General features: G+C 42.9%; 1 long non-coding RNA gene across 1 annotated transcript; it reads right to left on the bottom strand.

Moving 5' to 3' along the window:
* Positions 1 to 34,535: 34,535 nt before the first annotated feature.
* Positions 34,536 to 44,563, bottom strand: LOC129697275 (uncharacterized). The gene is made up of 3 exons (XR_008723484.1): positions 44,372 to 44,563; positions 36,131 to 36,185; positions 34,536 to 35,299 (listed from the first exon to the last, which is right to left on the bottom strand). It is a non-coding gene; the product is annotated as an uncharacterized LOC129697275 (long non-coding RNA).
* Positions 44,564 to 72,089: the final 27,526 nt, after the last annotated feature.

The following is a 72,089-nucleotide window of genomic DNA, read 5'->3' on the forward strand; positions in this document are numbered from 1 at the left end:
CGGCACATTTGGATAGCAGTAACAGGATCGTTTCGAGTCCGCATGGATTTACGAAGGGGAAATCATGCTTGACTAATCTTCTGGAATTTTTTGGGAATGTAACTAGGAAAATGGACAAGGGAGAGCCAGTGGATGTAGTGTACCTGGACTTTCAGAAAGCATTTGATAAGGTCCCACATAGGAGATTAGTGGGCAAAATTAGGGCACATGGTATTGGGGGTAGAGTGCTGACATGGATAGAAAATTGGTTGGCAGACAGGAAACAAAGAGTAGGGATTAACGGGTCCCTTTCAGAATGGCAGGCAATGACTAGTGGGGTACCACAAGGCTCGGTGCTGGGACCACAGCTATTTACAATATACATCAATGATTTAGATGAAGGGATTCAAAGTAACATTAGCAAATTTGCAGATGACACAAAGCTGTGTGGCAGTGTGAACTGTGAGGAGGATGCTATGAGAATGCAGGGTGACTTGGACAGGTTGGGGGAGTGGGCAGATACAAGGAAGACACAGTTTAATGAGGATAAATGTGAGGTTATCCACCTTGGTAGCAAAAACAGGAAGGCATATTATTATCTAAATGGTGTCAAGTTGGGAAAAGGGGAAGTACAACAGGATCTGGGGTCCTTGTTCATCAGTCAATGAAAGTAAGCATGCAGGTACAGCAGGCAGTGAAGAAAGCGAATGGCATGTTGGCCTTCATAACAAGAAAAGTTGAGTAGAGGAGCAAAGAGGTCCTGCTGCAGTTGTATAGGGCCCTGGTGAGACCACGCCTGGAGTATTGTGTGCAGTTTTGGTCCCCTAATTTGAGGAAGGACATTCTTGCTATTGGGGGACTGCAGCGTAGATTTGCAAGATTAATTCCCGGGATAGCGGGACTGTCGTATGCTGAGAGAATGGAGCGGCTGGGCTTTTATTCTCTGGAGTTTAGAAGGATGAGAGGGAATCATATTGAACCATATAACATTATTAAGGGTTTGGACACGCTAGGCAGGAAACATGTTCCCAATGTTGGGGGAGTCCAGAACTAGGGGCCACAGTTTAAGAATAAGGAGTAAGCCATTTAGAACGGAGATGAGGAAACACTTTTTCTCACAGAGAGTTGTGAGTCTGTGGAATTCTCTGCCTCAGATTGTGGTGGAGGCTGGTTCTCTGGATACTTTCAAGAGAGAGCTAGATTGGGCTCTTAAAAATAGCAGAGTCAGGGGATATGGGGAGAAGGCAGGAACGGGGTACTGATTTGGAATGATCAGCCATGATCACATTGAATGGCGATGCTGGCTCAAAGGGCCGAATGACCTACTCCTGCACCTGTTGTCTATTGTCTAATTGTCTAATTCACATGCAATTATGAAGTATTAACATGTGTTTTGTGACTTTGAAAGAGGAGAGACATAGTCACTGATCATTTTAAATCATACATTACCATTCAGTCTGAAGAAGGGTTCCAACCCGAAACGTCACCTCACCATGTTCTCCAGTGATGCTACTTGACCCACTGACTTATTCCAGCAATTTGTTTCTTTTTTTTGCAATCATTGTATCGTCCTATTGTATCCTTGACCTCCTTTATTAAACATGGATCGTGCCTCTTTCTTTTGGATTCTCTCTTTTTGTAGAGGATAAATGTATTATTTGAATATTATAGATCAGCTGTTTGAATATCTGCCATTGTTCCTCTACTATCCTCTATCTTCTTTACTCAAGGCAAGCTTCTAAGACAACCTCTCCCTCATCCAGCACTTTGTGTCTTTTTTTGTAAACCAGCATCTCCAGTTCCTTGTATCTACACTACACACCAGTCTCCAGTTGCACTCTCTTGTTCTCCATTTGGTGCATTTAGAGCAGGAGCATAACTAGCCGATGTTCTCTGCTTTTATTCCTGCCATTGATTAAACTTTAAATGTACTGAAACTCTGGAACATTTGAAATAAGGAAAAATAATATTAGGCAACACTAGTATATTTGAATGTAGTAAGTTGTTTAAAAAGCTAGTTTTGACCAAATGCAATAATAATTTACATTCAGAAACAAACCGCAATAAGCATTAAATCATTTTAATGTTCACTACCCTTTTTGATCGAAACAGTGATTAAAAAAATGCTGTTCACTCATCAGCTCGCACAGTTCTTCCATCGGACTGACAAAACCCCAACCTGCTAAACTAGCTGCTTACTCCACCTGGCAATAATGCTAATGAGGGGAGTTCTAAACACAGAGCAAGAGTAATGATTTCCTAATTAAGTTTGCTTAGCTTGGTATAAGGTTAACAATGTTTATAAAACAGCAAAACAAAGCTGTAATTTTCAGCTGCAGGCTGTAAGTCGATTTAGAAGGTGTTATTTTCAGGAATTATTTTCTTTGGTTGACCCTGTGGATAACCTTGAGCAAATCTATTAACAACTAGACTAAGTGGGACCCTTTGGGTCCCAGTCACACGGGAGGCCTGGTCCCCCAACACAACCCATTCCCCCAATGCAACATTCCATAGCCCATAACAGTGCAGGCGCGGCTCATTTCCCCTCATCCCCGAGCACTCCCTCCCCCTCCTCTTCATGTGTGGGAGGGGAGGAGGGGAGGAGGGGTATGTGTGTGGATGGGGAGGTGTGGGTGGGGTTGTGCGGGGGGCTTGCGGGCAGGGGGCTTGTGGGAAGGGGGTTTGTGAGTGGGGGGTGGGTTGTGGGGGGGGGGGTTGGGGGGGGCTGTGGGGGGGGAGAGTGGGGGAGGATTGTGTGGGGGGGGGGTGCGGGGGATGGGGGGTTGTGTGGGGGAGGAGGGGTGTGCGGCAGGGGGATTGTGAGGGGTGGAGGGGTGTGTAGGAGGGAGGGGGTGTGGGGGGGCGTTGTGGGGGTGGGTTACTGGTATATGGGCAAGGGGTGCAGGGGGGAGAGAGCTCGGAGAAAAGACGGGGAAGAGCCATTGGGGGAGAGTGTGGTATCATGGGGGAGGGGCAGGACCCAGCGAGGGGGACCAGAGGGGAAAGGGTTGGCAATGCGATGGGGACTCACAGTGGGCACTGGTCGCTGGCCGCTGGTTGTTCTCCTCCGCCGGGATCAGATTCTCCGCTTTCCATTTGTCAACATCAACTCTGCGCCGGGCTGGGCTGGGCCATCCAGAGCCTCCCGCAGCTCCAGTAAAAACGCGATGGCGCAGGAAGGGGCAGACCGTCCCACGGCGTGACTGGAGAAAAGACCAATCCACGCGGTGCTAACTGCAGGAGAGGCAATCGATCTGCGCACACCCGTTTTTTTAAGATGCTTAAACCTCGCTAACTCTTACCAGCTTCCACTGATTGGAACAAAACGGAGTGCAATCGCAGTAAAGGAGAACGGTGAGTAAGCTGGCGAAAAATCATAGCGCTAAACGTGTTCCGCTTTTGCGCAATTAGAATGGCCGCGCAAACTGGAAGATAATAAGATCAGAGTTTTAGTTATGTCCATCAGCATCCTCAGATTGCATGTCAGGTCCACCAACACTTACTGAGCAAAAGCAGTTAATCTAAATTATTCACAAATACACAGGACACGTGCCAAGAACATCCAAAAATATAGAAATCACCTCAGGTTTTTCAGTAGTGCATTTTGATAAAGAGAAATAAATTGATGAGCAAAACTAAACAGGAATGAATTGGCTGCAGTCCTGTTCAACAAGCAAAGGGAGCTGCAATTACACTTGGATATTTCCAGAGTGGAAGAGGGTTAAAAACCAGACCGCCACTTCCTCCTGTCAAAATGAAAAGAAAATCAAAACATAATTTGGATGCTTTTGGAGACGATTCATTTAACGGATGATATCTGCACTCCCATTCAAACTATCTCTCTCGGGGTAATAGTAAGTTTTTGATACTTAAGCCCCATTTGCCTAATTGGGCCTCTTGACCTGACTTCATATGTGGGCTTATATTTTAATTTCACCTTAAACTAAAAGTGTAGAAGAGTATCCACTCTTGTATGAGCAGTCATTCTCTAGCTTTATTGGTCATCAGATTTTGAAGACTGAGCACTTTGATGCTCTTGATCTGGGATGCATGCAGCAAAAAGGAGCCTTAGTATTTAGATTTGTCTTTATTTTTAGAGATAGAGCATGGAAACAAGCATTTTGCCCCACCAAGTCCACACTGACCATCGATCTGACAACCCATTTGTTCTGCATTTGCAGAACACTTGTTCTGCATTATCCCACTTTCTCATCCACTCCCTGCACATTGGGGGATTATTTTTAAAGAGGCAAATTAACCTACAAACCCACATATCTTTGGGATGTGGGAAGAAACCAAAGCACCCAGAAGAAATTCACACCATCACAGGAAGAATGTGCAAACATTCCTGCATCTATTGTCTATTCCCCAGAACACAGGACTTCCCTCCTCATATCAGGCATTAATTACCACGTAAATCACAGAAGAAGAACACTCTCCCTGCAGCCTCACTATATGTTTTACTGTCTCTGTGTGTTGCTGCTGTTTGCATTTGCTGAGCTGTGTGCCTTTAAGGTCTGAAGCACTTGTGGGATTTGTGTGCAACAAGTGTTCCGGTCTACTAGATTGGGCTATGTACCTTGTGAAACAGGGTAGGCCCTGTTTTACTGGTGTAAAACACCCTGACACTGTTTAGAAATGTGTTTTCTGTATATTTTGCAAAACCATAGCACTCATCTGGCATCTCAAGAAGTCTTAAAGTCCAATTTTAATGGAATTTTTTACAGCTATTTTCCCTCCAATCAGTTTGAAGTCAATGGAACTGAATTTGGATGCCGAGTGGAATGTGCAGCCAAACAGGAGTGAATGTCCAGACAGTTGTGAATACCAGCAGCTTAAGTTACAAGGATGTCATGTTCTTATAATGCGGGTTGTTCTCAAGTGATCACATTCTGGGAACGGTGGCAACATTACCAAAGATATTAGGCAGCCACTGCAACTTTTCCCATTTGGTATGTTTGGCATCAGCTCTGACCAGAGAGCAAAAAGATATTACCTGATCTAACCATCTCACTGAAAACTTTTAAATCCTTCACAAACCCAATCTCTTCATCCAAGCTTCTCTGCTCAATCCAAAAATAGACACAAAGAGCTGGAGTAACTCAGCGGGACAGGCAGTATCTCTGGAGAGAAGGAATGGGTAACGTTTCGGGTTGAGAACCTTCTTCAGACTAGTCAGGGGAAAGTGAAACAAGAGATATAGATGATGATGTAGAGAGATAAAGAACAATGAATGAAAGATATGCGAAAAAGTAACGATGATAAAGGAAACAGGCCATTGTTAGCTGTTTGTTGGGTGCGTTTACCTTCGGTTTAAACCAGTATTTGCAGTTCCTTCCTACACACTTCTCTGCTTAATCTCTCTCTCCTGGCTCAGTGTCAATTTCCTTCCCCCATTTTGGAATTTTAGTTAATTTAAATAGAAATAAAATCAGATGCCTTCTCTGTTCTGTGAACTTATACAATGTCTAGTCAGCCTGGATGCAAACTGAGTATAACAGCCTGGAAATTCTTCACCGATTGGGGGGGTAGGGGGAAAAAGCTGCAATCAACTCCATTGATATCTGACATTAAGCATTTGAGATGTTAAATGGGTGTTGAAGCTCTGGAAAACCAGCAGCAAGCTCATTTTTAAACAGTGCCAGAGTCAGATCCACGATGACCAAGCTGTCCCATCTACACCAGTTCCATCTGCCCATGTTTGACCTATATCCCTCTAAATCTTTCCTGTCCATGTCCTTCAAATGTTATCATTTAATACCACAATGTTTCCATTAAATTGCTATTTGACCATGTTCATGAGTAACAATTGATTCAATGGCATCAATTACATGTGTAGCACTGAGAAGTCAACATAGAAACATAGACATAGAAACATAGAAAATAGGCGCAGGAGTAGGCCATTCGGCCCTTCAAGCCTACACCGCCATTCAATATGATCGTGGCTGATGATAGCCCTTGCTGATAGAATTTCTACTCCAGTATGTTTTACAATCCTATACAATGTATAAAATTGTCAGTTACATAACATAAGGTAATGATTACTAAGAGTGCATTGCATTTGATTTCTTGTTTAAGGTGTCTATGACTGATCTGTTTCTAATTAAGTTTGTTTGGCTGTTTCTTTTTTCTCTTCAGAATGAGCCGGTGAAGTGAAATAACACAATATATCACAAATGCCACCTATTTGGTAGTAGTCTATGAATTGGCTGAATTTATTTCAGGTTGACTGGGCTGCAAGATGGGGCGAGGGAATGTGTGGGTACAACCCACCCAATAATGGCTTGACACAAGCATATTTCTTCCCCTAATATTAAGAAAGCAGGTGTTGGTGCCTTGTTAAAAGATGGCAAACTTAATGTCATTCACGCACACCGTGACATACAACATTGTATTATTGCTCTGGTATTACTATTATTATATTTTCAAATCCAAGTGACATGCTGAGCTTATGATACGGTTGAATCAGCAGTTACTTGAAAATGGCAACATAAATGTTATTTCTCGCTATGGACCTTTCCATGTTGTTGGTGGGTCGATTCTGCAACATAACAGGCAAGACTTGTTTAGGTGAGTTTCATTCTTGCTCAACTAGAGACCAATCAACAACTTCAGAAAGGTCCAGTCACGCTCAAAAGTAGTGCAAACGTGGGATCCTTAATATTTAGAAGGAAACTTACACTAACAGTTTCACCTGCCTGCTGTTAAAAAAAATCATCAGCTCATCCCAAGCTATTTGTTCTTCAGTTATTGATTTTCATCAAGCACAGGTTTCAGTTATATGTTGATTCAGATTGGAATGTGGCCCTGGAAGATGCTGGAACGAATACGCAGAATATTATTACTGACAATTTCATGGAATCCCCAAACAAAAATGGCAGATTTTGTTCAGAAATATTGATGAGGACAAACAAATTAAAAAGGCACCATTTCTTCCTACATTCTATTGTCAAGCTGGCTACCTGCACCACTAACTATTAGATGGCACAACAAGCGACACCTTAATACTTCTGAAAGTAATACATTTGATAAAAGCCATCTCCTTGGCCTCCCAGAAGAAGAAATATTATTCTTTTAGCATCAAAACTGCCTGGATAGCAATGCAGCAATAATGTAAAGAAGGGTATCAAACATTCAATATGTAACAAAGCTCAGCTGCTCAGCCACCCAGCCAGAACAAATCAAATGATCTGTAAAACATGATTAAGTTTGTATTGCGATGGCTTTTAATTGCAATGTTCATATGAACTTTAAGTTTACCTGAAATCTATACATGACATTTAACTCCTGAAAGTTTTGAACTGTTTCAATAACCATTCGTAGTATGAAGGCACAACATTGAAATTCGGAATGATCTTTTACAAATCAAGGTTTGTTATGTAACATCTGTTGCATGATTTTCATTTAAATGTGTAATTCTAAGCACTGCACATACTACTCTGTGTGAAAATAGAAACCACATTTCTACAGTCATTGGATTCTCAAAATAAACCAAAATTACTGTCCTGCTTTAGCTTAGATTCTGAAATACTAATCCCCAAAGAGAATTTGGATTACAAAAGGTAAACATTTTCCAATGAAAATATGGATTGAGAAGTCCCAGTTTCTGTTTCTAATGGGTGATGTTTAATTATGTGAAAGCAAGAAATAGTTTGAGAAATGTTTATTGATTTAAGACTGACCAGGTCTCTTTTGCCATGGGAAAATACAAATCACAAACTGAAAGTGTCACCCAAAGAATAGACAAGCATGTAATAAACTGTGTACGTGTATTTTAGACAAACTCTATGACCTATTCAAGGGATAATATCATTCAGATTAGCGTTGTTTTATAAGACCCCAGAATGAAATGTGCTGTCACATTGATAATTTATCAAACACGTTGGAATTGGAAATATATTTCTCCCGTGCCCAAGCCAGACGACTCTCTGCGTGCTGGTCCCAAAAGCGGATCTGCAATCACTCATTACAATTGCTCCACTCTTTTCAAAGGTTCAAAGGTTTCAAAGGTCTTATTTTGTCACGTACCAATTAAGGTACAGTGATATGCAATTTAACATACAGCCATACGAAAAAAAAAATGCAACAAGACACACAACTACATAAAAGTCAACATAAACATCCACCTCAGCGGATTCCCCACATTCCTAACTGTAATGGAAGGCAAAAAAGTCCAATCCTCTTCCACTTTATTCTCCCGCGGCCAGGGCAGTCGGACCATCCGTCGGGATGATCGAAGCTCTCGCAGCCAGTAGTCGAAGTTCCCGCCTCGGGGCGGTCGAAGCTTGGAATTCCCAAAGTCGGTCTCTGACCAGAGATCACAAACTGCCCTGACATTTCATCGCAAAGAGATAAGTCTACAGGCACCCGTGGTGGAGCTCTTAAATGTCAGTCTCCAGCAAAGGCCGCAAACTCCTCGATGTTAGGCCGCAGTGCGGACGGAGATAGGATAAGGAAAAAAATTGTATCCCCGTCGAGGTAAGGTTTTAGAAAACATTTCCCCCAACCCCACCCCCACATAAAACAAGCTAAAAAACACTAAAAACATACATTTAACGCACACTATTAAAACACAAAGAAGGAAGGGACAGACAGACAGACTGTTGGCGAGGCAGCCATTGCTGGCGCTACCCTGTGGTTTTACTGAACATTATTCCCTTTATCCTATATTTGTTCATTGTGGACAGCTTGATTGTAATCATGTATAGACTTTCCGCTGACTGGATAGCACATAACAAAAAACAAAAAGCATTTCACTGCACCTTGGTACATTTAAACCAGCATCTGCAGTTCCTTGTTACACATAGAAGTAGAAACATTTTGTTACAGTTGGACAAGATGTTTGTGAGGCTGCCTGCGGATTATAATATTTAGTTTTGATCGCCCTGCTATAGGAAGTATGTTGTCAAGCTTGAAAGACTGTGGAGATGATTTACAAGGATGTTACCAGGACTCGAGGACCTGAGTAATGGCAAGAGGTTGGGCAAGCTAGGACGTTATTCCTTGTAGCTCAGGAGGCTACGGGATGACCTTTATAGAGGTGTATTAAACTATGCGGGGAATTGATAAGATGACAGTCATTTACCCAGTGCACTGACTTTTCATTCCACAGTGAGTTCAGTTCGGTAACATCACCCCCCCCTCCCCCCCCATCCCTTTCTCCCCCCCCCTCGCTTCCCCCCCTCCTTCCCCCCCTCCCCCCCTTACCCCCCCCTTTACCCCCCCCCCCCCCCCTCCCCTTTACCCCCCCCCCTTTCCCCCCCCCCCCCCCCTTTCCCCCCCCTCCCTTCCCCCCCCCTCCCCTTTCCCCCCACTCCCTTTCCCCCCCCTCCCTTTCCCCCCCCTCCCTTCCCCCCCTCCCTTTCCCCCCCCCCTCCCCCCCTCCCCCCCCCCCTCCCCCCCGCTCCCTCCCCTCCCCCCCCCCCCTCCCCCCTCTCCCCCCCTATTAAATAATACTAATATAATATCAAGGGGCATAGTTAGTGTGTGTGTGGGGGTGGTTAGTGTGTGTGACGCCGCATGCCACCCTGCCCCCCCCCCCCCCCCCCCCCCCCCCCAAAACGCGCGTTGGGGGAACAGACTCAACGGGTCTGCACTTGGTCTAGTTAGTTATAAGAAGCACCAAGCTGCAGTTCAGTTACTGGAGACTTCATTCATTTGAAGCAGCCTGAAAACATTGGCTTTCAATAGTGAACATGCAGCGAATTGAACACAAGATAAATACTGGAAGATATTTAACCCAAGACAAGCAAATTTCATTCAGCACAGCCATGGTTAACTTAAATGCACGCCACAAGAATATTTGTAAAACAAAAGAGTTTCTTGATATTAATTTTTAGATAACTAAATTATCACAGAAAATCAAAGCTCTCCAGGATTTTGGAAACCCAGAATGATTAATGCAACAAATTACGCCAATCCTCAAGTGCATGTAAAGCTTCAACACTGTGTAAAAGAGGTCATATACTGTAAATTGAGATGACCCAAAACCACCCTGTATATTTAATGCCTATGATGAATTAACAATATAATAGCATATTTTGTTTACAAACTCTGATTAAATAACTATGTTAGAAAGATGGTGACTGTTTAATCCCAACGATATGAAAACTGAGGATATGATTCAAAGGCTTTCACCATCCTTGGCAAGCAGGACTCAAAATAAAATATGAAAGAAAGCTGTGGAAAGCTAAACTTTAGTTGCAAAGAGCTAGGCAAGTCTCCAAGTCCTCATTTAGGAGCCTTCTGGAGAATTATCACTCAAATCCTGGAAAATTTGTTTGCTCAACATTTTGGCAGACTGAAACAGTTTTACATTTACCATTTAATTTTGTTAACAATTTGTACAAAACCACCACCCACTCTGTAAAAGCTGGGCTGCTAGCCACATGCACACTCCGAGACTAACCTTGTCAGAGTGTGCAGCTTAAGGGAGAGGCACCCAATTAAGAAGCAAAGAAACAAAAGCAAGCCTGTGCTTCTCCTTGTCACAGTTCTGTCATTTATTTGATCATTGATGATGGTGCGTGCAGTTCCATTTATTGAGTTTGGTTTCTTAACTCTTATCAAAGAAAAGCCTATCAAATTGAAATCGAATGTTTCAATTGCCCTGGCAGCTGCAGCTTTCTATGCTTCGAGGTCCAATTTTATATCGAAGTCACGTGAGTGACTACGTGAAGAGCCCACCAGTCCGCATGCGCGTCAATATGTTAAACGCATGGCGCGAGGTTTGGCTAGGGGGGACGTCAGTCTCCCCAGCGGTAAGTTTAAAAACCGTTCAGGTAAATGCAAATGTGCACAGGGAGTGTTTTGTGTATAATTCCAACGTGTCTCTAGGCTTTTACTATGGAGAAGCCTAGGACAAAACCAAGATGGGCCACTGTAAAACCGGCAGCAGAAGACCGTGGCAGTCCGGGAAGCCGGTGGCCGTCCATTTCTTCCTCAGAGTCGCTGGCATCTCCGGTCTGCACAGCTAGCTCTGATGTGGCTCCTAAAGGGAGCAGCTTGGCAGCCCCGAAGGGGGGAAAAGCCAAAGCAAAATCAATGAGACAAGTCCTGTCGGACGATTGAGGCCAGGACGATGCTTCTCCCACATCTATGACAGATGTGATTGGATGTTTGTCTCAGTTGGAGCATCTAAATGGAAAAGATGCTGGCACATAATATGTTCTGTGCTATGGAGGCATACACAGGCATTTCGACTCAAACGCCTGTGGCATCTCCTGGTTCAGGGTTGCTATATTCCCATAGTGTGCCCATAATGTGCCCATAGTTAATGCCACCATTTGGGCAAACATCGGGTCCAATACGAGATCCAGAGAAATGAAGCTACAACGGATCCTGAGGCTATTGTTCACAGGTATCACGGCCTTTGCTAGGTCGGTAGATGAGGTTCAGCTGTCGGAAGTTCAGCAGGATACAATGGCACTGCTGTGCAACGCTCATTTCGAGATCAACTGCTTCCGAAAAGACGGCATCAAGCCAGAATTGAATCCGAGGTTCGCACATTTATGTAGGCCCAGCAATCTTCAGCCTCCTAAATTCCTCTTCGGGGAAGATTTGAGTAAGCAGGTCAAGGACTTGCAGGAGGAATTAAAGGCTGCTGGCATGATCAAGGCATCCTATATGGGCAAGACTCCCCTCCTCCGGCATCATCACCCCTACGCCTCAACCAGCAGGAAGCGGTTCTCTGAGGCTGGTGGGAATTTCAGATGAATTGCTCAGTTCCTACCCAGTCACAGGTCTTTTTTAGGCCAAGGCCCATCTCACCCATCCTGGAAGATGCGGCAGCCTCACTTACCAACAGCTCAAGTTTTTAGAGCGAAGGGGAAAAGACCGAACCAAAATTAGGGTCTGCTGGCCCTGGTGTTAAACCACCTATAACCTTTGAGGTAGGTGGGTCTGTTTCCATCAGTCACACGGGGTGTGCGGAGGAATTACAAGTCGGTGGCAGGTTAATTTTGTTTTTGCACAAATGGCATCAGATAACCTCGGACCCATTTATAATGCACAGTGTAATGGGTTTCAAAATTGAGCTTTTGCCTAACTCAATTCCACCTAGACAAGATACACCGAGTTGGGTGCATACTCGCTCCAAAAAAGACACTTTGGATATGCATAGAAACATAGAAACATAGAAAATAGGTGCAGGAGTAGGCCATTCGGCCCTTCGAGCCTGCACCGCCATTCAATATGATCATGGCTGATCATATGGCCGATCATGCAAGCAGAAATAGACGCATTGCACAAAAAAGGAGTAATTGAGAGATCAGTTCATGAAAAGGATCAATACATCTCAAACATATTCTCGAGGGAGAAGAAAGATGGTGGATGCCGTATCATCCTTGATTTGGCAAACTTCAACTCACATGTGCAGTATAGACATTTTAAAATGGAGAATAAATTTGGGGCGATATATCGGGATTGATTGAAAAAGGGACAGTAAATGCAGAAGAAAAACCATTTTTATGGCATTCATTCTACCAAGCATTGAGATGGGAAGTGTTTTCCAATACTGAATATTCTTATGCAGTTTATTAAGTAAAGGCGGAAAATTTAATTTAAATAAAGAAGTATATTTCTTAGTCACATAAATTCCTAGATATTAAAAATTTTCAATGACTATTTTAAAAGGAGATTGTCGCAATGTATATAAGGGTATTTTTAACAGAAACCCTCCTGCGCCCAGATATCGGGAGGTATGGAACGTTAATATAGTATTAAGGCTGCGTCGCAGTTGGGCACCGGCTGCATCATTACCTTTTCCCCAGCTCACCTATAAATTGGTCATGCTCATGGCGCTCGTTTCAGCGCAACGTGTTCATTCTTTACAGAAATTGAGGCTGGATAAGGCAGTTATATCTGAATATAAGGTAACCTTTTATATAGAGTTAATTAAGCAGAGCAAATCAGGTGCGCTAGGCTTTAAGTTGGAGCTCTTGGCGTATCCAACAGATCGCAGAGTATGTGTTGTTACATATATTAAAGAATACATAAAGGTTACAAAAAAAAACCTTTGAATCAGCGAACGGGCTGTCTTCATCAGTCATAAAAAACACATAGAAGGGTAACTGTGCAGACCATTTCTAGGTGGTTAAGATGCGTATTAGCAAACGCGGGAGTGGATACTGATGTATTTAAATCTCTACCAGGGCTGCAGCTACTTCGGCAGTGAGTAATATGGAAGTTCCGCTGGATCACATTCTTGCGACAGCAGGATGGGCCGATGAGCGAACTTTTCAGACATTTTATAATAAACCAATTACCAGGCCTGGTTTATTTGCTAGCAAAATGTTAAGTTGTGTTAATTGAGTCAACTGTTTATCCCTGATGAGAAGGGACTATTTTTTCCATTAAAGCATGGACATTTTTGAAAATTAACATCATGTTTCAATGAAGTACGTTTCTTCAACCATGTTTAGTCGACTGGAGCAGTGTGTCTGCATGGAGGCTGGTTCACTGCATGAAACCACAGAGCTTTGAAGGCTTCACATAGTCACTCACGTGACTTCGATATAAAATAGAAAGATTAAACGAGAACTTACCATTTGAAGTTTGATCTTTATTTTATGAGAAGGTGAAGTGAGGGAATACGTGCCCTCCACTCCCAACCTTACTTCTCATAAAGATCATTCGGTAATTCTAAGGTCGTTAATCTTTCTACAGCTTAAGTTTAGCAACTAGTCTGTGGTTTCATACAGCTGCTCTGAAGATTGACGTGCATGCGGACTGGCGGGCTCTTCACGTATTCCCTCACATCAACTTCTCATAAAATAAAGATCAAACATCAAACGGTAAGCTTGCTTAATCTTTCTACTTTTTATTACTCTTTGTATGGATAATGTATTTCACTCCAGAATGTCAAAGCTCAATTTTATGACAATATAGCCTTATTCTCCTACTGCAGAAAGAAACATTATCTGCTCTGTTGAGTCTTTTTTTTTAACCAAAATAGGAATAATCGCTAGATTACACTCAACCTTCTAAATGCAACATATAAGAATATATGCAAGTAGGCCTCAATGTATAATATTTTAAGACCTCGTATAATAATATTGAAACTGCATCAATTTCTCTTCCCTTGGTTAATATAGCTTTCTTGGTGGTAGTGCATAACAGTAAACAAATACAGGAAGAATGTATTAATAATGAGAGAGTGAGATGAAGAGGGGTGGGATTAGGTCCATGTGGAATAAATGCATCAATATTAACCAGATGGGCTGAATGGTCTGTTTGTTCACTTTATATTCCATGTAATTCCAGGTACATCATTGCTTATTGCTGATTGCGTTTGATGCTCCATATATTGAGTGTGGATCTATAACTCTATTACTATTAGGCCGAATGACCTAATTCTGGTCCTAGAAATTATGAATTTATAGACAGCAGTGAATTGGGAAATTATGAAGTAGAATCTCTGTTTATTAACTAATCACACCATTAATCGGCAGCCAAATATACTCTGCACATTAACATTGTGCCGCATATTAAATGTAAACTATTTAATCAACTTGCTCTTCAAAATGTGCTTTTAAAAAAAAAAAATTCTACTCACTTTACTTCATTTGACAATGCCAAAAGGATGGCCTTTGATAAAGTTCTGCATGGTAGGCTCCTCAAGAAGGTTAGACGTTCCTGGGAACCATCATCTCCAATGAGGGGGGCTACCATGGACTCCACAGTCAAAAAGGCACAACATAGGATGTACTTCCTACGGCAGCTGAAGCACAATCTGCCACAGGCAATGATGGTCCAATTCTACACGGCCATCGTAGAGTCTGTTCTCACCTACTCCATCATGGTCTGGTTTGGCTCAGCCACCAAACACGACACCTGGAGGCTGCAGCGAATCGTCCGATCAGCAGAGAAGGTTATTGGCTGCAACCTTCCCTCCATTGATGAACTGTACGCTGCAAGGGCCAGGAAGCGAGTGGGCAAGATTATCTCTGACCCCTCTCACCCTGGCCACAAACTCTTTGAATCACTTCCCTCTAGAAGGCGACTCCGGATTGTCAAAGCTGCCACAGCCAGATATAAAAACAGTTTTTATCCACGAGTAGTTGCTCTACTCAACAGCCAAAAATTTGTAGCCTCCCTTTGATCTGGTATTTTGTTGGTTCACATGCTTGATCAGTGGTGTTTTATCATTAATCTTTTATTATTATTAATGTTTAGTGTTTTATGAGTCATTCGTAACTGTCACTGTATGTCATGTTGTTACTTGTGGGCAGAGCACCAAGGCAAATTCCTTGTATGTGAACTTACTTACTCACTCACTCACTCACTCACTCACTCACTCACTCACTCACTCACTCACTCACTCACTCACTAACTATGAAATTCAGACTAACTGGATACAGAATTGGCATCATGGAAGAAAGCAGAGGATGACAGTGAAAGGCTGTTTTTCAGACTGGAGGTCTGTGACCAGTGGGGTGCCACAGGGATTGGTGCTGGGCCCATTACTGTCTGTGGTTTATATCAACAAGTTAGTTAAGTGTAGTTTAGAGATACAGTGCAGAAACAGGCCGTTCGGCCCACCGAGTCCGCACCGACCGGCGATACCCGTGCGCTTACTATATCCTACACACACTAGGGACAATTTACATTTGTACCAAGCCAATTAACTTACTAACCTGTACATCTTTGGAGTGTGGGAGGAAACCGAAGAACTCGGAGAAAGCCCACGCAGGTCACGGGGAGAACATACAAACTCCATACAGACAGCACCCATAGTCAGGATCGAACCCAGTTCCCTGGTGCTGTAAGGCAGTAGCTTTACCGCTACACCACCGCGCTGCCCAATTTGGATGATAATGTACAAATCATGATTAGCAAGTTTGCAGAAGACACTAAAAGACCTGTAAACAGTGAAAATGGGTATCCAGAATTATAGTGGAATCTTGATCAGCTGGGCAAGCGAGCCAAGGAATAGCAAATGGAGTTTCATTCAGATAAATGTGAGGTGTTGCACTTTGGGAAGTCAAACCAGAGCAGAGCGGCTGGTAAATACAAGATACCTCTCGACAAGGCCGTGGTGCTTGGTAGTTTCAGTGGACATTCATAAAGAGGCAGCATGCTGGGGTCATGATGAAAGCAATGATATCATCAAACCAATGGGGCCATAGAAGATCTCAGATACAGATTCAGATTCAGATTCAACTTTAATTGTCATTGTCAGTGTACAGTACAGAGACACCGAAATGCAGTTACCATCTCCCTGGAAGAGCGACATAGAATATGATTTCAATAAATAAATCTATTTACATGCATACAATCATAGTGTTTTTCCTGTGGGAGGAGTGTCCGGGGGGGGGCGGTGATTGGCAGTCACCGAGGTACATTGTTGAGTAGTGTGACAGCCGCAGGGAAGAAGCTGTTCCTGGACCTGCTGGACCGGCAACGGAGAGACCTGTAGCGCCTCCCGGATGGTAGGAGGGTAAACAGTCCATGGTTGGGGTGAGAGCAGTCCTTGGCGATGCTGAGCGCCCTTCGCAGACAACGCTTGCTTTGGACAGGTCAATGGAGGGGAGCGAGGAACCGGTGATGTGTTGGGCAATTTTCACCACCACCCTCTGCAGTGCTTTCCGGTCGGAGACAGAGCAGTTGCCATACCATACTGTGATACAGTTGGTAAGGATGCTCTCGATGGTGCAGCGGTAGAAGTTCACCAGAATCTGAGGAGACAGATGGACCTTCTTCAGTCTCCTCTGGAAGAAGAGACGCTGGTGAGCCTTCTTGACCAGAGTTGAGGTATTGTGAGTCCAAGAGAGGTCATCGGAGATGTTGACCCCCAGGAACCTGAAGCTGGATACACGTTCCACCTCCGTCCTGTTGATGTGGATGGGGGTGTGCGTGCCGCCCCTAGACTTCCTGAAGTCTACAATGAGCTCCTTGGTCTTCTTGGAGTTAAGGGCCAGGTTGTTGTCAGCGCACCATGCTGCTAGGAGCTGGACCTCCTTCCTATAGGCCGACTCATCGTTGTTGCTGATGAGGCCAATCACCGTTGTATCATCTGCATACTTGATGATGGTGTTAGTACCATGTACAGGTGTGCAGTCGTAGGTGAAGAGGGAGTAGAGGAGGGGGCTCAGCACACAGCGCTGTGGAACGCTGGTGTTCAGGGTGAGGGTTGAAGAGGTGTGCTTGTCTAACCTAACAGACTGGGGTCTGTTGGTTAGAAACTCCAGTATCCAGTTGCAGAGGGAGGGGTCGATGCCCAGGTTACCGAGTTTGGTGATCAGTTTAGAGGGTATAATGGTGTTGAATGCCGAGCTGTAATCGATGAACAGCATTCTTATGTACGTGTCTCTGTTGTCGAGGTGGGAGAGGGCGGAGTGAAGTGCCGTTGAGATGGCATTCTCCGTACTCCTGTTCTTGCAGTAGGCAAACTGATAGGGATCCAATGTGGGGGGTAGGCAGCTTTTGAGGTGTGCCAGGACCAGCCTCTCGAAGCACGGTGATGATGGTAGTAAGTGCAACTGGCGGAAGTCGTTGAGGCTTGCCGCAGTGAAGTGTTTTGGCACCGGCATGATGGAGGTGGTTTTAAGGCACGTGGGGACAACTGCTTGGGCAAGTGACAGGTTGAAGATGTCAGTCCAGATGTCTGTCAGCTGCGCAGCACAGGCCCTGAGGACGCGCCAGGGGTTGCCGTCAGGGCCAGCAGCCTTACTTACATTAGTCCTACTCAGTGCCACGTACACGTCGTAGGGGGTGAGTGTGAGGGGTTGGTGATCGGCAGGTAGCACAGCCTAGATGGCTGTCTCTAGATTGTCCCTGTCGAAGCGGCCATAGAAGTGGTTAAGCTCCTCAAGGAAGGAGGCGTCGCTGGATGTGGGGGTGATGTTGGAGGGTCTGTAGTCCGTGATGGCCTGGATGCCTTGCCACATGCGTCGGGGGTCGGTGTTGTTGTTGAAGTGCTCCTCAATCCTGAGCTCATGGCAGTGCTTGGCCTTCTTGATGCCCCTCTTCAGGTTAGCCCTGAATGAACTGTAGGCTCGAGCATCGCCTGACATGAAAGCGGTGTCCCTATTGATTTTATAAGTGGAGTTTATAAAGTCCAGAACAGAGGATGTATAGGTATCAATGTCCGTGTGGGAGTCAAGGGTGGCCTGGGCTGCAAACGCCTTCCAGTCAGTGTTTCCAAAACACTGCTGAAGTGTGGAGTCCGCTTCCTCTGACCAGACTTTAACTGTCCTCACAGTGGGTTTAACCCGTCTGATGAGTGGGGAGTACTCAGGGAGCAGGAACAATGAGAGGCGGTCAGACTGACCAAGGTGGGGGAGGGGGACGGCTTTGAAAGCTTCAGCCATGTTAGTGTAGACTTTGTCCAGTGTCTTGTCTACTCTAGTGGCGAAGGAGACATGTTGGTGGAATGTGGGGAGTACAGTCTTCAGGTTGGAGTGATTGAAGTCGCCCGCAACAATGAAGGCTGCCTCGGGGTTGCTAATGGCAGTATGCAGCTCTTTCATTGCAAGCTTGGCATTAGCATCAGGAGGGATATAGGCTGCAGTCACAACAGTGGAGGTAAACTCTCTGGGCAGATAGAACGGTCTGCATCTAACCAAGAGGAGCTCAAGGTTAGCTGAGTAGTGACTCTCGATGATGGTGGAGTTCGTGCACCATGCTTTATTTACATAAATGCACAGACCCACCTCTGGTCTTACCATAGTCTGTTGTCCTGTCCGCTCGGAGTAAATTACGCCCGTTAGCTGGATGGGGCTATCAGGAACGTCGATGTTGAGCCAAGTCTCCGTGAAGATCAGGATGTTACAATCTTTGACCCAGTTGTGGGAGGTGATCCTTAGTCAGAGTTCGTCCATTTTGTTTGCCAGTGAGCGCACGTTGGCGAGGAAAAGGCTAGGAATCGCTAGCCTGTGTGGGGCTAGCTCTAACCTGGCCTTTAATCCACCTCTGTGTCCCCGGCGGTGCTTTCGTACGCGTCGCCGTCTGTTGCTGCTTCCGGTCGGCCGAGCTGGCTTGGTGCGCGCTGGTGTTCTGCCGCTCCATTGCTCCGCACCTCAGTGGCTCCGGTGGCGGTCTCCAGCCCCGCGGCTCCGCTGGCGTTCTCCAGCCCCGCGGCTCCGCTGGCGTTCTCCAGCCCCGCGGCTCCGGTGCTCCGTTGCTCTGAAGAGCTCAGGAGCAAGACGAAGTTCGCCCAGAAAGTTGTTGCAGCCGCAGGAACCGAAGTCCAGAAGTTCCTGTCGGCTGTACGAAAGGGATACAAGACTGCTCCGTGAGAGCAGCCTTGAAACAGGTAGGGGAATTGTCGCTATTTCTCCATTTTTTGGGAGACACGGGGCGTCACGATGTGCCCACGCCGCCGCCATTTTGTGAATCTGATGCCTTAAAGGGAATTAAAGAGTAGAACATATCAGGCCCAGACAGAAAATAATGAGGGGAGACCTATATCTACTAACAGAGGAGAGTGAAATGCTTTCCCAAGCCCCATCAACAACTGGCTGCAGCCAGCAGCCATTCCAGATGCACCCAATGTGAGCCAAATCGTCCTGATCCCCAAAACTGAGGGTGATGAGTTGTTGAAAAGTATTGATAATGAGTACCCAATGACCATTGCCATTGCCATGTTGCCGAGACACTTCACAAAGATCATGGCAAAGAGACAGAACTTGTAGCCCGAGTCTGGAAGGATTTGTGGTAGGATCCCCAACAAAGTATTACCACCCTGCAGAACACAATGAGAGGGGCATAACAGGATCACAGAGCTGACAATAGTTTTAGTGGCCCTGGCCAAATGCTTTTGATTCCTTGACCCATAAAATGCTGATCAAAGCCCTTAAAATATATATTGATCTTGTGTAAGGTCTGTACACTGATGCATCCACAATAATTGAGGTTGGAGGTACGAAGACTAACTCCACCCTGGTCAAAAGAGAGGTTTATCTGTCACAATCCCCTTTAGCATCACCTTGCATCCTCTCATTTATGTCTGGCATTTGCAGATGACATTGCAATAATCAGTGACACTCAAGTTCAAGTTCAAGAGAGTTTATTGTCATGTGTCCCTGATAGGACAATGAAATTCTTGCTTTGCTTCAGCACAACAGAACATAATAGGCATTGACTACAAAACACATGAATAAATAAACTGATAAAGTGCAAATAACAAATAGTGGGTTATTAATGTTCAGAGTTTTGTCCGAGCCAGGTTTAATACCCTGATGGCTGTGGGGAAGTAGTTATTCCTGAACTTGGTCATTGCAGTCTTCAGGCTCCTGTACCTTCTACCTGAAGGTAGTAGGGAGATGAGTGTGTGGCCAGGATGGTGTTGGTCTTTGACGATACAGCCAGCCTTTTTGAGGCAGCGACTGCAATAAATCCCCTCGATGGAAGGAAGATCAGAGCCGATGATGGACTGGGTAGTGTTTACTACTTTTTGTAGTCTCTTCCTCTCCAGGGCACTCAAGTTGCCGAACCAAGCCACGATGCAACCGGTCAGCATGCACTCTACTGTGCACCTGTAGAAGTTAGAGAGAGTCCTCCTTGACAAATCAACTCTCCGTAATCTTCTCAAGAAGTAGAGGCACTGATGAGCTTTCTTGATGATTGCATTAGTGTTCTCGGACCAGGAAAGATCTTCAGAGATGTGCACGCCCAGGAATTTGAAGCTCTTGACCCTTTCAACCATTGACCCATTGATATAAACGGGACTGTGGGTCCCCATCCTACTCCTTCCAAAGTCCACAATCAGTTCCTTGGTTTTGCTGGTGTTGAGGGCCAGGTTATTGTGCTGGCACCATATGGACAGTCGCTCGATCTCTCTTCTATACTCTGACGCATCCCCATCAGTGATACGTCCCACAACAGTGGTGTCAGCGAACTTGATGATGGAGATTGCACTATGACCAGCTACGCAGTCATGAGTATAGTCATGAGTCACCACCCCACCCCCCATTTAGCCAATTTCCCTCTAAATCAATCCTATGCATGTATCTGTCCAAAAAATGTTTTATACATTGTGAACTAGTTACAGCGGTTTTGGTTGACATTGCGTACCTTCTACAAACTAACAGTAGTTACTCCTTTAAGATGCTCCAACAAGCACGCTCAACATGCAACCTCTTTGCAGAGAAAGATAAGGCAACTAGTACACAGAAATACAACCTGGGATCTTGCTCAAGTGACACTGCTCCTGACTGGAACATAGATCACCAGTTCTTCATTATCTGGAGATATTTCTGAGAATTCCCTCCACAACTGCACTGTGAAAGTAAATTTACTGGAAGACCATAAAAGTTCAAGAAAGTAGCAAAGGCCAATCATTTCAAAGGCAATTATAAATGGACAATAAACGTAACCATGCTAGCAATGTCTACCTCCCCCGAAAAAAAATGATGTATAATATTCATTGCTGCAAATGAATAAATTGTAGTAGATGAATAAGTAAAATAATTAATACCAGTCTGATTTGCTACCCCTAGATTTAGCAAAAATATGGTGAAATATATTTTGGCATTGTGCAATTTTTATTAACATTGAATTCAGCATCGTTGAAATGAGCAAAGATACTTAATGACATTTCAAATGAGAGCCCTCCATTGTGAATACTATATGACGTATTTTATAAATGCTCTGTTACTTTTAATATGTTCATCATGTGTAGAATGGTCCACTGTTCAATGCAATGGTGAATCAATTACAGTGGATGAATAAGGACGGTAATGATGCAATTTGATTCAAAATAATTTGGCCTAAACTCATTGGGTCACGAGGAAGTATCTCTCATTATTTAAGTGCATTGCAATATTGACTCAACTGCCCCATTATGCATCACATCTGTGCTGACATAATGCTATTCATCATCAAAGGGAAGTTAAGAGCATCAGTTGGAGGATAAAGGGCAAAGTTTATGTCAACTTAGGGATAATTGGTTGAATTGTCTAAATGGAGCAACAATAATAATAAGAAGAACCTGCAGACTGTGGATTTCAAATCTAATCTGCCCTGCAAACGTTTCAGGGTGAAGCATCAAAAAGCCAAGGTCCTCTTGATTATGCCAGATTTTTTTTTGTGGACATTCAGTTGAGTTTAGTTGCATGCTTCCTAAATTACCGTACTAAGATTCTAGATTAAAACTAGACTAAGTCGTGACCTCTCCCTCCCCCATCTTGCAGAGACTGAGCCACACCCACACTTCCGGGTTTTATAATCCCTCCCCCCTCCCACTGGAAGGGGCGTGGCCTTCATGGCATTATTGACAGGAGAGAGATTCTCAACATTTTTTAAACACTAATAACACTTTTATTTTTCATTTATGGGAAGAATCCGCTGCACCTGATGGGCGGAGGGGGACTGAGTAAGATGGCCAAAACTCACAGTGGTAGCGTAAGTGGTAGCGTTTTATCTAAAATCAATATACAGGGCAAACAGGAAGCTGTCAAGTTTAGACACTGTGCTTTAGTTCAAACCAACCACCACCAACAACCATTTACTGTGTTTTAGATCAAACCAACCACCACCAACCATTCGCTGTGCTTTAGTTGAAACCAACCACATTTTCATTTTCAAACCATATTAAGGGCACTCAAGGTCAGTAAAACCACACTCACAGTTTAGTAGACATGTGTTCAGTGTTATTCACAGCTCAGACTGAGAGACGTGACCCTCTCGCTTCCCCCATCTTGCTGAGACTGACTGAGGCACTCAACACCTCCGGGTTTTATAGTCCTTCCGGAAGGGGCGTGGCCTTCAGGAGAGAGAATCTCAACATTTTTTAAACACTAATAACTTTTATTTTTCATCGATGGGAAAAATCCTCTTGTCCTGCGCAGCGGAGGGGGAATCTGAGTAAGATGTCCAAAAATCACAGCCGTAAGTGGCAGCGTTTTTTCTAATATCAATATACAGAACAACAGGAAGTGGTCAAGATCAGACTTTTAGTAATATAGATAACATTCTCTGTTATTTTATATTGAGTTATTCTGTAGACATTCCAGGTGGACCATAAATATCAAAATATTCTGTTTTCATTATTAAGATAAGACTAACGCTTGTTGAAGAAATTATTCATCCCATCACACAATAAAACCATCCAGCAGTCTGTGGCACTCCATATCTTAGGCTAGAAGTTGGGAAACACTTCTATTTCTACTGAAGGAGATTTGTACACAAGTTGCATTATATGAATACTGTTTTATATTGTTCAAAATAATCCTGAAGCAATTTGATAATTTTGAAAATCTTAGATTCAGACCATTCTAGCTTGAATTCTATAAATGGGCAATATGAGCCATTGACTGGTAAATGTTGATAAAGGATAATTTACACTGTACTTCTAACCTGTCAACATTAAATATTTGTCACGTTGAGTTTCTGTTAATTACTTGAAGTGGTTTGAGGTTATTGTTGATAATTTATTCTGCTTTCATTTCCCGCTTGGATTTCTACACCATACACAGCTCCTACTCTGGTGTACTTGTATGCTCAACATCATATCATAGGGAATCCAAGCTCCAGACTTTTGTTTTACGTACACCTGGTTATGACAACACCTGTTTCTTTTCAGGATTAGATCTCCCATAACATGTGTTCTTCTATTCATCAAATCCCCTTACAGCACCAATTCCTGTCAATTCAAATTCAGCACGTTTCACATTTCACTGATTCAGATTTCAATAACCACCTCAATGCCACCTTAACTCTTATCCCAAATCTCACACATAACCTGCAATCCATTCGTTTACCTTTTACTTATCTATCAGAACTAAGCTTACACATTTCTAGTCATTTACCAGGTACTACCTCTAGTAACTTGAATACTAATCAGTGGGTGCATTTACGTTGCATGTTAAATAACTGCTGCTTAGTATAATGATTTAACTGTTGTTATTGCTAAAAATAGCTTTCACTACATCAGTAGCGTTAGTATTAAGCAATAAGTGGTTTGGTTAATGTGAATAATTATACAGTGGAAATAAATGAATTTGGAAAAGCCTCAATTATATCATATACAGGGTGACACGGTGGTGCAGTGGTAGAATGCTGCCTTACAGCACTTATTGCGCCAAAGACCTGGGTTCGATCTGGACTACAGGTGCTGTCTGTACAGAGTTTGGACGTTCTCCCTGTGACCGCGTGGGTTTCCTCCAAGTTCTTTGGTTTCCTCCCACACTCCAAAGACGTACATATTTGTAGGTTAATTGGCTTAGTATAATTGTAAATTGTCAATTGTCCCTAGTGTATGTAGGGCAGTGTTAATGAGCAGGGATTGCTGGTCAGTGTGGTCTCGGTGGGCCAAAGGGCCTGTTTCGCACTGTATCTCTATACTAAACTAAAAACTAAAAACTCCATAATGTCCAGGCAAAATTGTCCTATGTCTGTATGCTCATGAAAACAAATAAAATGTATTGCTACAAAAATTATTGAATTTCTTTCTAAGATACTAAAACCATGAAAATATTTGGGTGGCAAATTAGCAATAGCTTTCACTAATTGGAAAATTAGCAATAGGAATGGAAAATGGATATTGTCACTAAAGAACAAAAGGGTAAATTAGAAAAAAATAATTTCCATATGAGACTGTTCAATGATTATAAATTTATGCAATGGATAAGATAAGGTGTGAGAGAAGGCTTTTCCTTCATTGGTCTTAATCAGTCAGGGTATTGCGTATAGAAGCTGTGCATATAAGCTGGAATGTACAATTACAGCTAAGTTACAATTGTGCAAGGCATTAGTGAGGCCGCATTTGGAGTATTGTGTCAGTTATGGTCATCCTGCTGTAGGAAGGATGTCATTAAGCTCAAAAGTGTGCAGTTAAGATTTACAGGGATGCTGCCAGGACTCGAGGGCCTGAGCTATATGGAAAGGTTGGCCAAGCTAGGACTTTATTCCTTGCAGCAGGAAAGCTAAGAGATTATCTTATATAGGTGTTTAAAATGATGAGGGGAATGGATAGGGTGAATCCAGAGTATTTTTCCCTGTGTAAGGAAAGCAAGAACCAGAGGACATAGGTTTAAGTTGAGAGGGGAAAGATTTAATAGGACCGAGTGGCAACATTTTCACTCAGACGGTGAGGGTATGTGGAATGAGCTGCCAGGCGAGGCAGTTGAGGCAAGTACAATAAACGCATTTAAAAGATACGGACAGATACATGGATCGGAAAGGTTTAGATGGATATGGGGCAAATGGAGCCAAATTGGACTTGCTTAGATGGGTTCAGCATGCTAAAGGCCTGTCCCACGAGCATGCGACTGCATGCGGCAAGCACGACCAAACTGGAAGCGGGGGCCGCGCGGAGGTCGAGTGATCCCCGTACAGGGCCTGTGCCCTCAGCATGCGACTGCATGCGGCAAACGCGACCAAACCGGAAGCGGGGGCCACACGGAGGTCGAGTGATCCCGTACGAGTTGACGTGAAGTTCGAGCGAAGTTCGCGGGAAGTTTGCGCTAGGCGTACGCCGTCAAGGCATTGCGTACGGCGTCGAGAGGGTGTGTATGGCCTCAATGTGGCTGCAGGCCGTTGCCACGCGGAATTTTTGAACAATGTCAGTTTTTCCCGCGATGTCGGGACCAGCTCCGAACAACTCCATACGGCTCCGGCGATCGAAGTGCGACCGGCCCCGCAAGGCCTTACGGCTCAAGCGACCACGTTAGGTCACGCTTGCCGCATGCAGTCGCATGCTCGTGAAACAGGCCCTTTAGGCCGAAGGCCCTGTTTCTGTGCCATATGATTCTACAGGTGAATATTCAAGCTGTGATTCAACCACAAATTTCAAAAAAGAACTGGAATTGCCAAAATTCTGAACTAGAAACAGAATCCTAGAAACATTCAGCAGGTGCGGCAGCTTCTTTAAAAAGAGAAATATCGTTCAATGGGGAATTGACAGTGTTTGAAAAAGAAGAATTCACAAGAGAAATGTGATACGAGTGCATCTTTCCATTTAAAGAATAATTACAAGCATTGTACATTGGACCAAATGCCCTGCTGGCTTACTATGATTTCTATTATCTGACATAAAAGCGAAACTTTGTGCATCTGTTTCATATGATGACCATCATCAAACCAGCAATACTACATTAGTAAATTCGTAAGCACTCTTCTTAAGCCTCAAATATGCTTGCAGAAAGCCTGATTTTTCAAAGTGATTTTTCATTGAATGCACCAATTCCTTATACCCCTTCATTACCAGGTTGATGTTTGAACTATATTTAGGGACCCCCACCACACTAATTAGGAGAGACCTGTTTATTTTCATCATGCTATTTGTGGTAAAGAAATTTGACAGTATTTCATAATATTCATCCCATGCGTGGAATTGACAGGCATATACTGCAATCAAGCCTTTTGTGGTGACTATTTTTCGTTCTCTTTTTTAAGTCATGTTTTGTCAGACTTCTCCCATTCCATTTTATCCTCTCAAAAAATATTTGTCTTTGGTTCTACCCGAACATAAAAATCAATTTTCCTTGTCCTCAATATCTTTAACAATGTAAAAAAGGTTGAAGTTGAATTTTGTTCTCGATTTTCGTCAAGCATTTTGAATACATATGTCTGTAGACACAGCCCTTAACACTAAAAATCACACTTTGTGGAATCAGCAAATAAAATACGCAAGGCTTGCAAGTGAAACCATAATACCACGCACAAGGAACAAACAGCAAAACATTGAAGCCAATCAAACAACATGTTAAGACGTCAAAAAAGTCTGTTAAGCTGAGGATGTAAACTTATGCACCTGAATGCTGATTCAGACTAAAGTGTCAGAAAATGCTAGAAATCCTCAACCCACAAGGCTGAATCTGTGGGAAGAGAAAAAGAGTTAACATTTCAGGTTGAAGAGGAAGGTTCTTTGACCTGAAACATTGACTTTGTTTATCTTACTACAGATGTAGCAGGGCCTGCTAAGAATTTCCAGGATTTTTTTGTGGGGTTTCTTTGGATTTCATGCTGAAGTCTCACTAAAGCAATTTAAAAGACCATATCACCAGAGTTGTTGGAATAAGTGTAGTGTGGAGCAAACAAAATGAAACAAAGTAAAACCCCCTAAAATTTCTGAAGTTTCTGTCACTGGAAGTACATTTAAAAAAAGATGGGAATTCAATGAAAGTGTTCACAGCATTTAATAAAAACAAATTTGATGTAACAAAAGCTGAACTGCAGAATTATGTCATAAAAGTGATGTTCATAAACTTCAACACAATAGTGAGATCACACTAACCACAGCAATAGGTTCGCCAGTCCACAAATTCTATATTTTCTTTTGACATCGGAGGCCATTTGACCTATCGAGTATATATTGGCTCACAGACCAATCCCATTTCAAGAGAGAGTTAGATGGAGCTCTTAAAGATAGTGGGGATATGGCAAGAAGGCAGGAACAGGGTACTGATTGTGGATGATCAGTCATGATCATATTGAATGGCTGGTTCGAAGGGCCGAATCTGCACCTATTGTCAAGTCAAGTCAAGTCAAGTCAAGTCAAGTTTATTTGTCACATACACATACGAGATGTGCAGTGAAATGAAAGTGGCAATGCTCGCGGAACAACAAAACAACCAAACAAATTATAAACACAACCATAACACACATATTATTTTACATAATAAATAATAGAAGGAAAAACGTTCTGTAGAGTTAGTCCCTGGTGAGAAAGGCGTTTACAGTCCGAATTGCCTCTGGGAAGAAACTCCTTCTCAACCTCTCTGTTCTCACTGCATGGCAACGGAGGCGTTTGCCTGACCGTAGCAGCTGGAACAGTCCGTTGCAGGGGTGGAAGGGGTCTCTCATGATTTTGTTTGCTCTGGAGTTGCACCTCCTGTTGTATAGTTCCTGCAGGGGGGTGAGTGAAGTTCCCATAGTGCGTTCGGCCGATCGCACTACTCTCTGCAGAGCCTTCTTGTCCTTGGCAGAGCAATTCCCAAACCAGATGGTAATATTTCCGGACAAGATGCTTTCCACCACCGCTGCGTAGAAGCACTGTAGGATCCTCGGAGACACTCTGAATTTCCTCAATTGCCTGAGGTGGTAAAGGTGCTGCCTTGCCTTACTCACCAGTGCTGAGGCGTGTGATGACCATGTCATATCCTCAGAGATGTGGACTCCCAGATATTTAAAACAGTTCACCCTATCCACAGGATCCCCATTTATACTCAATGGAGTGTACGTCCTCGGATGATGTGCCCTCCTAAAGTCCATGATCAGCTCCTTCGTTTTTTTGATGTTCAAGAGGAGGCTGTTCTCCTGGCACCAGAGTGCTAGATCAGCCACCTCCTCCCGGTAGGCCCTCTCATCATTGTCTGAGATCAGGCCCACCACCACAGTGTCATCAGCAAACTTAATTATTGAATTGGAGCTGAACCTAGCCACACAGTCATGTGTGTACAGGGAGTACAATAGGGGGCTGAGGACGCAACCCTGGGGCGATCCTGTGCTCAGGGTGAGGGACTTCGATGTATTCCCTCCCATCTTGACTACCTGGGGCCTGGCGGTGAGAAAGTCCAGGATCCAGGCACACAGGGAGGTGTTGAGCCCCAATTCCAGTAGCTTCCCGGCCAGTCTGGTGGGGACTATCGTGTTGAAGGCTGAACTGTAGTCTATGAACAGCATCCTCACGTAGCCCCCCTTCTGGCTGTCCAGATGGGAGAGAGCGGTGTGCAAGACCTGGGAGACTATTTCTCCACTAAGTTTCCCTCTTGTCAATTCCTATTCAAGGTTTCAAGGTCAGTTAATTGTCACGCGTACCAATTAAGGCACAGTGAAATTTGAGTTACCATGCAGCCATACTAAGTGAAAAGCAACAAGACACACAACCAGATAAAAGTTAGCATAAACATCCACCACAGTGGATTCCACATTCCTCACTGTGATGGAAGGCAATAAAGTTCAATCTTCTTCCACTTTGTTCTCCCGCGGTCGGGGTAGTCAAACCATCCGCAGTCGGGGCGATCAAAGCCACCGCAGCCGACTATCGAAGCCCCATCGGGGTGATCGAAACTCCTGCGTTGGGGCTGTTGAAAGATTTTCCACGGCATGGAGCTCCCGAGTCAGCCTCTTCTTACCAGAGACCGTGGGCTTCATGATGTTAAAATCCACAGGCCCCGCGGTTGGAGCTTCGACCCCCGGCAAAGGGATGACAAGCTCCGCAATGTTAAAGTCCCGCAGGCTCTCACAGCCTGGAGCACCCGTCGGTCTTCAGGAAAGGCCGCCAACTCCATGATGTTAGGCCGCAGTGGGGATGGAGATACGATACGGAAAAAAATTGCATCTCCGTCGAGGTGAGAGATTGAAAAAAAAGTTTCCACCAACCCCCCACATAAACCACACCAAGGAACACCAAAGCATACTTTTAACACATACTAAAAATAACAAAAAAGAATGACCCTCAATGTATTGATTGTGGAAGCTTTCTTGGACACATTTTATGGGATCCAAGCGCTTTAAACTATGGGAGACCCAGTCGATTATAAGGGAAGTTAAAATCTCCCACAAAAATGGCCCTATTATTTTCACAGCTGTCTGCAATCTCTCTACATCTGCTTCTCAAATTCATGCTAACTATTGGGAGGGCCTAATATGCAGTCCCTTCAAAGTGACCATTACCTTTTTTTTTTGTCACAGAATGAAACAGGCCCTTCGGTCCAACTTGCCCACAGCGGCCAACAATGTCCCAGCTACACTAGTCCCATTTGCCTGCGCTTGATCTATATCCCTCCAAACCTGCCCTATCATAGAAACATAGAAAATAGGTGCAGGAGGAGGTCATTCGTCCCTTCGAGCCAGCACCACCATTCATTGTGATCATGGCTGATCGTCCCCTATCAATAACCCGTGCCTGCCTTCTCCCCATATTCCTTGACTCCACTAGCCCCTAGAGCTCTATCTAACTCTCTCTTAAATCCATCCAGTGATTTGGCCTCCATTGCCCTCTGTGGCAGGGAATTCCATAAATTCACAACTCTCTGGGTGAAAACTTTTTTTCTCACCTCAGTCTTAAATGACCTCCCCTTTATTCTAAGACTGTGGCCCCTGGTTCTGGACTCGCCCAACATTGGGAACATTTTTCCTGCATCTACCTTGTCCAGTCCTTTTATAATTTTATATGTTTCTATTAGATTCCCCCTCATCCTTCTAAACTCCAGTGAATACAAGCCTAGTCTTTTCAATCTTTCCTCATATGACTCTCCCCCCATCCCAGGGATCAATCTCGTGAATCTACGCTGCACTGCCTCAATCACAAGGATGTCCTTCCTCAAATTAGGAGACCAAAACTGTACACAATACTCCAGATGTGGTCTCATCAGAGCCCTATACAACTGCAGAAGAACCTCTTTACTCCAATACTGAAATCCTCTTGTTATGAAGGCCAATATTCCATTAGCTTTCTTCACTGCCTGCTGTACCTGTAAGCCAACTTTCAGTGACCGGTGTACAAGGACACCCAGGTCTTGCTGTACCTCCCCCTTACCTAACCTAACCCCATTGAGATAATAATCTGCCCCCTTGTTTTTGCCACCAAAGTGGATAACCTCACATTTATCTATGTTATACTGCATCTGCCACGCATCTGCCCACTCACTCAACCTGTCCAGGTCACCCTGCAACCTCCTAACATCCTCTTCACAGCTCACTCTGCCACCCAGCTTTGTGTCATCCGCAAACTTGCTAGTGTTGCTCCTAATTCCCTCTTCCAAATCATTAATATATATGGTAAATAGTTGCGGCCCCAACACCGAGCCTTGCGGCACTCCACTCGCCACTGCCTGCCATTCTGAAAAGGACCCGTTCACTCACACTCTTTGCTTCCGGTCTGCCAACCAATTTTCTATCCATGTCAACACCCTACCCCCAATACCATGTGTTCTAATTTTAGTCACCAGTCTCCCGTGTGGGACCTTATCAAAGGCTTTCTGAAAGTCTAGATACACTACGTCCACTGGCACCCCTTCATCCATTTTACTTGTCACATCCTCACAAAATTCCAGAAGATTAGTCAAGCATGATTTCTCTTTCATAACATATAACACTAACAATTTTACAGCACGGAAAAGGCCCCATCTCGGCCCTACAACTCCAGCCTCTTTCCACCACCACCGAATTTTTTTTAACTGGTCGGTTATTCCCCGTCTGCTGCACTCATACCATAACCCTCCATTCCCTTCTCCTCCATATGCCTATCCCATTCAGTTTTAAATGATACCAATGAACCTGCCTCCACCACTTCCCTGGGGAGCTCATTCCACACCGCCAGGCCCAGTCTGCGTAAAGAAAATCCCCCAGTATTACCCCTAAAACTTCTGTCCCTTAATCTGAAGTAATGTTTCTTCAAAATCCATGTTGACTTGGACTAATCCTTTGGCATTTGTATCCAAAACCCTACCACCCCTCTGTAATCGACTCCAGCCTCTTTCCCACCACCGAAGTCAGGCTAACTGGTCGGTAATTCCCCGTTTTCTCTCTCGCTCCTTTCTTGACAAGTGGGATAACATTAGCTATCCTCCAATCCACAGGAACTGATCCTGAATCTATTGAACATTGGAAAATGATCACCAATGCGTCCACTATTTCTAGAGCCACCTCCCTGAGGACCCTGGGATGCAGACCATCAGGCCCAGGAGATTTAAAATCCTTCAGTCCCATTAGCCTATCCATGTGCCTGTCTAAATGTTTCTTAAACGATTGGATAGTCTCAGCCTCAAATTACTCCTTTGGCAGCTTGTTCCATAACCCTACCCCCCTTTGTGTGAAAAAAGTTACCCCACGGGCGTCCTTTTCCCCCGGCCTTGAAGCCTATGTCCTCCCGGTCCTCGATTCCCCCGTACTCTGGACAAGAAGTCGCTCTGCGGGAGCTCCCCAATCTATTCCTCTCATCTCTTTGTCCCAGACCCGCTAAAAGATCTCACAGTCCACCGGACCTGCGGCTGCGCTCCATGGAGCCTCCGAGACCCAGACTACTCGCAGCAGCGAGTCCCCGCCGCTCCCCACATCCGAGGCGGTCCTGGCAACATCCTCATAAATAGTCCGAAGATCCGCAGCTCATAGAAACATAGACATAGAAACATAGAAATTAGGTGCAGGAGTAGGCCATTCCACGGCCCTTCGAGCCCCAACGACGCCGATTCAACAGGATCATGGCTGGGTCATCCAACAGGGAAGTATCCCGTACCTGCCTTCTCTCCTCCCCCCCTCACCCCCCTTAGCCACAAGGGCCACATCTAACTCCCTCTTAAATATAGCCAAAAAACACCCTCAACTACATCTGTAGCAAAAAGAGTTCCAGAGATTCAGGCCACTCTCTGTGTGAAAAAAAGTGAGTCGCATCTCGCCATTTAAAGGATTTCCCCTCATGATCCTTAAGCTGTGACCCCTTGTCCTGGACTTCCCTAACATCGGGAACAATCTTCCTGATCTAGCCTGTCCAACCCCTTAAGAATTTTGTAAGCTTCTATAAGATCCCCTCTCAATCTCTTAAATTCTAGAGAGTATAAACCAAAATATTTCCAGAACCCTTTCAAGCTTGACAGTATCTTTCCTATAGCATGGTGCCCAGGACTGAACACAATATTCTAGATGTGGTCTCTCTTTCTGTTTCTAAATTCTACCTGCCTCATTGGACAATTCCCCATGGATATCTGAGCACTGTAGTTATGTTTAAACTCCAGACCCTCTCTCCTCTCTCCTCTCCTCCCCTCCGTCTTATCTACTAACCACAGCATTGCATCCAAACCTTTCATTTGCATCCATCCCTTCTGCCAATCTGATTCAAACCCTTCCGAGTAGCACTAGCACTCCCTGGATATTGGTCCCATCCAGTTCAAATGCAATCCAACATCCCTTATACAGGACACCTCCATCCCTGAAAAGATACAAATGATCCAAAAGTCTGGAATCCCTTCCCTCTGCACCATTTCATCAACCACATATTCATTGGCCTATCCTCAACAGGCACGTGGCACAGGGAGTAATCAGAGATTACTATGCTTGAGGTTCTGCCTATTAACCTCTTTCCTATTTCTCTATATTCACTCTGAAAGACCACATCCCTTTTCTTACCTATGTTTTTGGTACCAATGTTTACAATCACCTCTGGTTGCTCACACTCTCCCTTGAGAATGGTCTGCAGCTGCTGCAAGAAACCAAGTGTCTTGGCACCATGGAGACAACATACCATCCTGGAGTCCTGTTACAGCCACCTAATCACCTGTCCGTTTACCTAACTACAGAATCTTCCATCAATATAGCCCTGTCTAACTTCACCCTGCCCCACTGTGCTTTGGAGCCAGACCCTTTACCATAGACATGGCTGCTGTGTTCTCCTGCGCAATCATTCCTTCCAGCCCACATTAGTATCCAAAAGGATATACTTGTTTCTCGAAAGCCACAACAGATTCCTGCACTCTCTGCCTCCTCCCTTTACTCTTCCTGTCGTTCACCCATCTACATCTAGGGTGTTACCACCTCACTACAACCTATCTATGACCCTCTCATTCTCCCGGATAATCCTAAGGTCGTCCAGCTGCACCTCCAGTTTCCTCAGTCAGCCAGTCAGGAACTGCATCTGGATGCACTTCCCAAGGAACTTATTATAACATAATCATCACAGACATGCCTTCATCTCAGCTCACGAGGTGGGACAGGATAATTAGTCATGGCAATTACCTTCTTTTGAACTGCCTATGGGCCTTTGGTATCCAAATGGTATCTCTAGTATTGAACTTCATTTGCCAAGAAAGTGCATTTCCTTCACTTTAAACATATGCTTTCTTTTTCCAGTCACCCTCCTATAGGAAAGATGCCATTAGCTGGAAACAGTGCAGAACAGATTTAGAATGATGTTGCCATGACCTGAGTGGCTGAGTTATGGCAAGAAGTGGTGGCATACTGCGATTTTATTCCTTGGGCCATAAAGGACTGCAAGGTGATCTTATAAAGATGCAGAAAATCATGAGAGGCAGAATTAGGATGATGGCACACAGTGTAGATGAGCATCTCGGTCAGCATAGGTAAATGGGCTAAAGGTTCAAGGTCCAAGGTTTGTTTATTGTCGCATGTACCAATTAAGTTACAGTGACATTAAGATTGCCATACAGTCATACCATAAAGAGCAACAAGACACCCCAATACATTTTTAACATGACATCCACCACAGCGACTCTCCCACATTCCTCACTGTGATGGAAGGCAAAAAAAGTTAAATCCCTTTCTTTGCTTAGAAGGGCTTAAGGTCATAAGGAATAGGAGTGGAATTAGGCCATTTGGCCCATCAATACTCCGTCATTCAATCATGGCAGATCTATCTCTCACTCATAACCCCATTCCCCTGCCTTCTCCCCATAACCCCTGACACCTGTACATAGAAACATAGAACCATAGGTGCAGGAATAGGCCATTCGGCCCTTCGAGCCTGCACCGCCATTCAATATGATCATGGCTGATCATCCAACTCAGTATCCCATACCTGCCTTCTCTCCATACCTCCTGATCCCTTTAGCCACAAGGGCCACATCTAACTCCCTCTCAAATATAGCCAATGAACTGGCCTCAAGTTTTTCTCACCACTCTCTGTGTGAAAAAATCTCGGTCCTAAAGGATTTCCCCGCTATCCTTAAGCTGTGACCCCTTGTCCTGGACTTCCCCCAACATCGGGAACAATCTTCCTGCATCTAGCCTGTCCACCCCTTAAGAATTTTGTAAGTTTCTATAAGATCCCCCCTCAATACCACTCCTACCACTTTCTGTAATCTTCATTCCTAGCTCTTTGAATTACCAAACCAGTCAGTGTGCTCTCTACCGTACACCTGTAGATGTTCAATAGAGTATTGGTTGACACACCAAATCTCTGCAATCTTCCAAGGAAGTAGAAACATTCATGAGTTTTCTTTGCGATTGCACCAATGTGCTGGGCCCAGGACAGATCTTCAGAGATATGCAGCTCCAGGAACTTGAAGCTGTTGACTTCACTGCTGTCCCGTCGATGAAGACATGTTCATGGGCAGGTTAGAGGGATATGGGCCAAATGCAGGTAAATGGGATGTCAAATATGTCAGTTTGCTTGGGTTGGACAAGGAGGGCCAATGGATCACTTTCTGTGCTGGGCAGCTCCATGACCTGATGACTCTCAATTATTGTCAAATTGAGTAAGTTCTTAGCTCTAGTGTGCCATCTGTTGCAAAATACTGTGAAAGTGGAGATGAGCTTCAAAGAAAAAAGGTTTTGTGTATTCCAAAGATCTGCTCCAATCTGCTGATGTATTTGTCCACACTCAGTCAAACATATCCAGTAACACATCTCCATGTGGAGCTGTTGCTGTTGTCCCATTGGATGCATTGGTTCTGAAAAGCCAATCGAGTTTATGTCCAGAGAGCTGTTGGCAGCAGAGAAAAAGTACAGTTAGCTGGATAAACAAATTCTAATCATCACGTTCGAACTGCAGCAATTTTATTAATAAGTCTATAGATAATACTTCACTATTTACACGGAAAGAAACTATGCCCCGTGAAATGAACCTAGTACCTCAATAGTTTCCCCGCAGATTCAAAGATGGACTTTGTGCTTGGGAACATTTGAAAGTACAATTGGTTTCAAAGCTGGTAAATGCTGTGGAAATGCAAATGCCAAATGATCAGCACTTGACTCAGTATTCCTCCAATTGGCCTCCAACTGGTCCAATCAGACCATCGACCCCTTCATCATCAGGTCTGACTACCTAAAGATGCTGGAAATCTAGTTTGCAGGGGAAGATGCATGTAACAAAAACTGGACGAAATGAAGGGTTTAGTATTTGGATATTTATATTTTATTATGACAAAAAAGTATATTCTTGAAATTTAAAAAAGTTGTCTTCCAATGTCAGAGATGAATGCTGATGAAGAAATATTGAGTCAAGTGCTGATCATTTGGCTATCATGCCTGAGATACTGTACCAAGCAGAGAGAGAGCACCAATGATCCTGTTCTGTCCCAAATTATGACTGTATCATTAAACGGTGGTCATTAAAATTAGTATCCCAGCTTGGAATTGAATATAAGGAATGGAGGAATTTTGTAGATTCCATGTTTTTATGCTAAACCTTTCTTAAATGAGTTGTTCCTGCTGATAACTGATTGATAACTGCATTGAAAGTGGATTGACATACAACCGATGAATATTTCAATCTTAAGGACTAGAAATAAAAGGTTTTCAAAACATTTCTTACTTGCAGAAAGGTAATTGAGATCAGTCTTATATTTCATCATTCTCAACCTGAAAACCTAAATACAAAACAAACAATTAAACATAAAATAACAGCATAACAGACTGCGTATTTTCATACAAAGAGGAAGTCCCGTTAAGGCAACTGTGAGCATGAACAGATGTGCAAACGTGTCATCGATCAACTCCCAAATAAAGGGTGAGCAGGGAAAGGAATGGAAAATGATGGAAGGGTAGGAAACAGAAAGAAATCATGGTGAAAATAGGAGGATACCTGTGTAACACACTGCATAAGATTTGTGAATCGGGGGAGGGGGAGGTGAGATAAGAGGTTATGTTCAAATTGGAACAAAGGATGTTCTACCTATCCCCAAAAAGGCAAAGCCGGACACACAAAGAAACTGAGAAATGTGGTGAGAACAATTGTAGGTGCAGGTGGAAGCAAGGTGCAGGTGGAAGTTGCAGTCTCCCGAGAGTTTCACAAAAATTGGGTAGCAAGTATTAGAGATAAATTAAAAAGCTAACAGTTCAGTAAAAATACAGGCAGACTAAAGCTTATCATGCCAATTATTTAATTCAAATTAAAATTGTTCTTTTCTGCCAGGCATGCAGAGAAATAAGAAAGCCACAGCCAAAATCCATAAAGGCATGCCAACCCTCATATGTTTCTCATATAGGTCATTAAACACCTTGGTTGCTTGTGAATGTAAACACACTGCCTAAGTTTAGCGAGGATAAAAATGCAAGACAAATCTTACAATACAACTAAAATGTTCCTGCGTTATTGCATCAATGTAATTTTTACAGTCGTATTAAGGGTTCCTTTTAAAATAGTACAAAGTTCAGGTCAACAGTGCTTTTCAGTTTACAAGGCCAATTTCCATTAATACATCAGGATGGTACATTTCTGCTTCATTCATCAGATTACATTTGTTGGGCTTTGCTCTAAGCATACTAACATAGTAACTCTCTCCTTGCTTGCCTATTCTATATCACTTTTATTGGTGTTCTATATTAACTACTGGGCCTGTGTTTATTTGTGTAGTTTCCTTTCTGATTTGGTGAAATTGGTATACGTTGCTAAATTACAATTTTGGGCTTCTTTTTCATTTCCATTTTGCACTTCTTTTAATTCTGCTTTGTGGTGAGTTTGAGACTGCCAAGCAGAAAAAGGACCAAGGAGTTCTAGTGATAAAATCAACTGAAACAATGGCCAATATCCAGGCGACCCAGGCATACATGATCAGGAGGGCCAGAGATTCAGAGAGGTGCCCATAGTAGGCGAGTCCTATACCAACCATCCTGCTGCCTAGAACTCAAGCAATCATCCTGCCCCTCCCTTTATATGAGGAAAGTTTGGGCCTCTTTGGGCTTCCTGTTTAGTTAACCTGGTGGAAAACTTTGCAAATTATGGATCTGTGTTTAAAATTGTACTTGGATTCTGGTAACATCAGCAAAGCCCAAAACAATTATATGCAAATCGCAATCCCCAAAGCCTCACTGCCTTGCTTGTCACTTTGAAAAATAGTAGTAAGTAAGTAAGTAAGTAAGTTTTATTTATATAGCACGTTTTAAGTCAACTCGCATTGACACCAAAGTGCTTTACATAAATTAAATAATAAGTTTCCATACAAACCATAGAAAAAACAAAAAAAAAAATAAATGAATAAAATGGACACAACACATTATAGAGTTCAACACAAACGTCCCCCCACAGCAGAATCAAAAATTTCCACTGTGGGGAAAGGCACCAGAAAGTTAAGTCCTCTTCCTCTGTGAAACACCCGAGGTCGGGGCCCATTTGTGGCCGTGCAGCCAGTCCGATGATTTTCAGGGCCCTCTTGCCGTGAAGATGGAACTTCAGCGTCGGGTGAAACATTCCTCAGCGGCTTGGAAAAGTCTGGAGCGGCTGCTTCCTCCCTGGAGACCGGGGCACTCGTAGTCCTCAGGCCGCGCCGGTTGGAGCTCCGACCCCGGCGAACTCGAACCCTGCCTTTGCGGCGCTCCAAATCCAGCACCGCCTGCGTCCAGGTGCCCGCAGCCCCAGCTCCGCGATGTTGGGATCGACGGCCACAGCGCTCCAGAGTTTACCACACAGAGATCCGGTAAGGCATCGCCCGCTCCGTGTTGGTATCCCAGTGCTGTGCCACCGCCGCCGAAGCTGTAGTCCCAGCCGGTCCCGACAGGAAACGCCGCTCCATTCTCGATGGTAGGCCACGAGGATGGGGCGAAGAAGCAGCTTGGAGGGATGCTGCCTCTCCGACCAGGTAGGGGACTAAGAAATAAAGTTTCCCCTTTCCCCACCCCCACCCCCACCCACCACATAGAAGACCTGCACTAACATTTTTTAACAGGACTTCAAATAAAATTAAATTAAAAAAAGGTGTAGAGACGGACTGCGGGCAGGCTGCCAAACACAGACGGCGCCCACTCCTGCACATCCGCCATCTTGTTGAGATTTCTTCAAAAAGAAAGTGGACATTAGTAAGAAGGTAGACTAATCAAGATGTGTAGGAAGGAACTGCAGATGCTGGTTTACACTGAAGATAAACACAAAATGCTGTAGTAACCCAGCGGGACAGACAGCATCTCAGGAGAAAAGAAATGGATGACATTTTGGGTCGAGACCCTAGTTGCTGTCTCCTTATATCTCTCCAGGATATCAGAACCAAATGTGCATGATGCATCGTCAAGTTGATGGAAAAGGAGAAAAAAAGGGGAAGTACAACGGGATCTGGGGGTCCTTGTACATCAGTCTATGAAAGTAAGCATGCAGGTACAGCAGGCAGTGAAGAAAGTGAATGGCACGTATGCCTTTATAACAAGAGGAATCGAATATAGGAGCAAAGAAGTCCTTTTGCAGTTGTACAGAGCCCTAGTGAGACCACACCTGGAGTATTGTGTGCAGTTTTGGACCACTAATTTGAGGAAGGACATTCTTGCTATTGAGGGAGTGCAGCGTAGGTTTACAAGGTTAATTCCCGTGATGGTGGGACTGTCATATGCTGAGAGAATGGACCAGCTGGGCTTGTACACTCTGGAGTTTAGAAGGATGAGAGGATATCTCATTGAAACATATAAGATTGTTAAGGGTTTGGACATGCTAGTGGCAGGAAACATGTTCCCGATGTTGGGGGAGTCCAGAACCAGGGGCCACCGTTTAAGAATAAGGAGTAAGCCATTTAGAACGGAGACGAGGAAACACTTTTTCTCACAGAGAGTGGTGAGTCTGTAGAATTCTCTACCTCAGAGGGCAGTGGAGGCAGGTTCTCTGGATGATTTCAAGAGAGAGAGGGCTCTTGAAAATAGCGGAGTCAGGGGATATGGGGAGAAGGCAGGAATGGGGTACTGATTGGGGATGATCAGCCATGATCACATTGAATGGCGGTGCTGGCTCGAAGGGCCGAATGGCCTACTCCTGCACCTATTGTCTATTCTCTATTGCATCATTCATGAAATACTCCAGCCTGGTATTCAGAATAAGGAAGCACTTGAAATGTATGTTTGCACAGTGTATCTCCATTCAATGATTGCTTTGCCTTGAGGGCAGACTGCTTTTTGCTGCTGGCTCGAAGGGCCGAATGGCCTACTCCTACACCTATTTTCTATTGCTTTTCATGCTTCTGCAGTTGTATAGGGCTCTGGTGAGACCACATCTGGAATATTGTGTCCAGTTTTGGTCTCCTAATTTGAGGAAGGACATCCTTGTGATTGAGGCAGTGCGGCGTAGGTTCACGAGATTGATCCCTGGGATGGTGGGACTGTCATATGAGGAAAGATTGAAAAGACTAGGCTTGTATTCACTGGAGATTAGAAGGATGAGGGGGAATCTTATAGAAACATATAAAATTATAAAAGGACTGGACAAGGTAGATGCAGGAAAAATGTTCCCAATGTTGGGCGAGTCCAGAACCAGGGGCCACAGTCTTAGACTAAAGGGGAAGCCATTTAAGACTGAGAGTTGTGAATCTGTGGAATTCCCTACCATAGAGGGCAGTGGAGGCCAAGTCACTGGATGGATAAAAGAGAGAGGTAGATAGAGCTCTAGGGGCTAGTGGAACCAAGGGAAATAGGGAGAAGGCAGGCACGAGTTATTGATTGGGGACGATCAGTCATGATCACAATGAATGGCGGTCCCGGCTCGAAGGGCCAAATGGCTTCCTCCTGCACCTATTTTCTATGTTTCTATGTTTCTATGCCAGGACCATATCTGGTTGCTTCAGCTTGCCACTGGCATGTGTAATAAACGTTCAGTTACTGTTCCGATGCAAAAGTGGGCAGCACACCAACGTTATCAATGGCCTCTCGTGCAGCCTGGAAGGAATCAAAAACAAAGAAGTTTAGGAAGACCTTGACTGGTATAGCTAAGGAAATGGCAGCTTTAGCAATTGGATTTGTCTCTAGTTACAAATGGGACTCATTTTCTAGACAAACACACGGTCCTTGTGATGTGCTCAGCAACAATGCAATGGGACATGGAATCTGAATGCAAAGATCCGTGCAATATTTTTCCTGTCCATTCCCTTTGCAGCTTAAAATCTTCTGCTCTCTCCTCTTGCTTTTCTTCTACCAACTTCACTACAGTTTTCAAAGCAGTCACACTGCAAAACAGCACGTAGCAGGCACGATAATTGCTTCAGCATTCATTGGAAAAAAATGTATAGCATTGCCAGTAATTTCCCAATATTTCTGTCCTAATAGGACAGGAAAAAATTTTGATCAAACCACAAGATCAACTGCCATCTCTTGTTTTGTCATGATTGTTGGCACTAGTCAAACGTACATCAAAGATCCCAGGAATTACAATACAGAATAATGGTGATCTTAAAATACACCTTTTTTGACTTCAAAACATCCCGGCACGAACTGGTCCTTACATTACTTTTTATAGCTTCATTTCAATGGATTGAAACATATCAGAGGTTAATTTAGACACAACTAGAAACATGACAGGATCGTGCTAAACGTCAAACCCATCCCATTTGGCACAATACTGTAAGTGGTGACGCACTCCTTAGTTCAGTACAAGCTCCGTTTGCTTATGATCCAAAAGAATGAGAGGTGATGTCAGAAACATTATAAAATCCTTATGGGGCTTGAGCTGAAAAATTAGATTTTGATGTTTCTCCTAAATGGGTTTTCTAGAACAGTAGTTATTCTCAAAATAAGGGGCCAGCCATGCACGACAGGGACTGGAAGAATTGCGGCAAATTTTGATAATTCTTCACCCAAAGGAGGAGTAAAAAAGGCTTGCTCACTGAGTATGTCAGACATCGATGGATTTTTAGGTATTAAGGGAGTCAAGGCAAAGGGTTCAAGGGAGTTAGTGCAGGAAGTGGCACTGAGCTAAAAGGTCAGCCATGACTGAATTGAACAAAATAACGGGCATTAGGTTGAGCAACTTCCTACTGTTTCTATTATGAACTAATGGGAAAAAAGAGCTTTCATTTCATCAAGATTTCAGCACTTAGAAAATACTAACCATACTTATTACTGCTTAGTGCATATCTATCTACATGTTCCAATTTGAGATTAATTGGGTTCAGTTGACGTTGGCTAGCATGATTTGAATCCTTAAAGCAGAAGGTTATTGTTGCCAGAAACTGGAGGTAGAAATTATTCCACAGGATTGGGAAGGCTGAAGATACCATGAGTGAGCCCGACAGAAAGCATCTTGATCTCTGTGACAACTTAGTGGATGAGGATGAGAGGAGAACTGTGTTCTATTTTCAGGGGCCCAGGTAGCTCTCCGGCCTCATATTACAACAGTAGTGGGAGGAGCTGGTTATGATTAGGGTCTATGTCAGGAGTGACTCCAACATAATTGGGTGCAATTCCACTATAAAAGCACTAATCGTACTTGTGTTGGCTAGGTGAAAGTATGGAATTCCTTCTGCTAACTGCTCAATTAGTATCATATGCTGCTCCATGCTACACAGTACATTGTAATGATGTACAGGTTTTTATGTTAATTGGCTTCATTAAAAAAAAAGTAAATTGTCCCTCGTGTCGGATGGTGCTGGTGTATGGGGATCGCTGTTTCCGCACTGTATCACTAAGATTTAATAGGAATCTGAGGGGCAACCTTTTTACGCAGAGGGCCGTGGGTATGAACTGTCAGAGGAGGTAGTTGATGCAGATACTATAACAGCATTTAAAAGACATTTGGAATCAGGTACACAGACAAGAAATGTTTAGAGGAATATGACCCAAACGTGGGCAGGTGGGACTAGTGTAGATGGGGCAGCTTTGTAGGCATGGGAAAGATGGGTCAAAGGGACCGTTTCCATGACTCTATCCAACTGCTGTGAATTCTTGGTCTTGGCATATATATTTAAGATGTGTCCACACTTCTCTGCCAAAATGCTAGCAAATCATTCTGCAGCCTTTGTGTCAGCTGTTACAGGCAGAAATATTTCATTATAAAGTTCTTACATGGGACTCACTATTGCTATCCCATAATTGCCCTTCCTATGGATACAGTGCACTAAATTTAGCTGTGTTACCCATTGTGTTAACACAGAACATTCACCATAGAACAGTAGAGCACAGGAAACAGGCCCTTCGGTCCACTATATCTATGCCGATCTTAATGTCAATCTGAACTAATCCCATCTGCCTTTTCATGGTCTGTATTCCCTGTCTATTCATGGTCATGCCGATTTGTGATAATCTGCTCTGTTTCTGGCCTACCAACAGCTAACCAGCAGGGGGAGTAAAGTGGAGAAAAATAAAGATGGCTACACCCAAATAAACAGTCTTCCTTTCTGTGGCATCATTAATAACGTTTGTCGTAGAAAAGAGTTAGAGGAGTAGGGAGTCCGTTTGTAGAATCCTTCCAACACCTTGTACACTTACCTAACATTCTAGAAACATTTGCCTCAGGTGGCAAAAGCACAAAAAGGATCAAACTGAAATCCTAACTCCCTATTGAACATTAAAATAACCATACTGTACAGTTTAATTTATCATTATGATTTTAATACACAAACATACACATATTCAGAAAGAATGAGAATTTTCATTTGTCATCCATCTACCACTCACGCAGTGAGACAAGTTCTAACTGGAAAAGAGAATTGTATTACAACTGAGGAATTATAATAATAGTCACGCAGTACAGAAAATCTACAGGTGGCCCAGATATAATCATCCAAATTATGTCATTCAAAACCTTTTCTTCCAAAGCTGAATTTATTTTTAATTTAGAACATCGGCAGTCATTGAGAACTTCCAGTCATAATCTTCAGATTGCATCAACCATTTTTTTTTAATTTAGCTGAGATTAGTAACAGGATAGACTGAAAAGTTCTTGCCATGATAATGGGGGTTTATCAGACCCATTATGGGAGAGGCGCGTTAGGTACACAGAGGGAATGCATTTTAGCCTCCATTTCAGAACTAACTCATTAGTTTTGGCTTACAGCCCATTAAATTCTAATCTTTGTCCTTGTCTGGTCTGGAAACCTCACAGATTAGAAAGAGCAGAAAATGATGAAGTGTTGCTTGACAACTGAGAGATTGGCACCTCACACGGCTGAGAGAGTAGAACAAGTAGGTGTGCATGTGAAGATGCACCAAATATGGGAGCACGAGAGAGGGCTGGTGGAGAAGGACCAGTAAGTGACTTGTCCAAGGGAGCACTAGCACTGTTGAGCGAATTGATGGCACACCATACAGAAAATACATGGCAATCAATGGAAAACGTCATAGTGTTTTAATCAACTTCATAGTGTAATAAAGTCCAACATATGTAATGTCTGTACATATGACATCAATATCATGTTGTCAAATATTTTCAGGCTGATGGCACTTTGGCAAGGAATGTCACACAATAAAATTTACTTTAATATTTTTGTTGCAGACTACAAAAATGTGTAAGGTGCATCTAAATTTCTATCCCAAGTTGTGAATCTAAGAAAAAACCATCAGATGATTCCTCTGGTTCAATAAACTGACTACTTGAAAATTCTCACCTCAAATTTTCCCAATTACCTGTTCTCACTGCTTTTAAGTTTCTCACCTTAAAATAATCCTGATATTTAATTTTTGCCCGTGCAGTTTTTCTAATGGTTTTGTGACAGCTGCTCATAAATATCATGCTGTGGTGGTATGTGAAGTTCACAGCAGTTATTGGCTTTTTAAAACTTAATAAACATTTGTATTTAATCTCAGAAAAGGACCCACAATTGTAAGCCACATTTTACCATTAATTAAACAATTCTATAATCATTCCCACACTCACTCGGTTTTCTGGTCAACTTCCCAAGAGGAATGCCACGATCACAGGAGTCATTCCTTACGCATTCCATACACATATGCATAAACAATGTGAACTTTAGTTTATCATCTGCACTCCAATTGTCCAATGACCTATTTTGTAACTGGATAAAAAGAAAAATATGTAACGTTGACTCAGGAACTGTAATAATACTTGTTCCACAGTAACTACAGTGCAATAAAAATAGATGGACAAGCCTGTGCCATGAAATGTTGTTGCCAGGACAGCCTCTATGTAAGAATGAAGCATCGGGTGCCCTTGACCCCATCACCACCCTCAACCCCTGCACCCTCTTGGCCAATGTGCAGTCCAAAGAAAAGAAGATTATGGGGTGGCACAGTAGTGCAGCAGTAGAGTTGCAGCCTAACAGCGCCAGAGATCCAAGTTCAATCCTGACTATGGGTGATGTCTGTATGGAGTTTGTACGTTCTTCCTGTGACCGCGAGGGTTTTCTCCGGGTGCTCCGGTTTCCTCCCACACTCCAAAGACACACAGGTTTGTAGCTTAATTGGCTACTGTAAATTGTCCCTAATGTGTAGGATATTGCTGGCATGGATCGCTGGTCAGCGCGCTCAGTGGGTTGGAGGGCCTGTTTCCACGTTGAATCTCTAAAAGACTTAAGGGCAAGGCTGCTTTACCAAAGAGCCATGAGAGAATGCTGTGTACTCTGTTTCACAGAGACATGGCTTAGCTCCAGCTCCCCAGCATAAGTCCTCCAGCTCAAAGGTTTCTCAATCCATTGTATGGACGGGTGATGTCATGAGGAAGGGGAGAGGCAGAGATGTGCAACGGCATCCTCAGCCTCCTCAGTGGCAGATTGGCAACAACATCTCTTCCGCGCTCAACATCAGCACAGGGGCACCTCAGGCTGCATGCTCAAGTCTCTTGGTCTACCCTCTGTACACATGCTTAAGTGGCCAGACACAGCTCCAATGTCATCTTTAAATTCACCAATTATACCACCATCATTGGACAAATAATCTATCAAACTTTTACAGGTGTTATATGTTATATGTTATATGTTATATGTTTGGTAATCACAGCTTGATTTGGTAATCCGAACACTCAAGAATGAAGGAGGTTGTAGACATTGCCCAGACCATCACAGGTTCTGACCTTTTCACTTCTGAAGGGATCTACACAATGCACTCTCAGGAAGGCAGCTAACATTATCAAAGACCCACACCACCCCGACCATGCACTCTTCTCACAGCTCTCATTGGAAAGAAGGTACAGAAGGCTGAGAATTGTTACGTCTAGGTTCAAGAACAGGTTCTTCACATGACCATCCAGATCTTGAATCACCCTGTCACAACCCTGCCTCAGCATCAACCCACTATGCACACTATGGTTATTCTATGTGCATTGCATTTTTGCAGTTTACTTAAAATAACTGATAATTTATTGTATTTTTAATTTGTTGTTGTGTAACGTTACATAGAAACATAGAAACATAGAAAATAGGTGCAGGAGTAGGCCATTCGGCACTTCGAGCCTGCACTGCCATTCAATATGATCATGGCTGATCATCCAACTCAGTATCCTGTTCCTGCCTTCTCTCCATACCCCCTGATCCCTTTAGCCACAAGGGCCACATCTAACTCCCTTTTAAATATAGCCAATGAACTGGCCTCAACTACCTTCTGCGGCAGAGAATTCCAGAGATTCACCACTCTCTGTGTGAAAAATGTTTTCCTCATCTCGGTCCTAAAATATTTCCCCCTTATCCTTAAACTGTGACCCCTTGTTTTGGACTTCCCCAACATCGGGAACAATCTTCCTGCATCTAGCCTGTCCAACCCCTTAAGAATTTTGTAAGTTTCTGTAAGATCCCCCCTCAATCTTCTAAATTCTAACGAGTACAAACCGAGTCTATCCAGTCTTTTTTCATATGAAAGTCCTGACATCCCAGGAATCAGTCTGGTGAACCTTCTCTGCACTCCCTCTATGGCAAGAATGTCTTTCCTCAGATTAGGAGACCAAAACTGTACGCAATACTCCAGGTGTGGTCTCACCAAGACTCTGTACAACTGCAGTAGAACCTCCCTGCGCCTATACTCAAATCCTTTTGCTATGAATGCTAACATACCATTTGCCTTCTTCACTGCCTGCTGCACCTGCATGCCTACTTTTAATGACTGGTGTACCATGACACCCAGGTCTCGTTGCATCTCCACCTTTTCTAATCGGCCACCATTCAAATAATAATCTACTTTCCTGTTTTTGCCACCAAAGTGGATAACCTCACATTTATCCACATTATACTGCATCTGCCATGCATTTGCCCACTCACCCAGCCTATCCAAGTCACCTTGCAGCCTCCTAGCATCCTCCTCACAGCTAACACTGCCCCCCAGCTTCGTGTCATCCGCAAACTTGGATATGTTGCATTCAATTCCCTCGTCCAAATCATTAATATATATCGTAAATAGCTGGGGTCCCAGAACTGAGCCTTGCGGTACCCCACTAGTCACTGCCTGCCATTGTGAAAAGGACCCGTTCACTCCTACTCTTTGCTTCCTGTCTGCCAACCAGTTCTCTATCCACATCAATACTGAACCCCCAATACCGTGTGCTTTAATACCGAGTACAGCATGTAAGACTGCCATTGTTCTGGTTTGATTCACTTCAGTTTTATTTGTCATATGTAGGTTAACACAGGGTCAACGGTACAATGAAATGTGTTTGACAAGTCAACGGGTCACCTCAGCAATATTATTACAAGGATAAAATTAAAGTTAAAAAAATGATAAGATAAGAGTGACATTGGTAGGTAAAAGACAATAATAAATAAAATAATCAACATATATGATGTGTTTATGAGTTCAGAAGCCTGATGGCATGATGATAAAAACTGTTCTTAGGTCTGGTGGTGCGTGCAGCCATGCTCCTATATCGTTTGCCTGACGGTAACAAGGAGAACAGTCTGCTTACTGAGTAGCTGTGGTCCTTGATGATGCTGTGGGCCTTCTGCAGGCACCGCCGGTGGAAAATGTCCTGAATGGCTGGGAGACAGTTGCCAATGATGTGCTGTGCCGCCTTCATCACTCTCTGTGGTGATTTGCGGCTGTGGGCAGAACAGTTCCAGACTGTGATCTCAGCCTGAAACATTGCCTATTCATGCCCTCCAATGATGCTGCCTGACCTGCTGAAACGTTCCAGCAGTTTGTTTTCGACATAAGATTCCAGAATCTGCAGGTCCTTGTGTGCCTCTCCCATTCTTCCCTCTCAGAGGGCAGCAGTCTGAGTGGGCACATATTTTTTGCCAGGATTGTAGGCCTGGCAGAGAATGCCTTTGATTCTCTATGCACATTTATTTTCCTATATGTCAACTCAAATAGCTATGGAAGATTGATATCAAGTGGATACAGTCCTGGAAGCCACAGACTTACCCAGTGCTTCCCGACATGAGTATTTGAAGTATGGGCTGTTAGACAATAGCAGAACACGAGAATAAGAGCATAGCTTTGCTGAACCACTGACCCTGAAACACTCCTGCAATCTTCTTCCACACTGCCACGCCACTGGTCAAGTGATTCACATAAAGATCTTGCCTGTAAATAAACGTTCAAATTACACAGTGTAGTGTCTGCAGCTGGTGGGGAAAGGTGTTAAACTGAGTGACAGCGTGTCTCCATACTCGCTCTCTCTTCCATCTTCTGCCACCACTGGGTCAGGTTGGATTTTTAGATACTTGATTATAGAAAAGGTTTTTAAAAAGGTTATGGTAAGAGAAAGTGGATAATACTTGTGCCGATATGTCCTCCATCTTGTAGATCAGAAGAGATTTGTGGGATAAACTGGGAAAGTGAGGGGTAATGAGATATGAGAGGTATCACCATTTAAGGTTTCTGCCCTATTCCTAGCCCATGGACTGTGATGGTAACTCTAGTTAGAGCAAACAATATCTTCACCATGGGAGCATGGAAGCAGCGCTTTCTCTGTTCCATGCCAGACTCCTGTGCTGCTATCCTGTGAGAGTGAGAGAGAAATGTATCAATGAAAGTTATGCAATCTGAATGGGTGATGTACCCATTATCGTTGAATAATTGGCAGCGTCCAGACTCTGAGATATGAAAGTGAGACTTGCAGAAATTCTAGTTGCAGCAGTTTTTCAGCACATGGAACAAGTCTGGATTTATTTAGATTGCAGGTATGTCATTGAGCATTGTGGTACATTTAACAAGGTTCAAGGTTGGTGGTGCTGGTGATGGGGTATGAAATTCATCAATGTGATCAAATTGACTTCAGTCCTGTATTTAGCCCGTAGCATTGACTGTCACAAACACCCCCTCTCAGTGCCTTCACAATTTTGTCATAGGAGGGTCCCCCTGTACTTTTACCAACTTGGTTTCCTTATTTAATCTATCAATTCTTTGACACTCAGGGGTTCAAAGTTTGGGCACAGTCTGGTATCACACCCTTCCATTCACAAGAACACAATTGTAATAACAGAAGATACCACACTGTTGATGATTTTGTTGCAAATAAAGATAAAGAATATTGGGCTAAAACCCAAATAATGACACATCTTCATCTCATATATATTTTAGAAACATAGAAAACATAGAAAAATATGTGGAGTAGGCCATTTGGCCCTTCCAGCCAGCACCGCCATTCAATATGATCATGGCTGGTCATCTAAAATCAGTACCCTGTTCCTGCTTTTTCTCCACATCCCTTGATTCCTTTAGCCCTAGAAGCTAAATCTACTTTGTTGAAAACATCCAGTGAATTGGCCTCCACTGCGTTCTGTGGCAGAGAATTCCACAGATTCACAACTCTCTGGGTGAAAAAGTTTTTCCTCATCTCAGTCCTAAATGGCCTACCCCTTATTCTTAAACTGTGACCCCTGGTTCTGGATTCTCCCAACGTCAGGAGCATCTAGCCTGTCCAATTCTTTAAGAATAGTATATGGTTCTATAAGATTCCCTCTCATCCTTCGAAATTACAGTGAATACAAACCCAGTCGACCCATTCTTTCATCATATGTCAGTCCCGCCATCCCGGGAATTAACCTTGTGAACCTATGCTGCACTCTCTCAATAGCAGTAATGTCCATCCTCAAATTAGGAGACCAAAATGGTACACAATACTCCATGTGCAGTCTCACAACTGCAGTAGGACCTCCTTGCTCCTGAACTCCTAAACTCAAAACCTCTCGCAATGAAGGCCAGCATGCCATTAGCTTTCTTCACTGCCTGCTGTACCTGCATGCTTACTTTCAGTGACTGATGTACAAGCACACCCACACTCACCGCCCCTTTTCCTAATCTGATACCATTCAGATAATAATTTGCCTTCCTGTTCTTGCCACCAAAGTGGATAACTTCACATTTATCCACATCATACTGCAGCTGCCATACATCTGCCCATTCACCCAACCTATCCAAGTCACTCTGCAGCCTCATAGCATCCTCCTTGCAGCTCACATTGCCACCCAGCTTTGTGTCATCTGCAAACTTGGAGATGGCACTTTAAATTCTCTTGTCTAAATCGTTAATATATATTGTAAATAACTGGGTTCCCAGCACCGAGCCTTGTGGCACCCCACAAATCACTGCCTGCCATTCTGAAAAGGACCCGTTAAGTCCTACTCTTTGCTTCCTGTCTGCCAACCAGTTCACTATCCATGTCAATACTCTATCCCCAATACCATGTGCTCTAATTTTGCACACTAATCTTTTGTCTGGGACCTTGTCAAAGGCTTTTTGAAAGTCCAGATACATCACACCCACTGGCTCTCCCTTCTACTTGTTCCATCCTCAAAAAAATGTAGAAGATTAGTCAAGCATGATTTCCCCATCATAAATCCATGTTGACTTTGACCGATCCTGTCACTACTTTCCAAATGCGCTGCCATAACATCTTTAACAATCGATTCAAGCATCTTCCCCACTATCTATGTAGGGCTAACTGGTTTATAATGGTGTTCTCTCTCCCTCCTTTCTTAAAAAGTGGGGTTACATTGGCTACCCTCCAGTCCACAGGAACTGATCCAGAGTCGAGAGAACATTGGAAAATGATCACCAATGCATCCACAATTTCTAGGGCCACCACCTTGAGTACTGGGATACAGATCATTAGTCGCAACAGTTTACCCAACACCATATCCTGACTAATGTGGATTCCCTTCAGTTCCTCCCTCCCACTAGATCCTCGGTCCCTTAGTATTTCTGGGAGATTGTTTGTATCTTCCTTAGTGAAGACAGAACCGTATTTGTTTAACTGTTCCGCCATTTCCTTGTTTCCCACTATAAATTCACCTGTCTCTGATTGTACTGGACCTACATTTGTCTTCACTAATCTTTTCCTTGTTACATATCTAAAGAACTTTTGGAGTCAGTTTTTATATTCCCTGCAAGCTTTTTCCCTCTCTTCATTACCCCCTTTGTCCTCCTCTGTTCAGTTCTCCCAGTCCTCCGGTTTGCGGTTTCCTCTGGCCAATTTATATGCCTTTTTTCCTTGGATTTAACTATCCTTGATTTCTCTCATTAGCCGCAGTTGAGCTGCCTTCCCCATTTTATTTTTTCACCAGACAGGAATGAACAATTTTTGTTCATCCATGCGGTCTTCAAATCTTTGCCATTGCATCTCCACCGTCAACCCTTTAAGGATAATTTTAAAAACTTTTCACCCGAGATATGGAACTAAAGCATACAGATAGAAAATCCTCCTGTTTTACAAGCTTGTTATTCGGGGAGGCCACAGAAATGGGGGCTGTAAGCAGCTGAGGAGATGGCCCCGGGCGTGGCACTGGCTGCTCCGTCTGCTATAACCAATATTTGTTATGAAGGGGTCTATTAAAACAAGGGTTTACTGTCTTAGGTATTCATTATGTATTCTTGTACAGTCTTTTCATTGACTGGAAAGCAAACAAACAAAAGCTTTTCACTGTAGATATAGATGTGAAAGTGGGATAGTATAGAACCAGTGTGAACAGGTGATCGATAGTTGGCATGGACGGTGGGCCAAAGGGTGTGATTCTATGCTGTATCCTTTGATCAATCAAAAGATATATAAAATAAAGGTAGACAAAAATGCTGGAGCAACTCAGCGGGTGAGGCAGCATCTATGGAGCAAAGGAAATAGGCAACGTTTCATGTCAAAATCCTTCTTCTACCCATTATAAAATAAATTTGTTTCACTCTTGGCATGTTCAGTACCATTTTTTAATATGCTGGTCTATATTGTTGTTATGATGACCTTGCCACAGTGGAAATCTGGCCCTTCTCCACAAGTAATGACTGCTGTTCAACTACTGCATATTTGCTTATGGCTTCAGAGGTACTGTTAAGGGGCATGACCCTGGAAATTTTACTACCATGTTTGTCATATTGCATTTGTCATCACCCACATGCTCACAGAATGGTAAGATGTGCATTCAAAGTAAATGTTATCACGCTTGAAGAAAATGTTTACAGAATAAAATGTGTGCCGAGTTAGCAGCTTTCAAGACATTCAAAATATCAGCCAGCTGAGTGTAATCATATTCTACATGAATATAACCTGCCAACCTCGCATGCTCTAGGCTTCCACACAAATAATTGCCATTTAGGCAAAGGAAAAGACCATGGTTAAATCTGTAGAATTATATTTCAACTAGGAACCAATGCCTCCCAGAGAACAAAGTCAGCAGACAAAAAGTTTAATGGTCAAAATATAGAAAGTCAAGGACCTAACATGGATAAGTGAATTAGTGTAGATAATGCCACAGCTGGCATGGACATGATGAGCTGAAGGGCCTGTTTCTTTACTGTACGGCCCTATAAGCCAAGGATATGAATTCTAGATCAATGGTTCAATGCTTTATTTGTCACATGTGCATTTGCACAGTGCAATTCTCTGCATATTAACACATGCAGGCGCTGCCATGTTTTGGTGCCATTTCCAAAGTCTGACCCACCCACACGATCTGTCTACTAGAGCAGTCTGCTGTAGAGCCTTGCTCCCATTTATGGTTTTATTTGCTGTGAAAGGTCCAAAGAAGGCTTTTCCCATACTATCTATATTACTAAAAGTCTGTTCTTGACCGGTTTTGGCCATCTGTTCTGCGATTTCCGAGAGAACGCCACCACCTACGGCCGTCATTTTTGGCCACCTTGCTCAGAGCCCCCCTCCGCCGCATGTATGCTGAGGATTTTTCCCGTCGATTAAAAATGACAGAGATATTAATGTTTTTACAAAATTCCCCATTCTCTCTGCTGCCCCCGCTGGCGGCAGGGGGGAGGGACTATAAAACCAGGAAGTGGTGTGCCACACAGTCTCTTCAAGGTGGAGGAAGGTAGAGGGTCACGTCTCTCTGAGCTGTGAATAACACTGAACACATGTCTACACAAATGTAAGTGCTCTTAGTGGTTCTAAAATGCTTGCAGAATGTGTCTATTGGTTCTAAAGCTTGCAAAAAGTGTCTCTATTGGTTCTAAAGCTTGCAGAAAAAGTGTCTATTGGTTCTAAAGCTTGCAAAAAATGTCTATTGGTTCTAAAGCTTGCAAAAAAATGTATCTATTGGTTCTAAAGCTTGCACAAAGAGAGTGGTGAATCTCTGGAACTCTCTGCCACAGAGGGTAGTTGAGGCCAGTTCATTGGCTATATTTAAGAGGGAGTTAGATGTGGCCCTTGTGGCCAAGCGGATCAGAGGGTATGGAGAGAAGGCAGGTACGGGATACTGAGTTGGATGATCAGCCATGATCATAGTAAATGGCGGTGCAGGCTCGAAGGGCCGAATGGCCTACTCCTGCACCTAATTTCTATGTTTCTATGTTTCTAAAAAAATGTCTATTTGTTCTAAAGCTTGCAGAAAATGTCTATTGGTTCAAAAGCCTGCAAAAAATGTCTATTGGTTCTAAAGCTTGCAAAAAAATGTTTATTGGTTCTAATGCTTGCAAAAAGTGTCTATTGGTTCTAAAGCTTGCAAAATATGTCTATTGGTTCTAAAGCTTGCAAAAAAAATGCTTATTGGTTCTAAAGCTTGCAAAACAAATGTCTATTGGTTCTAAAATGGTTCATACTAGCGCTCCAGAAAGCGCCCCTCTTCCCCTGGTTTGGCTTGAGTGTGCCTTGAAATTGAAAGGCACTACTTACTGCAAATGGTGGCATGAAGTTGTAAGGCACTACTTACTGCAAATGGTGGCTTGGGAGCTTTGGCTTGAAGTTGAAAGGCACTATTACTGCAAATGGTGGCTTGGTTGCTTTGGCTTGAAGTTGAAATGCACTACTTACTGCAAATGGTGGCTTGGGTGCTTTGGCTTGAAGTTGAAAGGCACTACTGCAAATGGTGTCTTGGGTGCTTTGGCATGAAGTTGAAAGGCACTACTTACTGCAAATGGTGGCATGAAGTTGAAAGGCACTACTTACTGCAATAGTTGGCTTGGGTGCATTGGCTTGAAGTTGAAAGACACTACTTACTGCAAATGGTGGCATGAAGTTGAAAGGCTCTACTTACTGCAAATGGTGGCTTGGGTGCTTTGGCTTGAAGTTAAAAGGCACTACTGTAAATGCACTTACTTCCTGTTTGCACTGTATATTGATTTTAGGTAAAACGCTACCACTTACGGCTGTGATTTTTGTCCATCTTACTCAGTCCCCCTCTGCTGAGCAGGTGCAGAGAATTCTACCCATCAATGAAAATTAAAAGTGTTATTAGTTTTTTTTTTAATTGTTGAGAATCTCTCTCCTGTCAATCATTACTTGAAAGCCACACCTTTTCCGGTGGGGGGAGGGGTTATAAAACCCGGAAATGTGGGTGTGGCTCAGTCTCTGCAAGATGGAGGAGGGAGAGGTCACGACTCGCTGTCTTTAGTGGCTTTGCACCCTATTTCAAATGGCATGAAACTGCACGAATTTGGTGGCCTTGCACCCTGCTATAAGTTGTAAGAAACTGTGCTTGAATTTGGTGGCCTTATACCCTGCTTGAAATAGAATTTCAAGGATTAGCCGTGAGTCAACTACCAGCCGTGAGTGAGTGAGTTGCCAGCACAACAGGCTTGATTGACTGAGACGCCAGCCCAAGAATCCATTTGGCGCACAATTTGCATACTAGCCCTCTGGAAACCAGTCCCTTCAGCCCACAACACCCATACTAGCGCTCCAGAAAGCGCCCCACCCCCCCACTGGCCACCAACATTAAAATTGGTGGAGAGGTGGAATATTGCGTTGGATGACCAGCCCTTCTGTGTGATGCTGGGACCCAACGGGTCCTACTTAGTCTAGTCTGATATAAAATGTCAATGTATGGCAGTCTTTTTGGTTGTCATTCCTGGTATGCAGTGCTTTCTCTGTAGACAAAAATGTGTCAGTACGCATATTGCTCCTTGTTGGGTCTGTGGCAGTTTGTCATCCTATCAACTGCTTAAGATGCTTAAGAGTATGACGCGTAATTTAATTCTTTGAACAATTAAACACGAGTTGAAAATTCTAAAACATTAAAAATCTCCTTTTAACCTTATAGAGGTGCCAATATGTCATATCCTCATGTACTGTCACAAAAAAGTACTGGAGGCATGCAGTTTAATCTGGTCATGAAGCCCTGCACAAAGGCATATTTTGCCTTATTGCATATATAATTGAGCAGTAATGGTTCATGATGGAAATCCAGAACATTTAGGTAGATATTTCTTAAATAATCTTACTATCAATTTATGTTTTCCAAGTGCTTTCCAAGATGGCATTGTTCTTGTTCCTAAAGTGTTCTACAGCCAATGAGATACTCTGGAAATGCAACGTGGATGTTGTGTTGATATATGCGAAGAGCAAGCTCCTACAACAGCCATGCAAATAAAACCAAACAATTTGTTTCTCCAGCAAAGTGGAATGAGGAATAGATACCAGCCAGGAGTCCAAGGATAATTTCCCTTCTTCATTTTGTGCACTGTTATTTTGCACCTGAAAGAACAAATAGTTCAACACCTCATCAGAAAGATGGAACCTCTAAAGATGAAGTACCCCTTCAATACTACAGATTAGCCTATATTTCTTAAGTAGGACCTAAACCCCAAATCCTCAAAGGAATGTAGTGACAGTGCTTGACACACACCGACAACATATAAAATACATTTCTAAACTAAAAGCAGCAGGTCATTTGGCCCTTATGCCTTCTCTGTCATTCAATAAGATCACAGCTGAGTTTTCCTTACATCAGCACCACTGTCTCACCTTCAACTCATATTCAACTCTATCTTGAGCATATTCTATGATTAAGCTTCCACAGCCACTTTGGTAGCAATTTCCTGCTTGCAGCCACCAGGTTTTGCATCTTTGGGAAACTTGGATCTACTGCATTTGATCTATTCATCCAAATACATAGTACTGTATATAGATAGTGAGCTACTATAAAACCAAACATTGAAGGTACTGGAGATCTGAAATAGATTAGAGGTGCTGGAAATACTCAGCAGGGCAGGCATCATCTGTGATGAGAGGAATGTGGTTAATATTTCAAATTAATCAGCTCTCATCAGAATCCAGATTCAGAAACAGTTTCTTCCCAGTAGTTATCAGGCAACTGAGCGGTCCTCTCATCAAGAACGGACCTGACCTTCCAACTACCACAGTGGAGAATTTTGAACTCTAATCTCTAATCTGCCTTTATCTTGCACTATATGTTGTGCCCTTTATCCCTTATCTGTACACTGTGGATGGCTTGATTGTAATCATGTATAATCTTTTCTTTCACTGAATTACACACAAACAAAAGCTTTTCACTGTACCTTGGTACAAATGACAATAAACTTAACTGAGAATTCAAAGTGGAAAGCAAGAAGGAATGTTGGTTATTTAGCGAACTTCCCCCCAAATATTTGAATAATGTCCTCACTAAAGAGGTGACCAGAGCATTGCCTACATTTTGAGCCACTGCATCCTATTGATATAAACCCATTACATTAAAAGGGATTTGCAATATTTAATTGTGATAAGGATTCACCAAAATTATCCTATAAAGAGTGCCAACAAAAATATTGTAATTACTTTCTGAAGAATTGGTACTATTTTTGGAACGGGAAGCTTTTTATTTTAAGAAGTATTTTGTTTTTACATATATTAACATTTTCAATATATTTGTTTCATTCACATTATTTTCAATATTTATTTCATTCACACGTTCTCTGGAGTAAGAAACATATCAAAGCATGATTTTTCATTTTCTTGAAGTTGAAACCACAATGCAATTTTGGTTGTGCTGCTGAAGTTATTTTAATTTGAAATTCCACTAATGGTCACTGATCCATAAAACATTTAGGTTTTCCTTCATAGAATCTGTGTGATTTATGTTCCTGCTCTTTTGTGGTTGCCAGTATAATTTAATTGTCATTCTTGGCAGGATTACGAAAGAGAGTCAGGGTTCAGGTCAGTTTCTACACTCTTTGTTAGCTCAATAGCCTTGAGTCAAGGCACAGAGTGGCCACTGATCCTCTAATTAGAGCTTTGACAGTGCGGCACAGTAGCTCTCTCAGATGGAACACCAGTGAACTCTCCAAGACAAAGGCAGAGAAAACGAAACCAATGTACAGCAGTGCACAAAGTTATTTGGAACCTCTCCTTCATGCCAAGATAAATTACTTGCTATAACTATAAAAGAAAAGGGACTTTATTGGTGTTGTCCTTCAATTATTTAGTGAAGGCACATTGGCATGAATAATTTTAGGTGTAATGTAATACACAAATATAGCAAATCAGGAATTGATTTACGATGAAAATCCCATTTACTAAATGTGCTATTTATTATGATTTGGGCTTAATCCAAGGAAGTGGTAACAGTCAATACAAAATAATAATAGCATTATAATAGCAAATAAAGAAACAACAGTTTGATAAGTCTGTTGGGATTTGAAGTTCTAACAGACTAGATAATGTTAAACCAGTTGATGCGATCTTACCTTGGCTAAATTGTGAGATTATTGAACAAAATACGAGCGCACATTATTGGGGGTAATGCATGGATTGGTTAACCAATAGAAAATAGGAACAAATATGTATTTTTTGGGTTAGGAGGCTGTGATCAGTCAGATTTAGACTGCTGTTTACATCAACAGGGTGCAAGTTGATCAGTTTAGTGCATTTCTCATTGAGGTAGGAACTTAATTTAGACTCGCAGCAGTTAGCACATCATTATCAAAAGTTAGGAAGGTTTTATAGAGTAGGCAGTCAAACTCATTTTGAAGGAAACTCGGAGGAGATACAAAGAGAAACTTGAAGATGGAACCGTACATTTATTATCAAATCTGAAACTGATATACAAAAAGTGAGTAAGATAAATGCAAAGAAGAGAATAGATGAGAAAAATAAGGCTAAAAGTTATTGGAAATTTTAAACATATTTTTCATGAAAATCTGTAATGAAGAGATTCTAATCTAAACAAGATGTTTTTGTGCTAGAGAGAACTGCAGATGCTGGCTTAAATCGAAGATAGACACAAAATGCTGGAGTTAATCAGCGGGTCAGGCAGCATCTATGGAGAGAAGGAATGGGTGATGTTTCAGGTCTGAAGAAGGGTCTCGACCCAAAAAGTCACCCATTCCTTCTCTCCAGAGATGCTGCATGTCCCACTGAGTTATTCCAGCATTTAGTCCAGAACAGAATAATAATCAGTTCACTTGAATCTTTGGAAGACACTGAATCTATTGCTGGCAAAAGTTGATGTTGCCAGGCTTCTTGTAAGTATAAACATACCATATTTCTTGAGCAGTAAGTTTTATTTGTGAAAATGACATTATCTTATGAAACTTTAATTGTACATCTATGACAATTTTTAACAACAAAATGTTTATTTTTCATAATATTCCCAGAAATGATTTTCCCACCTGGATTTATCTTGACTATTAAAAGCTGCAATAATAATAGAAATTCAAAAGATTTGTAGCAACCAATAGACAAACCGTGCCATCACGTTCTGCTGCCAATAATGGCTAAATAACTGCATTTTTCGTCTTAAGCAGGGGTTGTGAGGTGAAATCGCATTCTGAAGTCTTTTGAAGGAAAAAGTAATCTAAGCTCTCTTGTGGACAGAGGACAGTAATAACAGAATATCAGTAATTTCAGATTACATCAAAATCTTAACCTCAACCTCTCTCACAAACGGATTTAACGATCTCATGGCATTTGTTCATAGAAGAGGAAACACTCTCATGAAATCCTGGTCAACATATCGTTAACTAACATCATGAACACAGACTGGTTATGAATACTTAGTTGTTTGTGGACTTTGCCACCTGTAATTTGGCTATCCCTTCACTTAAAAAAAACAGCTTTCAATGGGGTTCTTTAACTGTACAGGACTTTGAGAATTTGTAAAAGTTAATATTGAAATGTAACTTATTTTCATTTCTGTAACAAGTACAGTCAACAAATGCTCCTTTGGAACAGATTGTGTGCTTTACAAAAAGGGGATGTGTGCATTGCATTGAGAACGCAAATACAAAAAAGTATTTTATGATAATAATCTGGGAAAGGCAGCCACTATAGATCAGAGAAAGAAGAACTTGCCTGACCAACATGTTTAACTTATTTGCTGTACTTCAACTTCCAAAGCTTTTCACAAAATCCTGCATAAAAGGTTACTGGTTAAACTTAAAGCAGTGGGGATTCAAAGTAAAGCCTGGAAATGATGTCAATGGGGGAAGTGCTGTGCAGAGTGCCTCAGGGTTCACTGTTGGAACCCCTACTGTTTTTAATTTACATTAATGACTTGATTTCAAAAGTTCAATGCAAATACTCAAATTCATAAGCAAGGAGAGGCAGCTGAACATGAGGTCTCAACACAAGAGCCCTAAAGTGAATTGGACAAAATATATGTGGGCACATGAATAGTAGATGAAATTTAAAGCATAATAGGGAACAATACACCATGTAAATAAAATAGGGTAACTTGAAGGATCCTGTGCATGGAAAACATAGTACATGTTGTATGCCAACAACAATCAATAGATTCAAATATAGAATGACATAGTTACATTTGATTCAGACAGCCTTGTCTGGACCTGCAAGTATTTTTGAAAGCACAGTAACAGGTGCAGTCACAAGATTGCTAATCCCAGATGTTCCTCCTGGCATGCCATATTTTGTATCATTTCAGACACCTAAATATTCCATCTGCTGTTCTTTAAAACATAAATCTTAACAACTTGCATTTGACAGCAGCTGCAAAGCATGCACTTTCCATTTGTAAGAACCCCTTTCTATGTTCCTCTCCTTTAACTCCAGTCCGGTCAACAAATATTTCATCGCAGTTCACTTCCTAACGATTATGTAATCAATATTTTAGGTTGGTTTCAAGGTATATGTACATTTGATACACCAAAGTCAAAAAAATAGAACACGTTGGCAGTGCAGCATTAAAAAGGCACTGAGGAATTAATGAAGAGTGAGACATTTAAAAAAATATTCACATTCAGCAAGGCTTCTCTATTTTCCCTTTATAGGCAGCGGTGAAGTATGCATTGCACTTGTGCCTTTAAAAAAGGCAATGAGTCCATTAACATCCATTATCAGTTTAAAACGATTCTCTTAAAAACTCTCTTACCTAATCTCCCGGTTTGTTATGGGTGTGGGGGAAGGAGTGCTTGTGTTACAGGTTTATGATTTTTGATTTGGGAGAGTTGGGTGTTTGGCAGCATGGTGTCATGATATCCAAAAGCAGAGTGGAAGCAAAAGCAAATGTAATGATGATTAGGACTGTAGGCATGGATGGCCAGATTCTGCAGTTTAAACCAACAGAAAATTCCACAATTCAGAGCAAAGTGGCGGGGGAGGGGGGGGGATTTGGGGAAGATATCAAGAGGGGAAAGAGAATGCATGATACAAGAGAGCTCTCGGCTCACCTTGTGGTGTCTGGAATAGCACTTCTCCTCCTCGCTCTGGACTAGCATTTGCAGGCCATTTGAAGGAACACGGATTGATATATCATATCAAAATCTCACAAATTTATACATGTATTATGTCACAGGATCAGAATTCTACTACATCAATCAATGAACAGCAAAGTTACATAATTCTACAAACTTTCACAAACTCGTGGATGTGTTACTATTCTCATGTTAGAGCCAAGTCTCGTTACATATTGCACTGGAAATGGAACTATGAAATGTTTACTTGCTGAAGCTTTACAGGCATATTAACACATGAACACAATAAATAAATATACCATAAAATGACAGCAGCTGTTTTGGAAACTGAAGATAATTGTTCTCAGGTTCTTGTACCTTCGAGATTCAAGAGAGTTTATTGTCATGTGTCCCAGATGGACAATGAAATTCTTGCTTTGCTTCAGCACAACAGAATATAGTAGGCATAAATAAATACAGAACAGCACAGATCAGTACTAAACTTGATGGTAGCAGCGAGATGGGAACAAAACAGTGATACGCAGCAAGAAGTTTATCAGAAAATTATGCATGGTGCAGCAGGAATCTGCAAGTAAGTCAGGCACTGTGTGATACCCCATCAGTGATCTAGTGCCTGGGAAGGGTCTGCCTTGTATAGTGGTACCTACCACTCCTGCCACAGGTCAGTGGACTGTGTATTCATAACCCACTTCCTAAATTCAGACACGTTACAGACAGACACTTCTGACAACGCTACAAGGTGTGCTGTTGCACAAGTAATCCTGCTCAGTATGAGAGGAACTGCAGGTTCGGACATTCAGTGTATGTGCTTGCTGAGGTGTGGTGCAAAACCACCATCCGTGGGATTATGATTGAACACCTAAGTTTCATAGAAACATAGAACATAGGTGCAGGAGTAGGCCATTCGGCCCTTCGAGTCTGCACCGCCATTCAATATGATCATGGCTGATCATCCAACTCAGTATCCTGTACCTGCCTTCTTTCCATACCCCATGATCCCTTTAGCCACAAGGGCCACATCTAACTCCCTCTTAAACACAGCCAATGAACTGGCCTCAACTACCCTCTGTGGCAGAGAATTCCACAGATTCACCACTCTCTGTGTGAAAAACAAATTCTCATCTCGGTCCTAAAAGACTTTCCCCTTATCCTTAAACTGTGACCCCTTGTTCTGGACTTCCCCAACATCGGGAACAATCTTCCTGCATCTAGCCTGTCCAACCCCTTAAGAATTTTGTAAGTTTCTATAAGACCCCCCCCTCAATCTTCTAAATTCTAGCAAGTACAAGCCGAGTCTATCTAGTCTTTCTTCATATGAAAGTCCTGCCATCCCAGGAATCCAGATATAACACATTTCCCTTTTCCACTCTACTAGATACATCCTCGAAAAACTCTATACGATTCGTCAGACACGAGTTACCTTTCATAAATCCATGCTGACTTTGTCCAATGATTTCACCACTTTCCATATGTGCTGCTATCCCATCTTTAAAAACTGACTAGCATTTTCCCCACTACTGATGTTAGACTAACTGGTCTGTAATTCCCTGTTTTCTCTCTCCCTCCCTTTTTAAAAAGTGGGGTTACTTAGCTACCCTCCAATCCTCAGGAACTACTCCAGAATCTAAAGAGTTTTGAAAAATTATCACTAATGCATCCACTATTTCAGGGGCTACTTTCTTAAGTACTCTGGGATGCAGCCTATCTGGCCCTGGGGATTTATCGGCCTTTAATCCATTCAATTTACCTAACACCACTTCCAGACTAACCTGGATTTCACTCAGTTCCTCCTTTCTCTGAATTTCTCCCAGTCCTCTGGTAGGCTGCTTTTTCTGGCTAATTTGTATGCTTCATCTTTTGCTTTGATACTATCCCTGATTTCCCTTGTTATCCACAGATGCACTACCTTCCCTGATTTATTATTTTGCCAAACTGGGATGAACAATTGTAGTTCATCCATGCAGTCTTTAAATGCCTTCCATTGCATATCCACCGTCAACCCTTTAAGAATTAATTGCCAGTCTATCTTGGCCAATTCATGTCTCATACCCTCAAATTTACCTTTCTTTAAGTTCAGAACCCTTGTTTCTAAATTAACAATATCACTCTCCATCCTAATGAAGAACTCAACCATATTATGGGCACTCTTGCCCAAGGGGCCACGCACAACAAGACTGCTAACTAACCCTTCCTCATTACTCAATACCCAGTCTAGAATAGCCTGCTCTCTCGTTGGTTCCTTTACATGTTGATTTAGAAAACTATCCCGCATACATTCCAAGAAATCCTCTACCTCAGCACCCCTGCCAATTTGATTCACCCAATGTATATGTAGATTGATATCACCCATTATAACTGTTTTACCTTTGTTGCACGCATTTCTAATTTCCTGTATGATGCCATCCCCAACCACTAGTACTGTTAGGTGGCCTGTACACAGCTCCCACTAGCGATTTCTGCCCCTTAGTGTTTCGCAGCTCTACCCATATCGATTCCACATCCTCCAAGCTAATGTCCTTCCTTTCTATTGCGTTAATCTCCCCCACCTCCTTTTCCTTTCTGTCTATCCCTCCTGAATATTGAATATCCCTGGATGTTCAGCTCCCAGCCATGGTCACCCTGGGGCCATGTCTCCGTGATCCCAACTATATCATATTCATTAATAACTATCTGCACATTCAACTCATCCACATTATTACGAATGCTCCTTGCATTGAGACACAAAGCCTTCAGACTTGTTTTTACAACACTCTTATCCCTTATACAATTATGTTGAAAAGCAGCCCTTTTTGATTTTTGCCCTGGATTTGTCTGCCTGCCACTTTTACTTTTCACCTTGCTTCTACCCTCATTTTACACCCCTCTGTCTCTCTGCTCATGCTCCCATCCCATATTCCAAAGATGTGCAGGTTTGTAGGTTAATTATCTTCTGCAAATTATCATTAATGTCGAGGATAGAACTAGATATCTCTAGGATAGAACACAGAATGGGTGATCATCAGTTGGCGCGGACACGGGGGGCTGAAGGGCCTGTTCCACGCTGCATCACTAAACTAAACTAAACTAAAAACTCAAGTTTGTTCATTTTTTCTTCAGGTTGAGATTTTATTGCTATTACATTCTCTTTTGCCTTGAACTTGTTTTCCTTTCCTATTCATTATCAGTCTGGCTTCAAGTGTCTGCACCCAAAACTGATAATAATCGAAGTGCCAGCCTAAATTCAGACAAGTCTGTACATGCTACACTGGTAATTTGAAGCAATGCTCTAATATAAACTCTCAGCACTTCCACAAAAATAAGATAACACACAAGTCCCTATTTAATGAGTTGTTACAAATATTCAAGCCTGGACTTGCACTGGCCATATTTACTTTGGATTTCCTGTTGGCACTGTCAGATGTTTATTCTGTTATTCACTGTTATTTATCTGGTAATCATTACAGATTTGGCGATGCAATTTCTCAATTGATTCACAGTGAATCCCTATCTTGTGATGTGTCTAGAACAGAAATGTTTTATTGTAGATCACATTCGGATCCAGAAGAAAGAAGGACAATATGGCCAACAAAAAAAATCTTAGTCCGTGTTGAGTGCGATTTATTTGCAGCTAGGAGGTACATGGATAAAGTTCTTCCTCTCAGGCATAAACGATTTATGATATTCAATTCATTAGCCCAAGTGTAGTGGCACTGATAGTTCATGGTTAAACTAATTAGTTTATTTTTAGTTTAGTTTAGAGATACGGCACGGTAACAGGACCTTCGGCCCACTGAATCCGTGCCAAACAGCAATCCCCACACACTAACACAATCCTACACACACTAGGGACAATTTACAATTTTACCAAGCCAATTAACCTACAAACCTGTACGGAGTTCCCAGAGAAAACCCAGGTCCCTGGCACTGTAAGGCAGTAACTCTACCGCTGCGCCACCGTGCCGCCCCTAACTGAAAAGTGTTTCAATGATCAACATTAACAAGGCTAAATGAGGGAGGAAAATGTTATCAATGTTATTCATCTCTTCAATAACGGAAGGTTCATCTTCAAAAGAAAATGGTCCAAAGCATTTCAAAATTTCTGCAATGTTTATTGCCTGCACTTGTTATATGTTAACAAGATCAAAATGTTGGGGATTTAAACAGACAACCTGCTATAAATTTATTTTATTCCAGAACATAAAAGGTTTGAAGTTATTGTAAAAAAAGATTTTAAATACCCTTTCAAGCAACATGGTGGGGTCAAGGAAAGAGCGTTCACATCGCAGCCCTGTTTCCACCAATCTTTCCACCAGAAAACAAGAAGGGCAAACAGCCCAAGACGCCATTGTATACAGATGCCGAGAAGTGTGTTCAGCTCTGGCTGAACTATTTCTAATTTTGTGATGTGGACTTGATAAGAAGAAGCAACATGGAACAATGGCATTGATAAAAATGTGGAACTGGCAAATCATTTTCTGGAGAAATTTACAAATAAATTCTATAAGATGAGTGATTAAACTTCAAACACGCACTTCATTGTCTGAACATATTGGAACATCTTGAGATCGTGATTGCACTGTACAAATGCACCTCCTTCTCCAGATCAGCTGTGTTCCCCAATTCAGCAGAACCACAGTCACAAAGACTACGTTCTGTCTTTGTATGTGTGTTATGGGCCTCTCCCACTTAGGCGTCTTTTTAGGCACTGCAGGAGACTATGCAGTCACCACATGGTCGCCATATGTTCGTGGGTAGTTGCCGGGGAGTCGCCTTCATGGTTGCGAGGAGTTGGTCGCCGTGAATTTTTCAACGACTAGAATGAAGCCGCCATGCAGAGTAGAGAGAATTCTCGTGCCGTAGGTGGGTCGCCAGGAGGTCCTAGTGGGTAGCCAGGAGGTCGAAGGTTCCCGGAGGTTCTCGTAGGTTGTAGCCGGTGTTGACCGGTGAATTTCATTGGCTCATTGGGGAAAAAAAAGTTAAGCAGTAGTTTTCAGAGCCAAGGATAATCGACCAGTAATATCCGCCGAGCTTCACAGCCATGTATCTCTGGCTTATTAAAACTTGTCTCCACTCCTTCTCTCCCCTTCTCTCCCGCTCTCTTTAAGGACTTACCGTACACTGCGCAAGCCATCTTAATTACAGCACCAACCTTCCTGTTCATCGCGATGTGTGTCTGTATCACCTTGGCTTTGCACTGTGTGATTTTTTTTTTAGACAGTGCTCCCCCCGCTTGCCCTGCCCCCCACCTGCATAACAGGCTGGTGAAGGAAGCGATGTGTTCGTGTGTGTGTGTTCGTGTGTGTGAGTGTGTGTGTGTGTGTTCCACTCTCACAGTCACCGTTCCAGTCGCCGGCAGTCCGCTCAAAACAGCGCCTAAGTGGGACAGGCCCATTAAGTTTAATGATTTGTAAAACAAGTAGTCATTAGAATGTACCATGAAGCAAAAAGATGAAACATTGTTACAACTTACATCGTGCATCTGCAGTTTAGAAACATGTTGAAAGAAAGATTATTTTTTTATTCAATGCTTGGATTCTCCATTATTATCTTGCACAGCTGAATGATTAATATTTCCACTTGCCCACATATGGTTAATCACAATATGACTCAACATAGGGGATAACTACATTTTTTATAATAAATATAAGCTTCCTCTTCAGCATTTCCTGCTCTCAGAAATTTAAAAACCTTTCTCTTGAAACGGGATCACAGATATTTTCAATTGACTGCTTGATTGGAAATTATAGCACCAAAATAAGTAGACAGATGTCCAACAGAACCAAGCTTCACATTAAATTCCTGCCTCTCTACTCTCGGAACAAGTATCCGGCCTTCTCCCAATAAAGGATTCTCAAAGCCCCATATATCAGCATTATGATATAATGTGGTTGTCACATTAACACGTGGAATAACACGTTGAGGGCTTTACAAATGCAGATTACATGATTTTTCCTCTTGCATTAAAACGGGGAACTCAATAATATGTGTACTTGCAAGCTTTCTGCATACTCCAGCTTTTTGTGTCTCTCTCTTATTTACAGAAATATACAAGGATGGAGCAAGAGATTAATACATTACATTGTACATTATGTACAATACATTAATTGTAACACTGTCAGAGTCATATCGCACAACAGACCCTTCACACTGACTTTCAGGCACCTATCCATATTAACTCCATCTTTTTCCACTTTCCTCCCCATCAACTCTTTCACGACACGAAGGATAATTTAAATTAGCTACCTAACCTACCAGCAAACATCTTTGGCAATATGGAAAGAAGCCAGAGCATCTGGAGGAAATCAGTCACATGAGAAACATGCAAACTCCACACAAGCAGCATCCACAGGTCAGGATCAAATTCGGGTGTTCAGAATCTTGAGGCTGCAGGGCAGCTGATGAGCCGCCCGGCAATCTTATATTTCCTATAAGACAGGTGAAGAAAAAATACCTTGCAAGTAAATCCATAATTATAGCAAGGATCATTTCTTGATCAAGGCTATTTGTATATAATGCTCAGAGTGAAAGATTGCTTTGTTCATCTACTTTAATTCAACATAAGTTTAATGGTGGACATTCTGAATTCTAAATCAAGTATGAAAAAAACATTACAATGGTCTCTGACGCGTGGCCAGCTAATTTAAAAATGCTTTTTGAAGTGTGCTTGAGGGGTGGCTGCCCGTGTGTCCTGTAAACTACTGAAACAGTGTTATCTTAGAAACAGGAAGACACAGTTGGCGTACAGCCTCAGGAAAGCTCAAAAGACGGAGAGAGAGAGAACATCAGGGCATTTAGCAAGATCCAAGGCATTCAAAGTGTCTGGAGAGAATAAACAATTTCACTGAGAGAGAGAGAGACAGAACATAAACAAGTGATAGTGATGCTGGTAAGACGCCTCTGCTAACACTCTGGCATTGCTAAGCAGAAAGTATTGACTGATTGAATAAGTGCATCAAGATGAGTTGGCAGCTGTTAACAGCTTTGCTTCCTGCCGTGAGTAACAGAATCAACATGAGTCAGTGGCTTCATATATAGTCTTGCAACAGTGGGAATTAAACTCATGAAAATCTCTGCCAATTCTGCTAACAGTCTAGAGCCATAATTTGTTCAGTCAAACAAGGAATATTGTACTTGACAAAGTGAAGATAAAAATGCTACAGTGTTTCTTGTCTCTTGATAACGCCAGATTTTGCCTTCCAAAAATCCAGCACAAGAGCGCAAGAAAATAGGAGCCGGCCGTTAGGCCCTTCAAGCTTGCCTCACCATTTAATATGAGCATGACTGATCTATGCTGGCCTCAACTCCTTTGCTGTGTCATTTCTCCATACCTCTTTATTTTTCAATCTGTCAAATACTTATCTACCTCCGGTTTGTATACTTCTAATGATTTAGCTTCAACCATATGCAGGGGCAAAGAATTAGAGATTCATCACCTACTTCGAGCAGAATTTTTTACCTACCCGTTTTAAATGACTTGTCCCTTATCTTGTGGGTATGTCCTCTTGCTTGATACTCTCCCATGAGTGAAAACATTACCCTGTCAAATCTCCTTCGGATCATATATTGAATAAAGTCACCATCATTCTTCTAAACTCCAAGGAATAGAGGACCAAACAATGTCATCTTTCTTGGGTTACACAGAAAAGCTGGAGAAACTCAGCGGGTGCAGCAGCATCTATGGAGCGAAGGAAATAGGCAACTCGCTGAGTTTCTCCAGCTTTTCTGTGTAACCTTCGATACTACAGCATCTGCAGTTCCCTCTTAAACAATGTCATCTTTCTTGGCAGGACAACCTGCTTATCCCAGGAAATGGCTCAATGAATCGTCTTTGTACTGCCTCCAATATCTAACTCTAATCCTAACCCGTCAACCTACATCATTGCAACAAAGCCTCCTTGTTTCTAAACTGCAGCCACCTACAAATGAAGACCAAATTATCATTTGCCTTTTTAATTACTTGTTGGACCTGTCTACTATATTTTTGTGAATCATGCACTCGAACACCTAGATCCCTCTATACTTAACTCACTCGCAATATCTCTCCATTCAGATAATAATCTGTCTTTTGAGTTCTCTTACCAAAGTTCATGACCTCTCAAATCCCCACATTAAACACTGTTTAACAGACTTTCGCCTGCTCACTCAATCTATCCATTAGTTCAAGTGCATGATTCACAAAACAAATGTAGACTGGTCCAACAAATAATTAAGAAGTTAAAGGCATTTTATCTTCATTCAAAGGGCCTGCAGTTTGAATTTTGGAGGGATCTTGGGGTCCAAGTCCATAACACCCTGAAAGTGGCTACTGGGGAGGAATCTGCCTACAGGCAGGAAATGTCACAGCTGGCATCCTGGTGTCATCGCAGCAACCGAGAGCTCAATGTTCTTAAGACAGTGGAATTGATTGTAGACTTTAGGAGAGCTCCCCCTCCCCTCACCATCAACAACACCAGTCACATCTGTGGAGTATTTTACTTTAGACGTGACTATGTGAAGATCCCGCCAGCACGCATGCGCGACATATCGTCTCACGCATTGCACCAACGACGGGCGGGGGAAGAGATCTCCCGCGGCAAAGTTTAAAAACGGGACCTACAAGTAAGAATTTCTTATTCTGAGGTCGCATTGCTTGCCCTTGTTGTGCTTTGTGTTATAGCACTATGGACAAGGGGGAGAAAACAAAGAGGGTCGCGTCTCATGTGGCTGCGGGGGACCGTGAAAGTTCCGGCAATTGAGGGCGACAAGCGGCACCTGGACCGCAGTCTCTGCGGTCCACAGTCACCGACGTCAATCCTGCTCAGCTGAGCCCAGCGCCGCGAGCTGCACAGCCTGAACCAGCGCAGCGGGCTGGAGGCAAAGCAAAGCAGAAGTCGGTCCGGCCGGTTGACTGGGATGAGTCGGGCCAGGAGGACTCGCTGCCCGAGAGCAGTGGAGGTGACCGCCTCTCCCGCATGGAGCAGTTGATGGAGCAGATGCTCCAACGTGACTTACACCGGGAGATGGAGCAAGCTCAATATAGGAGACTTCGCACTTCGATAACAGCATCTTATCCAGGGCTGTCCAATGCATCTCCCTTGACAGAGGGGAGCATTGCGGGCCAGGGCTGGGCTGGTCCTGAAGAAGGGGATATGGCTGAAGATACCGGCAATGTGCTGGGGGTGCAGGATCCTAAGGAGCTACTGGGAGTGGTCACCAAATTTGCGGTACTACCGCAATCGAGAATACCATTGCAGACCAAGCTGGTGGCCAGCTTCGACTATCTGTCCTTCCATCCTCTGCAGGAACAGGTAGTTAACGAAACTACAGAGAAATATATGCCTCCTGCAAACTGCATTTTGTTAAATGTACCTGCAGTAAACAGTGCGATCTGGGGGTACATTGGGACTGGCATAAGAACCCAGGATGTCAAACTACAGAAGATTCTAAAACTTCTGACAGCAGGCATAACATCGTTTGCACGTTCAGTCGATGGTACTGAGCTGACGGACACTCAGCAGGACACACTGGCATTGCTCTGCAATACCCAGTATGAAATTAATTGCTTGCGAAAGAGCGCAATAAAACCTGCCCTAAACCCCAAAATTGCAGGGTTGTGCAAAACAGCTGGACCACAACCACAGATACTGCTGTTTGGGGGAAACTTGTCCAAACAAGTAAAAGAGCTTGATGAATAGCGTCATCTAAAGGGCATCATCAGGAACGGGCAATGCCACACACCCCAGAGGGCAGCACCCCTACGCATCCACCAATAGACATCGACACCAGGACGCTGGTGAAAGCATGAGGGCCGCGCAGCAACCACAAAGGTCTTTTTTAGGCCAAGGCCCAGAGCGACCCTCATGGAAAATGCACCAACCCCACACTCCAGTGCCTCATCCGCAGAAGAGGCAGAAGCCGAAGAAGTGAACGTACCACCGGTAACCATGGAAGTAGGTGGGTCTGGTTCCTTCCAGACCATAAAAAGTGTAGGACCTGTACTAACAGGGGGAAGGTTACACTTGTTTTGGGAAGCATGGAGGTCTATTACCACTGATAAATATATACTTGAAGTATTCAGGGATACGAAATTGAGTTCATCCAAAAAGATATACCACCAGTTCAACATGTGCCTAACGGAAAGTTTGTACTCTCACAACAGGAGAAATTGGAAGGACATGCTGAACTGGAGAGGTTATATGCCAAAGGTGTAATAGAGTGGTCGGCACATGACTCTCTAGAATTTGTATCCAATATATTTACGAAAACCAAAAAAGATGGTGGATGTCGCATCATCATTGACTTAACAAAACTGAATGCTTTTGTAAAGTATACTCATTTCAAAATGGAAACACTTATTACTGCCAAACAATTTGTTTCAGAGGGATACTTTATGGCATGCATTGATCTAAAAGATGCATACTATTCAGTACCCATACATAAGGATCATCATCGATACCTGAAATTTAACTGGATGGGGCAACTATGGCAGTATAAAGCGTTGCCTAATGGGTGAACATCAGCCCCAAGACTGTTCACCAAGATATTAAAACCGGCCTTGGCAATACTTAGGAAACAAAAACATATTGTCAGGGCATTTCTTGGTGATATATTAATTGTGGGGAAAACCCTGGAACTAGCTAAATCAGTAGTTTTAGCTACCAAACATTTGTTTGAAACACTGGGGTTTATCATCCATCCAGATAAATCTAAGTTGACGCCATCCACAACTATGGACTATCTGGGATTCACAATTAACACTATCCACATGTCTGTAACATTGCCAAAGAGTAAAGCAGCAGACTTGGTGGAAGCCTGCAACAAATTGATTGTTACAAATAAACCATCTATTCGACAGGTGGCAAGAGTAATTGGGAAGCTAGTAGCAGCATTTCCAGCTACTCAGTTTGGACCTTTGCATTATCAAAATTTACAAAGGGCAAAGGTGCAAGCGCTAAAACACCATGCAGGTCATTTTGATCGACCTATGCAGTTACCAGCAAAAGCAATTTCGGAGTTACAATGGTGGAAGGAAAATATTTGGCATAATTCCAGCCCCATCATTATTAGTAACACATCAATCACATTATAAACGGATGCCAGCGCTCATGGCTGGGGAGCTACTAACACTATATCCAGTACTGGTGGTAGATGGAACATACAGGAATCATCATTACTAAAAACACTGGGTATAAACTATTTAGAGATGTTGGGTGTGATTCATGGGCTAAAAGCTTACTGTTCAACAATGCACCATCTGCATGTCCACCTACAAATTGATAATACCACAGTGGTGGCATATATTAATCATATGGGTGGAATAAAATAGATATCATGTGACAATCTGGCCAATACAATCTGGCAATGGTGTATCGACAGACATATTTGGCTATCAGCAACTTACCTACCAGGTAAGCTCAATACAGTGGCAGACACCAGGTCACGAAAATTGAATGACAGCACCGAATGGATGTTGGACCACAAAGTATTTGCTGATATTACTATGCGATATGGTACACCAGATATCGATCTATTTGCATCTAGACTCAATCACCAGTTACCAACATATGTCACTTGGGAACCAGACTCTGGGGCAACAGCGATGGACGCTTTCTCGCTAAGTTGGGGGAAATTGTTTTTCTATGCTTTCCCCCCTTCTGCCTCATCAGTCGAGTCCTACGCAAAATACAATTGGACTCGGCATCAGGTATTTTGGTAGAACCCGATTGGCCTACACAGCCATGGTACCCTGTGGTCCTTGCCATGGTCTCTGAACCATATATGTCCATTACTAAATGACCAGATCTCTTGGTCCATCCTGTAACGGGCGAGAGTCATCCGTGCCATGACGGGATCAATCTGTTGGTTTGCAGAATCCAAAAAGACTG

The sequence above is a fragment of the Leucoraja erinacea genome, chromosome 5 (genome assembly GCF_028641065.1).
Source record: "Leucoraja erinacea ecotype New England chromosome 5, Leri_hhj_1, whole genome shotgun sequence".
Lineage (NCBI taxonomy): Eukaryota > Metazoa > Chordata > Chondrichthyes > Rajiformes > Rajidae > Leucoraja > Leucoraja erinaceus.